Raw genomic sequence first — 60,490 nt, 5'->3', positions numbered from 1 at the left:
GGATGTCAAAGGCTGCATTTGAGTCATTTTGGCCTTCACGTGTTTGAGTATAATAACTGTTTATTAAAGTCACATCATTTTTTAAATCAGTTTTATCATTTACCATAATTACAGAGTCAGGTAGTTTAGACAGGCCAGGGATATGTTTTGATTGATCAGAGGTAAAAGCACAGCTGTCTGCAGAACTGGAATACCAGTATATGTCCTCATATCAAGTCAGCTCATACTGTGATGAATTAGCACACAGTAAGAACTATATAATATCTACCGTACACTGAAAGTTGAAAAGATTGGTAGATTTAACCTTTTACTTATAGAAAATTACAAAACTAATAATGATGCATTGTGCCTTGACTTGACATATGATGTGATAGGTATACTATACTCTATAAAGTTTGTAAAAGAAAATAGCTAGAACTTGTTCCAAATGAAATAATCTGCATATACCCTCCAGATCTTTAGTAGGGAACAGTTTAAGCAAACACTTCTGTTCTTTTTAAATTGAACAAAAGTGCATTAAGACCCCAAAACTCCACCACTACAGGCAGCTAAACAATCCTCTGCTTTAAAGCCGCTGTTGACAAGGCCAAGTAAAAGTAGAAGTAAAATGAAAGGATGTCTCCATTAATTATGCTATTGCATTGTTAATCCAGAACTGTATGTATCAAACACTAACTAAACACACTGTTTTGTGTATCTCCACATGGTGAATGAGGAGAAACACACCTGGGTGTCAGAGGCAAAATGTGTAATACACGTTCCTTTGTGGATTACTCATCAAATATAAATGTGTGATCCTGCAGCAGAACATACAGCGTAATGTATGAAGTCATATTACATATAAAATAAATAGCTAAATGTTTCCTGAAGAATTTTGCCCCCTTTTTTAGTTCAGTCTCATGACTTCATTGATTCAAAATTCAACCCAGTTCACTTTGTGATAAACTTTACAAAAAGTAACTTTTATAACCTTTAGATGTTGAAACAAGAGGCACTTCAACTGCCTAATATCTTACTTATATTAATCCCAATGACATTTACTGTACATGTACTAGTGCTGTCAATTGATTAAAAAATGTAATCAAGTTAATCAGTCATGGGCTGTGATTAATCACGATTAATTGCAAATTTAAAATACGAGGATTTGCTTGTAAATGTGCAGTGTTAAAGTGCTATCACTGATTCTTAGATATTATTTCTACAGAATGCTGAATCTCGTCAATCTAGCGTTGCTAAACCAGATGTAAACCAGCCTTATTTTTATTTAGTTTGTCTTGGTGTGGAGCAATGGCAGAAACATCACATATTAAAGGATCAGTTCTCCAGCTTGTAGCTTTAGGAATCGAGTATGAAACTTGTTTTCTTTTAATAAAATATCAAAAAAGCATCCCGACATTAATTTGAAATGGTATTTTTAAAGCATATTACCACCCTGTCACACATTTAGACGTAATGTAGGTTTAAGAGGCTCAGTTTAATACATTTATTTATATGTAAATTGTTGCAGCAAAGCACCTAAAACAATCTTATATCATTTACCTTTAGAGGTAAGTAAAGTTTCTCTTGTATGCACAAAAAGTGCCTCCACGTTGATGTGTAAAAAGGTGAAAAAAAGACACTTAAGATATCATGGCATTTACAAACTTTGGCAAGCGCTTCTTTATTTACATCCAGACTGTCTCGCAATGTCACAGCTTTTTTTCCCTTTTTTTTCTCTTTCTTTTTTTTTAGTTAAATGTAATCACCAAACAAGTTTGCTCTTTACAGATATACAGTGTTGTGTATACTAGTATCTCCCTGTTGGTGACGCTCGGACAACAGTGTAAACAGAGAGAAAGAGCAGTACCCACTCTTCACAAACACATGCAGGGAGTGGGACAAACATGTCAACAGTATGTCAGGGTTTAGTAACAGGAGACACAGTAGTCGTGTTAACATTTTCATATATTCTGACACTGTGGTGCTCAAAGCTGAGGTTACCCAGGAGTTGCAGCTTCTAGTTTCCTCCACAAGAGGGTGCAAGTGAATAAGTGACTGTATGACAACAATGTGAATGCCCTGGCCATACAAAGACAAATCATTCCGGGTCAGACACAGGACTAAAATACTACCAATGACTACCGTTTCTCCTCTAATGAGTGCAGTTAATATAACTTAGTCCTAGCAACAAAAACACAAATTAGAAAAATCACACCTACAGTTAGTTGCTGGTAGGGCATATCATTTTTGGCAAAAAGGTTTCCAGAAGGCATTTCAACAAAAGTCTTTTGCTCGTCACACAGACTGCTATGCCAGCTTTTTATATTTACACATACTATCTTAACAGATGGAGTATTAATGTCCATGGAGCATGCATAGGTCATCGTGAAAGCATCCAATCTCTTTTTGTGTATGCTGGGCTAATGAAGAGGGTCTCACCCATGATGAGAAGAGAGTCCCGACAAAAGAATGACAGCACAGTTCAAAGAAACCCAGAAAAGGTTCGAGCTCAGACTGCCGTGAGAGGAAAAAAAAATCTTCCATCTGACATTACAACATATACATACAAGTCAAGTGTCATTAAAAAAAGTGTAAAAGGAGATCTGTACAGATTATATCATGTGTTACAGCTACTGAGATTGAAAGCGAGGGAGGTCTTTCTCTGTTGCAGCTTCTAGCTCCCACGATAGTTACGGGATAGACCTAAAATAAATCACCCCAACCCAAGATAGTACACAGAGGAACACTAACATTCCTGCCCTACTAATTCAAAACTCATGGAGCTCCCATAATGCACCATGTTACACAGCCCCCCTCCCCAAATCCCCCCGAAACAAACACAAATAGTCTGTCGTATACTGTACAGTTGGCCCTCTTAAGGGAAAACATATTCACATAAAAAGTTTTTTCTTCTTCATGTAACATAAAAATTATAGAAATGGACAAACTCCTTCTCCAGACCTGGGCTTAAGTGTTCATTACAATAACTTCTTTTTTTCATTTTAGAGTTTGTTTACAACTACCTGAGGCCTAATTGGCTACAAAAGGCAAATATTTGAGAGTAAATCCTCTCTGTCAAACTACCCAGATTGTTCAGATTCTTTTATGAACACCGTACAAGGAGACGTTTAGCAATTTCTGTTAAACCCAGGTGAAGATTTTTGCCCACTTCTATTTCAGTGATCATGTTTCTCATCTTCTTGTTGCAACCTTTGGTAACACCTTCAGGACATTAACTGGCAAAATACTACACAAGGAAGAGGCATTGAGCGACTTCTGACAAAACAGATCAAGTCCCAACATGTATAGGCATATTTGTCATTTTGCTGATTAAGTAAAGAAAAAGGTACAATTTTGTTGATCAAATGTTGTTTCTCCTTCATTAAAACACTATTTGTGCTGTGATAATACTTTTAACTTAACGTTAACTTACCTAATACTGTTGTTGGAATTACTGCAAAAATAAAACAGTTTACTGGCGAACATGATTAAAATGAGCAACATGGCAGTCTGAAAATGAGACACATTGGAGGTTTTCCAATTGACTCACTCAAACCTGACAATGAATGAAATCCACACCTCAGGTTTATAGATAGAATTGATTCCCTGCAACCCAATGCGTCACACTGTAATCTCGACTTTGCTGGTGTAGTTAATCAAAAACACTCTCCTAATGAGAACAAACAAAAGCACACACACAGTCACACTTACAATCAAACAATAAAGCCATTTCAGAAAGAGTTGGAAAACATAAAATATGAAGACTCATCCGGAGCGCTGTGAGGATTGACTGTGACGACGAGTTACATCCTGTACCTTTCTGTCGGACACAGCAGCAAACGCTTTTCTCGAGAATCTAAAAAAACGCAGCGGTGCGTGAGCTGCCGCTTTAGAGTTTGTGATGTGTTTGCAAAAGCAGAGAGTAGTGACAAAGAGGAGGTTTGTTTTTTTATTTTTTTAGATTTTGTTTTGTGAGTCTGAGGATGATTGTGGCTGAGGGTGCAGCTGAACACATGCTGTTAATGAAGATGTCCTCACAGTCCTGCACAAAACGGAACAAATATGCAGTGGAGGCATATCTGCATCGAGATCTGGGCTTCCATACGCTGCTGTCATGAGAAAACCTCCTCCTCTAATTTCCCTTTGATTTCAAAACTTTGGAAAAACTTCTGAATTTGTATTTTCTTTTATCACTAAGACAAAAGTATTTTTTTTTTTTTTTAGTAACTGACATTTTTAGAGGTATTAGGTTTCACCAGACTACAGCGAAGGCCTTACACACATCCAAACACACGCAGCTCTGAAATCAGATGCAGAGATTCAGGAGGGCCTTGGTGGTTTAGGTGTTGCGGACAGCTAAGGCCTGTTCCAGCTCCTGTCTCCTCTGCTGGATCTGTTGAGGAAAGAAGAGAAGAAGAAATATGTCATGTAAGCTGTAGAGGCATGTAGAGGCAGAGATAAGAAGTTGTTGTGAAGTGAGTGTAAAAGATAATTCCTCACCTTGCAGTAGAAATAGCGGCTGACCGCCTCCTGGGACCAAGGCTCGTGGTAAAACGCTGCCCTCCTCTCCTCTTCAGGGTTCCCCACCACGTCTGTCATTAACTACAGCCAATGAGAAGGACATCATTAATGATAGGACTTATTAATAACCAGCGTTAATATTATATGTGACAATAAGTATTCAGATCTTTTACTTAAGTAAACGCAGCATACCACAGGGGAAAATTACTCCACTACAAGTAAAAGTCTTTCAAAATCTAATTTAAACATACAATATGTAGTTTTCTGCCGCTGTTAGGGGTCTCTCCCATGGATGTATTAAGGTCTCTCCATCAAATAAATAACGAAAGACAAACTTTTTGATGACGTCGTGAAGTAGCTTGGGATCATGGGAGTTGTTTTTATTGCCAACCACAATTACTGTTAAAAATGTAGACGTGACTCAGGCAGAAACAATGTTCACAGAGTTACAGACAAGCTAATGTATTACAGTTCTGTTCATGCTACGCTAAGTAACGTTATTCATGTTATGTCATACTAATCAAACAGAAGCAGTGTTTCCTACATAATTAGTTAGCTAAGATTCTGTATACATGTGCTGGTAGCTAACTGGTTAGTGAGCAAGCTAGAGTTAGCCAGCTAGCTGTTATTACACTTCATGGAGCTGGCGTTGGCTGCTTTGTAACGTTAGCTTGTAAAGTAATTTGCAAACGGCAAGCTAACGTTAGCCAATTTACTAGCTAGATCAGCCCTGGGAGGAAGTAGTTGACGGTATCCACTAAAGACAGTATTTTGCTACATTGGCTAGCAATCCGTCCACGTTAGCAAGCAAGCCGAAAGCTAGAGTAAACTAGCTAGATTGGTTAAAGGTTATGATTGACGCCATTGACAGGCGACCAAATGTCCTTACATAACATTTTATTTCTACAAGTTTGAACATTGTGGGAAACATTTGGGATAATGTAAGTACACAACTCAACAAAACATAGTCGTTTTTAGACATTTTAATGCGGAAATGCTTCATATAAGAGATTTAAGTAGAAGCACGTAGAAGTAAAAGGCGGCAGAATGGTTTGTCAGTGGGAATTTATCTTATTATGTAAGCATTACTGTGTGAGCAGCATTTTATGTTGTAGGTGGTGAAAATGTAGATAATTCTAACTATTTTTGGGTAGTTAAATCTACAATTAATTAACAATTAATCCATAATGCATAATCTTTCACAAACTGAAAACATATTTTGTATACGAAACCATGATATTCAAAGTGACTAATAACTACAGCTGTCAGACCCTTTGCATTTTATAATCTACCCCAATATCTTGAACATATGTCCAAATAAAGGCAGCGAGTTGTTTCAATGGAACTTTAAGTTACGAAAGGAGCGACATAAATATCGAACCTTAAGGTCTCGGCTCTGGGATTTAAGCCAGTCCTGGATGTAGCCCTTGGGATCTCTGGAGAAACTGAGCATGAAGTCCCTCTGGATCTTCAGCTGGTTGATGGACTCGATGGTCTCATGGATCTGAAAGAGGAGCAGTTACATACTATAGTTCAAGAACTAAAACAACTACAGCTGAATAATCTATGTATCCTGATAAAAATATCCAAATACGACAAAATCTAGTAAAAATGATTATGTATCAGGTCTTAGAACTACAATTTTCACAAATAGGAAATACAGAGTTCCTCCTGAAAATTTTGGGGTTCATACTGAAAATGTTGGGTTCATACAGATGTAAACATCAGAAAAACAACAGATGAAAAGGTGAGTAAACTGCTGAACGTAGAGTCTCCAAACCTGCCCACAATATCGACTGCACTTCAATACAGGCAGTTCTGCAATATGGCAATATTCTCAAAAGTATAGGTGAATGAGGAAAATAATTTGTTACATAGAAAGAGGTACATCTCTGCCATCATGCTAATGCTCATGTATGTATTTTGTATCTTCTTCCTTCCTGCTCACACACACACAGCAAAAAAAACGCCAGTTTTAAAAGTTAAAATGTGTCTGTTAAACATAAATCTTGGTCAAACGTTTAAAATAGAAGGGTGTGAAATCCATTACAAGCGAACTACTTCAATAAAACAAAAGCTCCTGTAAAATTGGTTGTTCCCAAAAGGCAGTTTAGAGAGATTTACAGCATCGAAGGTAAATCAATCCAGAGTATGTATTCTGAGATGCTGGTGATCTCACCTTGTTGTCGAGTGAGGCGATCTCCTGCTGGTTGGCGGTGGAGAGGAGGAAGCTGCTCATCTGACCCTTCAGGGGGTCTTCCACCTCCACGTCAATGTCGTAGCAGGCCGTCTTCTTCTGGTCGTTGGGATCCACGCTGACAGAAAGCAAACGTTAATTTATGCAGAAGAAAATCATTACAGAACCTAGAGAGAGCGAGACCTTTCAACAAATTCTTAAAAGCAAGTCATGGTGCCTGCAATATTACTGAATCCATCTTCCCTAATTAGAAGGGTCTTTTCTTTTTTCCTTTTCTTTTGTAAAGTGAATAACACAACTCAGTAATAGTACATCTTTGTTTACAAACCTACAAACAACATGAATTCGGGTTTTGACTATACAGTCAGCTACCACATATTGTTTATGATGTATAATGGCCACCAGTTGTGGTTTATTCATGTTATTACTTTAAATTTAAAATGATTCTATTTTTATGTTTAGTAATAAAGTTAATTGAAAATACAAGAAAAACAATACACCAAAACTACTCTGAAAAAGCTTGAAGAGACATTTGAACACTGAGAAAAACAAAAAGCTATTTTAATATAATATATTTTTAAAATGTCACTTTTTTCAGGGAGAAAAACAACATCATAGCACAAATACCAAAGGAGCAAGACAACTTTGGGTTCAGTAAAAGGGAAAAACATACATGTACAAAACATACACTCAAAACGTTAAACATACTTCTTCATACTTGTGTCTTGGGCAGGGGAATCTCGAAAAAAAGAGATTTTTGATCTCAGTGAGGCTTTTCATCGTTTATTAACATTTATATATACAGTACAACAGGAATCTACCTGATGACGTGGTTGATGACGATGGGGTCGGGGGGTAAAAGGAGGTTGGTGAGGCGCTGAGGGATCTCAGAGAACTTCAGTCGAGGGCAGTCAAAGATCTGTGGAGGAGCGTGAAAATATCTGTGTTCATACACATAGGTGTGTAATGATAACTGTAGCTAGGTTAATTGATTTTGCTAAAAAAAAATGTATAAAGTGGAGTTTGTATTATGTATAATTTCGAAATTACAGAAGTCAGTATTGCAAGATAGATATATTTCATGTTACTCATGTTGTTCCAGTAATATCATATTTTCAGCAACACTGATATTAATATTTATGCAACCACCGTGTGACTTATAGCACAGAGAGTCCCATACCTGTTGGAAATACTTGTCACAGTTGATGTACTCCTTGTCATGGGAGTCCTGCAGCTTGTTGGTCTTGACGTATTGCCAGAGGGCCTGGATGATGCAGGAGCGAGCCTGAGTGTGAATGCCAAGCAGGCGAGCCAGGCGAGGGTCCAGCTTAAACTGGGGAGGCTGCGGAGACGATATAATCGCATTACAACACTTCTATACAACCGCCCACCTCGGAGCCTTTACATCATCACACCAGACAACCTTATCATATTTGGAGACGGACGTCAGGTTGGAAATGGAGTCTTTAATGCACTCTGTAATGTTTCTGTAGACTGGTGGTTATCAGCGATGTGAGGCCTGCATGTTGTCACGACAACAGCTGGTTTCAATGGCATGGATTAGTCACAGAGTTGTGAGAGTGTGTGGCGCCCTCACCTGGTAGTCCAGCATCAGCAGCAGAGTGCAGCGCACGCTCACGTCCCCCGGCCTTTTCACCTGGAAGCCGTCCGTCTCCTGAGTGGTGGGCGTGCGGTGCCACTGAAAGAGCAAGGCACCACGCTTTGACTACACACCCCAAACTGAGGTGGTTTATTCACACTGAATTTCTTTTGATTCACATATTATTTTTTTCGGCTTGTTTCACACTTTATTAAAGGTACTCTAAGCGATGTCACGCGTTTTTTAGGCTACAACATTTTTTTGTCACGTACAGCAAACATCTCCTCGCTATCCGCGAGCTGCCGGTCCCCTGAACACACTGTAAAAAAACGCGGTCTCCGTAGACAGCATAGGGTCCACACACGCCAACAAAAACAAAGTAGTCCAACCTGGACCATGCAAACATACACAAACCGTGTTCCAGTGTTCAGCCAATAACGGACAAGAAGGATTGGGGGGGGGGGTTAGAGCGCTGAAGCACAGAAGGGAGAGAACGGGATGAGGAGGCGGGAGTCTTCGTTTTGTTTGAAAATACTTTGAACGTCAACAAGAAGTAACGTCACCCAACATTGCTTGGAGCACCTTTAATCAGAATTGCTGATTAATTCCTGCTTTAAAGGCCCTGAAAACTTTTTTCTCCTTAATCAGCTTCCTATTAAACCACTTAAACATCTATTTACCAACAAACTATAAATGATAAATTTACAGTTTAAAATACACAATGTGCTTTAACATGTACATATCATCCATTATTGGCAAATATAAATTCTGCACGCTGTATAAACTGTATATAGACATGTATACAGCCATACACTGTACATGACTTTTTTTTTGAACAAACAATATTTATTCCTTTCATTTGTTTCCATCTTTAACAGGTTTCAATTCTAATTTGTTCAATACTTTGCTTTTTGATCACAATCCTGCAAAACTAATTACATTTCCTCTGCTGTACTTGTGTGTAGTGCTAATTAGCAAATGCTAGCATACTAGCACACTAAACATGAGATGGTGAACATGGTAAACAAAACTGCCCATGCTGATGTTAGCCTTATTGAGTGTTACAGTTTTACATAACAGCTAATTTGACTTTAACTTTGATTGTTTAATATTGAATGTTATAGAAAAAATACTTAAGATTTTAAACCAAGTTTTCGGGTGTTTAAAGGGAGCTGCAGACTGTTTGAAGCAGGAGATTTGGCACAATTAACAAATGTACAACAAAGTCAATTGAGTGCACCTATATCTAGCAGCCTTGCTCTTGTTCTAGAGCACATAGTCTGTGGTTTGGTGGTTTTCCATTTCTGAACAATGTGCTAAGAAACCAAGATAGCAAAAGGTTAACCATGTGGCTGTGCAGCTGAATGTTCAATCACACTTAGGATCACGCTGACAGCGCAGACTTGAAGTGAAATAACAAAATAAAAAAATAAATAAAAAACTATTTTCATAAGATTCTGCGTTTTAGTCTTTGTTTTTACATATATCAGAACCTCGTCTGTATCGAACTTCAGATGAAATGCTTTTTACATTTTATCTTAATGGCTAAGAAACAAAAGAAAGCACTTTAAGCGCCATCTTCAGTACAGTGGATTGTAGTACCTTGGCATGCAATACAGAGGAATGGTTTCCTCCAACCAATGGCTGAATTAGAACAGATTAAGTTCTGATTGTACCTCAAGGTACAGACAAAATTCTTTTGATGGAAAATCATTCAAAGCCATGCACCTGAGAGCCTTGCCAAAATATCCTCTTAAAAGGAGAAACCTTGAGAAGTCATAAATTTCACTTTGGAACTTCTGAAGTGTTTTTTTGAAGTCAATACATTTTGTGAAGATACAAAGTAAAGGGCAGCTAATGGTTGTTTTTAATATTTGATTTCTCCGCTCTCATATCTGCATGTTTAAACAACCTTGCAATGTTGTCTGTTGTAAAAAAAACAACAAATTATTAAAAAGAGAGAGAGGGCATGTTTGTTTCCTGCCTGTTTCTTTGTATTTATCTAATGGGGTGTAAAAACAAAAAAGGACCAGGTTCGTTGAGGTGATTGCAGCTCTAGACATAATCAGACATTACAAACTAACTATTTTCAGTGAACGTCTCACCTCTGCATTATAAAGAGGCTTTCACTGACTCTGACTGCATTCACTGATTTGAGCCGCATACAAAAAGTGCCAAACAAGCTGTCTGGATTTGAATGTCAAAGACATAAAACTAACTAAGCCACAGTGAAAAAAACACAAATATTTTTTTGGGGAGCTACACGATAACGAGCTTCATATTTAACATATAGATATTCGGGAGTGGTATCGATCTTCTGCTTATTTCTCGGCAATAAAAAGAATAAGCGTATTAGTAAGTAGTAGTATGTTTTTAGAGTCACTTTTGAAGACTGAGTAGACATATTTTCTTGGCATCATCACGACAAACACTAAAAAGTCTGCAGTCGTTTTGTAACAGCGGGTAAAAGGTCGATCAGATAGCGTCTAAAAAGAGCCTCTGGTTGTCGTTGTTTGAACTGACCTCAACCAGGTGGTTGTCAGGACCGTAGAGGTCTTTGTCCAGCTCAATCACCAGGCTCTTGAAAAACGAAGAAAACTTCTTCTTCTGTTTCCCCGGCTGTGAAACGGACAGGGAGAGGTGGTCAATTAATGTCTAAAAACAGACACACAGAAGCAAAAAGAAAACATTCGTCGGCGTGTCTCTGCTTATAGCAACGCCACTCATCATAACCCCACAAGAGGCCGAGTGAGACCAGAAGGAGAGTGAGACACTAGATATTCTCAGGGTCCACTTCCTCCCAGCTCAACCAGAAATATTTGTGGTTAGTGAAACCTAAATGCTTCCGACCGCTGTGAGATGACAGCCTTGCCCCGGACTGCTAAGAACATCAGAGCTTTTTGAAGGGGAGCTTATGGTCCAAGACAAATGTAAGATCATTCTGCTTTTCAAGCTGCATCTACAGCCTCTCTAATGACAACATCTGTCATTCATTTTATATTCTGAGCCAGCCAATACTTTTCTGTCCTAAATTGTTTGAGCACATCATTAGTGATGAGAGTGACTGCTGACCAAAAACGACCCAGAATGGCACACTTTCAAACTAAATGATTATAATATCTCTCTTATTTATATATATTTGATGACATAATACTACACCCTGCAGCAAATCAGTTTTCACAGAAATCATTATTATTATTTTTTTTAAGTTATTTCACTTTTAAATTGGCTATGTATTAAATAGCATAGGTATAAAAACTTGCACTGTATATTTTAGATGAACAAAACTTACGTCGTCCAGCAACTTCCCCTCTACTCGGAGTTCCCACGATGCAATGCTGCCATCTGAGTCATCAGCGTCGGGTCTGGCAGGGTTAAACGTGTTCGATATGTAAAGCCTCAGTTTACGCTTCTGCTGCTGACACAAGGGCACATAAAAACACCACAAATTAAACGGACATTTCACAAAAACTTAACTGTAAATGCCAAGCTGCAGGTGCCCCATCGGAACTGATGAGCTCAATGTAACGGCAGATTAAAATAGTGCTTTAATATAACAACAGTCAAGGCATCAAATGAGGCTTCAGTCTTACAAAAAAGGTTCATTAGTTGTTAACAATTTTAAGATCTTTCAGTGCATGTTGAGGTGTAAAAATGACACCTTGAGGACAGCTCACTGGCTCCTGATTTTTTTTCCTTACCTTCATTGGTCTCTTCAGTGCCTCCTGGATGTCCACACGTTTGCGCATGATGGTCTGGTCCAGTTTGCGCTCAAATGCCAGCAGATCCATGTAGGCCTGAGACTCGGGGACCAGCTCACGGATCTGCTCAGAGGGAAGAAGATCTGACGTTAAAAACTTTACATCACGCACACAAGATTAAGAAGTCAGATTTTAGCCACATAACATTTAGTTTTGCTTCAAGGAATAATATTGAATATCAGGAAAGTAAGAATTCTTATTTGGGTTTTTGTCGAGTTAGATGAGAAGATACAGTACATATAAAGCTGCTGGCAGCAGCCGGTTAGCTTAGCTTAGCATAAAGAGTGTAAACTAACTAACTAACCCTAAAGGTAAAGCTAAAGGTACCAGCACCTCTAAAGCTCACTTATTAACATGATATATTTTGTTTTTTAATCGGTACAAAAACTAAAATGTTAAAATGACACATTCTAGTTTTGGGGGTCTGGAGTTTGTTACCTTTGGACAGTGCCAGGCAAGCTGTTTCCCTAAGTTTCCAGTGTTTATGTTTAGCTAAGCCGCTAGCTGTAGCTCCATATTGAACAAACAGATATGAGAATGAGAACAGATATGAATCTTCTCATCTAACTCTGCAAGAAATTCAAATAGGCAAATTTCACAAAATGTCAAACTATTCCTTTAATTTCTCTGTTACAAACAGTTATTTTCATCATTGAGACTGAGTTAAATAACCCAAGACTCTAGTATTTCTACAGCTGCACCTTTGCATCAAATAGAAATTGTATTGATGGCTTGTGAATCATTCTATACACATTTCCCCAAAAAGTCAGCCAAACATAATTGCTCATTTATTTTTAGAAGGTTTGGGATCTCCACTATAATTTCAAATAAAGTTGGGAGGGTTTTAACAAAGTTTGGCTGCTCCTGACTGAGCCACCGCCAGGTTAGTGGGGTTCATACAGTAGGTCAGGCACCCTGGTGGACTAGGGGTCTAAGGTCCTGACCATGAGCTCTAATGCCCCCGATTCGACTCCAGCCAGGGACTAATGTTGTATGATGCTCCCCCCTCTCTCTCCCCCGATCTCTCCAGGATCCGCGACATTTAATGTCCAAAAATACTGACGTACACCTGTGACACAAAACAAGTTTGAGGAGACTAAGGACTTAAAACCTTGTCATCCCATAAAAACGTCATCAGATAACTGTACAATATTTGCTCTATATGAGACTCCAAAACTGCTGCCCAGCCCACCATTAATACGGCGGACCACACCATCCTGGGGACATTGGGGAATAAAAATGAGATGCAGAGTGTGCAGCCAACCAGCCAGGACTCAGACATTACCATACCGATGAAAGTCCTCGGAGCATCAAGGGCTGCTGCTTACTTACCAAACTGTACACACACACACACACACACACACACACACACACACACACACACACACACACACACACACACACACACACACACACACACACACACACACACACACACACACACACACACACACACCTACAGTTCGCTCCTTCTCCTCCCTTCCTCCTCTTCTTCCCTCTTTCATGTTTCTTTCTAAATGGCTGCCTTTATTGTTCCCTCTCATTCCTTCTCTATCTCCATCTCAAAGCCTTTCACCGGGCCGAGGTGCCGAGCAGACAGAGTGTGGCAGACATTCCCTGTCCGTGACTCATTGTTGTGGAGTGGTGCCCCAGCCAAGCCTACTGCTATCTCTGTCTGGGTTATGTTAGGGGATAAGACCTGAGCCAAGACGCTCACAGTCTCCAGACCTCCATAGTTTCAGTGTGAAAGTGTTCTGTATGCTGGTCAGGATGTGGTGAGGGCCAAAAACTACGGGATGAAAATCTCAACCTCAGTCGGCACAGACTCACCTGTGGCAACATGGTGGTTCTCTTTCGGTTCTACTTGCGGTTGAGTCTCCGCCATATCCCGCTAACTACTCCAATTTAAATCAATACGCCACTATCCAAATAACAGAATGAAACCCTAAACAAAATGGCCTAAAATCTCCTGATCGCCCCCTCATCCTCTCTCTCGTCATTTGGAAATAACACATAATCATCTGGCCCTCTGCGCATTCCAAGAACCCCTGACATCAAAAACCGACCAGGATTTTTCTGTGTTGCACTCAAAAGATAATTACACACACATATACACACACAAAAAAACACAGCAACAAAGGTAAAAAATATGCAGCCTCACCCTTTGCGGAAGAATCTTGTCTGCCATTTTCCTTCTCTTAGCACTAGAGAGAGGGAGAGAAAGAGGGAAAAGAGAGCATGTTACTATGGTGACTGATAGCGTAGCACCCAGGCCATCTGCTAAAATGCTGGGCCATATCCAGCACCCCAGCATCCCAGCTGTTTGTGTGTCTCTGTGTGTGTGTGTGTGTGTGTGTGTGTGTGTATATGGTAATGTGTTTGTGTGTGGTATCTGAAATGCAACGGTCCACCTGCTGAATGAGAGCCTCTAACAGCCAAAAAAGTCACACACACACACACACACACACACACACACACACACACACACACACACACACACACACACACACACACACACACACACACGGGGGTTAGGAATGATTTTCACAGAGGGGAATGTATGTGTGTGTTCTCACATAGAATAACATCAGTCTAACGACACCATGTTTTTTATACTTACCAGGGAGGGACTAAGAACTATAAGAATGTGCCAAGTTGGTGCCTTTGTCAGAACTCTTACTCGATGACACTGATTACAAAAACAACACTACAGCTTCCTTCTATATTAAACATGTCCTTATAATATTTAATCTGTGGACACCTGTGATATATTAATTCATGCAAGTGTTCTGTTGTTGTTGCCTGCAGAAGGAGGTCAGAATGATTTATTTTAGGATGATTTAATAACATTTTTCTCATCAAAAATAAAGGACCTTGCAATGTGAGGTGTTACGTCGAAAGGTGTAAAGAAGAAAAAACAATTTGTGTCTTATTTCAAAGATTTCAGATTCTTCACCATAGTTCTGTTTTAGGATATTATCTCTTAAATTGAGCTGAACTAAAAGACAATCTACTATCAAACACCTCCATTGTGAATCTGTCAAGGTTCACCGCTTTTATCAAGTCTTTTTGCTGAGATTGTTAGATGAAAAGATTGATACAACTCTCATATCTGTCCGCTAAATATAAGGCAACAGCCAGGGGTGGTTAGCTTAGCTTAGCAGAAAGAATGAAAACGGGAAAACAGCTAGCCTGGCTATGTCAAAAAGCAACAAAATCCACCTGCAAGCAGCGCTACACTCACCAATTAACACATCTCCATTGTTTAGACTGTACAAAAACTAAGTGTAAAAATGACACATAGCTCTGTGAAAACACAACTTATAATTTTTACACTTAATTTTTTGCACAGATTTAACAAACAAGATGTAACATGTAAATTAGTGAGCTTCAGAGTTGCTGGTAGGTGGATCTTGTTACCTTCAAACAGAGCCAGGCTGTTTCCCCCTGTTCCCAGTCTTTGTGCTAAGCTAAGCTAACTGCCTGGTAGCTTCATATTTAGTATTGCGCTAATGATCTCCTCATTTGTCTCTCTGCAACAAGTGAATATGCACATTCCCAAAATATCAAACGATTCCTTCCAAGGGTAGATGGACTTTCGTAGTGGGCTTATTTCTATGCTAGTTCAAAATCTTTTGCTTACCTGAAATTTTCTTTAGATTACATATTTTTTCTTTTTTGTAGAAGGGGATTTTTTTTTTTTTTGCAGTGTAGACACATTTCCTATCACAGAGCACTGAAACGGTCTGTGAAGCAGAATGTTCCATCAACATGCCAAATACTGAAACAAGCCTGCTGCAAGGACAATTGAAAGATCTGGGAGTGCATTGCAAAGGAAAACACAAACCTGCATCACAACAATCCGCCATTTGAAACTGTTCTTAAAAAGGGGTTTGAGATTGGATTCTAGTTTAAGTTTCTGTTCGGGCTGAAACAAACTGTTTCCATCATGCCATGCTCCAGTCTAAAGCATGCACCATTACATTTTAGGGGGTCAACTTCTAAGCCTGAACGTATGGTTGGCCAAAACAACTCATTCAGGGAGTGCTGGGCTCGGGTGAAATGCTAAATAGGCCAGAGTCATCAAACGTAAGACATGCAGCAGAATAAACTCCTACTTTGATCCGAGCGTGGGATCTGATTGGGGCTCTCTCATGTCCATCTGCCTCGCCGGCATCTCATTGGCTCCGGGGAATCCAACTGGCTTCCTAAGAATTGGTGAGGATTCGAAGGTTGTCCGATTAGAGTTGTGGCGAGACACACACTCAAGTACGATGTCAGAGGGGGAACACCTGGTGGTTCTGGCTGTTTGTATGTCTGGATGTGTGTTAAGTTCAAGGGTCTGTTAGTAGGTGCAAACTCTAAAAGTCAGACAAGGGCAGGCACTGGAATGGGCGTGTAACTGTGTCCATGCACGCACAATGTGCAGCAGAGGAGGAGCAGGGAGGCATCCTGCTCATCTGAGGGACACGCTCATTCAACAAAGTTTCTCTGTGAACCAAAACAATCATGCTTCACACACACAGACAGACAATACACCGACAACAGACACACTGGGAACTTGTGTATCACAGGAGAAGGAGCAAACAGGCAGTGTGCGAGTTCAGCTCTATCGCTCGGTTCTGAATTGCAAATATGGATGCTGCATTGATGAAGTAATGTGCGGATGAAGACAACATGCATTCTACTGACACCTTTTTGCATTTCCACTGTCACCACCTTAAAACAGCTGGCCTAGGACCAAGAAACCTGTTTCATTATCGCATAAAGCTAGCAATGCTCCTAAGCAACCCTGGGTGTCCTATAACAAGCATCAACAGCAGCAAGGAACATTTTTAGGTTACTTCAAGGACAAAAACCAAAACATAAAAAAACAAGGTTCAGAGGTTCATATAAAAAATCAGGACTTTATAAATAATACAGTAATACTTCATTGGAACTACAAGCTCAAATAAAAATAAAAAATAAATCCCGAACTGTGCACCAAACTATGGGAGGAGATGGTGAAGCTGGGTTCGCAAGAACAAAGGAGCAGATCCTTCAAGAGTAACTTAACACCAGCTAAAAATCACTCCAGTTGTTACATTGTTCTTGTGAGTCAGTGCACCTTGACAACACTGTTGGATATGGTTACACACTTTGTCACAAATCTGAAACTTTCATCCAGAGGAGGTAACTGAAACAACGGTCTTCATCTTGGTGTTACGTTACTCTTTAAGAAATAGAACCTTTTAGGGTGCTTGGATGGCTCAGTTGGTAGAGCGGGCACCCATATGTAGAGGGTTACTCCTCGACGCAGCAGGCCCAGGGTTCGACTCTGACCTGTGGCCCTTTGCTGCATGTCATTCCCCCCTCTCCCCTTTCATATCTTCAGCTGTCCTGTTGAATAAATGCCGAAAAAATAATCTTAAAAGAAATAGAACCTTTTAGGGGGAAAGAAATTGAACTGAACTGGTGCTAAAACACGTAATCTAAAAAAAGGTGTGGTAACTCAGATCGGTAGCTGTCATTCGACTCTTAAAAATGTGAAACCGCAGAACAGTTTTGTGGAATTTACCCTCAGCCTTTGTGATACAATGGCCCACCGTGATAAAACACAAGAACTACAATAATTAGTAACCACTTGGCATTAAAGACAAGCAAAAATGTTGTTTGTATAAAAATGTGACTTTTCTAAATGTGAAAAGATTTCTTTCCACATGGCATCAACTTTGCAAATGAGTTATGTTAATATTTTAATATGCATCTGAAATGTTATGCCCAGGATGATGCTGCATTATTTCTGACAGATTTTTCTCACCTTTAAGAAAACATTTTAAAGCACACACACAAGACGAAACCTCACAGATGACTATGCTATTAATTAGCCTCTACATGAAATCTACATTTTTACCTCATTGTGTGTTTTGTGCGATACAAAAGTTTTCCAACCCTGTCTCCTAGAAATGTAATCTATATACTATGAATTTGCTGTTTTCTTTTAACATAATAAGAAAAGCTTGTTAATTTATGTATTATCCAAGTCACGTAACCGGACTGGTGTCAGAGTCCTTTGCCCACCATCTGCCTATGAGACATAAGGTGCATCCTAGAGCACAAAAAGTGTCCCTATTTGGGAAAACAAATTAGTAGTATACAAACGTAATTCCTAGGACACAAGGTTGAGTATTCATAGCACTTTATGCAAAGCAAACTGGAATTAAATCCTATTTTTAGCAGCAGCTTTGCGTAGGACAGTGTTTGTTCCGCAGAGCGAGTGTCGCTGGGACCATAAGGTCTCAATGACACTGCAAACACAGGTGGGCCGCCCTCAGCTGGCAGCCGCGTGGGGTCTGAGCTGGATGGAGTAGAGCTGGAGCATCAACTTGTTTGCCAGAGGACACACACTCTCTCGCAACAGAGAGCGAGAGAGAGAGAGGAGAGAGAGAGAGAGAGAGAGAGACAGACACCTGGACAAGTCACCCTGGACCATCGATCAGACCCTCCGCAGCCAGCCAGGCTGCTCTGGGGGTTGAGGCCCCGATGCAGGACAAGCCTGTTCGACAAGCCTGCTTAATTGTAAGCGGATCAATCGTGCTGCAGATACTGAGAGAATGAAACCGAGAGGGACAGAGGTCCACTGAGTGAGCATATTGATCTCCTTTCTAATGACCAAACCTGCCACACACTTGTCTCCTAACAGACATCCATCCACTGTGTGTGTGTGTGTGTGTGTGTGTGTGTGTGTGTGCATGCCTGGGATACTGATGTTCAGATCCTTTGTCAAGTAGCAGACAATAGATAGTACTAATAGAAGTACTAGAGCCTGGACGCCTGCAGACAACAGCATGGACATCACAAAGATAAGACCACTGGGCAAACGAGACAACAAAAACCCATGAAGAGCGAACAGAGGGGAAACATTCAGTCACAGCAGCAGTTGGGATGGTGAGAAGTGGATGCACAGAGCAGTGAGGATTGCTAAGGATGCAACAATAACAAAAAGGAGCAGTGGGAGAGATTCAAAACACACATTGAAATAAAAGCTGTACAGAGACACACAAAGGTCAAGGTTTCACTTCTCATAAAAATGTTTTTTATTTTATTTTTTAATCAGATTCCATGAGATCACAGTGTGGAAATGGTTTGGTACAGGTATGACCACTGTGGCTGTCTTGTACTGTAGGGCTGTAACTTATTATAATTGTTATATAATCTTTTTTCTTATTATTCCATGATCGTATAATAAATTTGTTCTGTGCGTTCAGTCTAGAAAATATTTCGCCTTTCTCTTGTTATGTTGTTGTTGTTGTTGTGGCACTAGGGATAACAATGTCTGCCACTTGCTCCACCACTTTATACACACCACTGTGTATGAAGACCAGATATTTTTTCAGCACACACACAGAACGGACAGCTGGCGGACAGTCAGGAGATATTCGCTGAATTTGACAAAAAAGTGTACTGGATTCGAATCTCAGACTCCACCTTTACTGTAACATAATCTATATGTGACATAACATTGTTAGAAATGTTAACCATACTGGCGCCTGGTTAGCTCACCTGGTAGAGCGGGGGCCCATATATGGAGGTTTACTCCTTGACGCAGCGGCCGTGGTTTCGAATCTGGCCTGCGGCCCTTTGCTGCATGTCATTCCCCTTCTCTCTCCCCTTTCAAGTCTAAGATGTCCTACACAAATAAAGGCCTAAAATGTCCCAAAAAATAATCTTAAAACAAATGTTACCTATGACAGCTATGTTTCTGGACCATTAAATATATTCCTTATCTAATACCTACTAACAGGAATATACATTAGTTGGTTTTTTTTCAAACCCTTTTTATAATTTAACAAATGATTTGTGTTTAATGTTGTCTTAACACAAGCAGCTGAATGACATCAAGTCTAAAATGAGGAAAATTATGAGTTTAATCTGGAATTGTGTGATCAGAATATAAGAATCTGTTAAAGAATTTCATACCAGCTTTTGGTATGTAGTACAGTTGGTGCTAAAAGATATTGTGGTCCGATGCCCAGGTCTTACTTCATTGCCTGCACATGAATCATGACCATTTCCATGTTTGGTTTTGAAGATTTATATCAGACTAGTTCAAAGTGAAACCATGGCCTGTTTATGATCTCAATCATTCCACACAAAATCAGACAAATAAGGATTTCTATATGCAAGCCGTGCAGTGATTAGGTAGGAGTTGAAGGTTGACTAGTTCTCAGACTCACTTTCTGGCCCGGCTCTGGACGGCTTGCTGCTGCTGCTGTTGCTGCTGCTGCTGCTGGACCTGCTGGGAGGGTGCAGGCCTCTTACGACTGGGCTCCATCACCGGGGAGGGCAGGCCGGGCCGCACCGCCGGGCTCCCTCCGTACGGTGGGCCGGGGGGGCCCATGGGAGCTCCCTGGTGGGGCATCCTCGCTCCAGACGGCATGCCAGGACGCTTGGGAAGAGAAAACAGGAGAAAAGACGGGTCAAATACATGTAGAAAAGATTCTTCACTGTGTTTTTCTGATTAATTATAATCACAAATTAGTGCTTCTAAAAATATAACAAAGGAAACATTAGATCAATTGCAACTTTTATGCATTTCCTTCTGATGGATTCAAGGTGGACTAAGAAGGTTTTTGTAAACACACTCATCCTATCTGACAAAGTCGAGCTGCAACAAAGACAGCTCCTCATCCAGACCTCACACATTTCTAGTATTTAAAATCAAATTCTGGTGTCTGCTCTGGTTCTATTGAAACTCCTATCGAGTCACCTATCTTTTGTAACATTTGGTAACATTTCAGTAATCAGATAACAGTTAAGTTGGTAAACATTAAGCAATTGTGTGACGTCAAATTACACGATTTCGGTTTTGAATTGTAACCATCTGGGGCTGTAAACATGAACGGAATTGTGTAGTAAAACGTTAAAGGACGTGCAATCTAATATGGGATTTGTTTGTGTTAGACGGTCGACATTAGACACCAACATGAAATATGGAGCACGTACAAGCAAGTTTTGAGCCCTAAAAGTATCGAAGAAATCCTCCTGCCAGTGGTGTGTGAGATACATTCATTTTGAAACATTTGGAAAACTGATGCTATTCTGTCTTTTTAACACTGGGTTTCCAGAAAATGTCAGAAACAAGAACTGCACTGAGCAGTTCAATAAGCAGCATTGTTTTGTTTCCATCTTATTTTTGGTTCTGTTGTCTGCTTTAAACAAAAAAAAAATATTGACGGCTGAAAAATAGAGAAAAATCTTCATTTAGTCTTTCTCACACACACACACACACACACACACACACACACACACACACACACACACACACACACACACACACACACACACACACACACACACACACACACACACACCTAAACAATGCCAACAGTGTCTGGGCCCACAGTCTCACACTCCCGTCTTGACGCCCGGGAACAACTGGGGAACTCTCACCTGTGCTTGTCACTCCCATAGCAACAGCTGCCTCCCGCCTCAGTTTATTGTCTGAAAACCAAATTATGGTTTGTGTGATAGAAAAAAATCCTTTGACTCCTCTGAACGACAGCACAGACCTCCTACTATGTGTGAAGAACTGTATGTCTTCTAATATAATACCATTTTATGACTTTAAATGCATCAGAGGCGGAAGGAATACATTTTCCAAGTTCTAATCCTTCTGAAATACATCACATTACTGAAGCTAAAGACTCTCTTTACTATGACTTTGCTGTAATTCCTTTCAAATTTCAGGTTATCCTACGGCTGGCCAATATGGCCATAAAATCGAGATTATTTTTTAAAAGCTTAGTGGACAATTTATGATTTGAATAGATTTAGTTTTCTCTGCAAAACTCAAAACTCAAATATGATTGAAACATCAGATTCATTTATGGGTTTATGTGCAAGAGAGTTGAGCGAGCATAATAAAATACCTGCATAGTTTACAAGGCTGTCGTAATGTAAACACAGAAAATACCGGTTATCTCATACAGCTAAACACCATCAGATAACTAAGCAGAACACGGACATTACATTTAATATTCAGTTTAATTACAGATACAGCAGAAAAGTCTGTCATGACTCAAGACAGCTAAAGTAGCCAGCCACGTGACTTTTCTGACTGAAAAAAAAAGTTTTTGTGCACCTTGTAATAACATTTTACACCTTATCCAAAACCAAAAAGGTAAATTAATCAAATTAATTTGTTATATTGCCCAGCTCTAGTTGATGTTATGTCTAAATGCTGTATGTTTTTACATAATTTTGCATTTAATCAAATGCTAAATTGGGGAACCCAGGGGTAAGAGGGAGGGTGAGGGGTCCGATAAGGGCCCCATGGCTTACTTTTGCTCCGGGGCCGCCTAACAGGTTGATCCGACCCTGAGTGTTGTACGGTATGATTTATAACAATGCGTCATAGTCCTTAAGATCATCGCAGGGTTTGTATATAAAGTCTTTATCCAAAAAAAGTAGCTATAACTTCTAGATAAATGTAGTAAAGTATTTATTATAAAGTATGGAAGAGTAAAGTCGCATAACGTGGAGGAAATTGAATACAAGTACATCAAAACTGTGCATAAATACAGAGCTTGAGTGAAGGTCCTCCACCAGTCAAATGCATTATGACCAAAAATTGATCCAATAATATGACAATCATTGGCGGTTTCTCAGTTAATATCAAACTATAAATATTCTACAAAGGAAGACAACTTGTCAAATTGGACATTTTTTAAACCATGAAAGATGCTCAGTCTATTCTTCTTCTTCTTCTACCATTCTATTATTCAAAAAAACATCTAAACCTCGTTGTTTAGCAGAGATGTGACTTAACAGACCCGAATGTTTAACCATCAAATGTCCTCTTTCAAATCGGCAAAGAAACTGCCTGCTACATTTTGTAACAGAATGAATAAATGTTGGAGAGAGAGAGAGAGAGAGAGAGAGGACAGCTGAAGGATACAAATCAGGAGTTTTATAAGCTCACGTTTTTCCAACATTCCATACCGTTTGTCATCTCTACATGTGGATTAGGTACAAACACATTTCAGATTTGATCTTTAGACTGTCCACAAACACGTGAAAAAACAAACAAAGAAGAAGGTAATAAACAGCAGGGAGGGCACAAAAAGAAAACTAGATATCAAACTGGGTTCAAATGTCAATGCATGTATTCACAGGGCGATTTAATAACTCATAACAGCATACGAGAGGCTAAGACTGGCGTACTATGTGCCCTTTGAAATGGTGACCAAGCAGAGATCCTGTGATAAGAAGCTCAAGCAGGCGTCGCTGTCACTCTGGCTGGGAGTTTATTCGGCGGGGGGGGGGGGGGAATATTGGGGGTCAAAGCAACTGAGAAGGATCTCCGAACGGGAGAGGATAAGACAACATATGGTCGGGGCCTCCCGCTTGAATCTTGTCACCTCGTGGAGCTTCAACAGACCCCCTTCTTTTTCTATCTCCTTCCTACCTAAGCTGGACAATAACACCCAAACAGACCAGACTCTCAGCAGCCAGACGTTCTCTTACAAGCGTCTGCGTGGAGAATTTGAGCCATTCAGATAACAGAAAACCATAGCTGGATAATGTGTAGGATGAGTTTCCCCTAACTCCACACACACAATGAGTGGTAATTTATAATGTGACCTGCTGAACTGACTCCAACACTGTGCCCGGAGCTCAGCCAGCCAGAAATCGAATCTGCCATGTGGTTGGATATCTGAGAAGTGTGTTGGCATCTCTGGAGGGATTTGAAGTTGCTAAACTTAACCCACACTGTACTAAACATACGAGTCTGTGGGTTGTAACGTGGATGGTCCCTTTTAAAGGCTTTGATTGGAATCAAATCTTTAAAAAAAAATAAAATAAAAATGACGCTCCTTGAATGTGACCTGACTCATATGTTTAGGGCTCAAACTTGAGATAATTTTAATTATCTGTTTATTGTCAATTAAGTGTCCGAAAACAATGAAAAATGCTTATTTTATCAGATATTGAGTTTACTATCATGGGAGAATTTATTTTATTGTGTTATACTACATATGTTGTTTTAGATGCAACTCATATACAGTAAATATTTCATTAAAGATAAGATTATAGACGGTTCTCATCGTAATTGACAGTTTTGTTAAAATATTTCTTTCAGATTCATTCATATCCTTCCTTATATATGTATGGACATAATATTGTATAAAAATGCGAGGGCTGGGCAACAATTCAATTATATCAGTGTCAATTGACTTTCAGTGGAATCGTGATGATTTGAACCTTGAGATTTTTAGATATCCCTCTCTGCAGTATCTGCACAGTAATACAATATAGCTAAATGGATTCTCATTTGTGTTGCTCACAACATTTAAAAATATTCAACGGTGACCTTTCTTTCCAAAAACAGTGTCCCTGTTAGTCAGGATCCACAGAACAAATTCGGGACTGTTTTTATAGCGACTATTTCTTTGGTAGAAAGCATTCAATGATCATGGCAAGGTCTTTTGGTTAACCAGAGTAACTGGGACATTGTGTTTAAAGAAGACAAGCTGTTGCATCTTTTTAAATTTCAGTTTTCAATGCTGTGAGCAGGAGATTTATTTTCCGTCTTTTTTGTATCAGGGGTGGAGGCAAAAAAAAACTCAGATATCTCAAAATCTGGGCAAATAAAACCAAAACTATCTGCATGGATGGATTCCACTTTTCTGTCATTTGGGTGAACCAACCCTTTAAGCATAGTAATCCAAAATGATTGATCCAGTAGAATGTTATGTTCAAAGGTCTCACACAAACACACATGTAGACGTTACGGATGACAACGCTACAGTGGGGTATTATGTTTTTGACTTATCGGGGGTTTCCCACGCAGAACGCTGGAAGGCCTTTTTCATCACCGCGACCCTCACACACACACACACACACACAAGCCAGAGAAGTAACACAGCAGGGGGGAGGTGAGGCAGATAATGACAGAGAAAGAGGAAGAGACCTCAGCCAGGCCTTCAGCCCACCCATCAGTCCTAGAACCAGACCTCGGCCAAACACTCTCCCCCACAACACACACACACACGGCTGCTGGGAGGCAGGAACACTACGACCTTCGGTAACCACAACAATGTGTGCATGCATTAATATATATATTCTTATGCGTGTGTTGATGCATTTGCACACGTATGTTTCTGTGTGCGTGAAACCTTTGCCTAACGAAGGGGGGAAAGGAAACGTCATCCCTCACCACAAGCTAACAAAATCGCCGAATCCTCATCCATATCCCATAGTCTAAATATTTCTCCATTCTGCAGTATACACAACGAGGAACCTGCCACAACTATTATCACAAGACTTTTCCATCTTAAAAATGTAGGGGGGGAGAAAGAGAGGGGAGAGGCAGATCATGAGAGAAAAATAAGCAGAGGGAAATATTTGGCTTGGAGCAGCCAGAACCTCATCAAGGTTAATTGGTCTGTTGAGAGGACACACTCATCTGGCTCATCAATCACCTGGTCCATTGTTTCCTAAAGTCTGTCTCATGCGCGGAGGGGCTTCAGCTCCAAAGCCCCTGTAATGACCGCTCCTGTCAAAAGACACAATACCTCATCTTGTTTCAGTGTATAAATCTACCTGGCGTCAGTACGGCCAACATCAGCACTGATTAAAATGGCGAAAATCAGACCTTAGTTGAGATAGTTCAGTGATTTTTAGACATAAAAGGATTTGACAAAGTCTTTGTGACCTTCTTGATGTACTTGAGGATTAGGAAGTGATGCCAAGTTTGAGGATCTGTGCAAAGGTGAAATTCAGTTCAGTGGAAAGTTAAAAACCACATCCAGAATGAGACACTTATGATGTAGGAGTTAGGTCATGAATCAGTTATTTGTTAAGGTATATAAAGTGTCAGAAAAATAGTGAAAAAATCCCATCACAATTGCCTAAAATCCAAATTGCTTGTTTTATTCAATTAACCGAAACCATCTAAAATATTCACCTTCGTAGACAATCAGCATATATTAACATTTGAGAAAGCCACAACCGATGAAATTGCAGATTAATGTGACGATAAACAATCAGCCAACCTCTGCTCAAAGTATTTTTTTTTTTAGCTCTAAAAACTTTCCAACATGGGAGGGAGTCACGATCGATAAATCATTTTCTGGGGGAAAAAATGGTTTAATAAAAGGTTAAACATGCTCTGTTTCCACTTTTTTTCCAGTTTGAGGATTTGCTGTTTTTTTATTTTTCATATATCAAAGAAAATTTAACAACATTGGGCTTTAGACTTTTGGTTGTACAAAACAAAGTTGGAAAGTTGTAATGGATATTGTTTCACAGTTTTTGGCACTGCACTGAGTAAATGGAAAAAAATAAATAATTGGCAGATTAATCGATTGAACTCAGAAAAAACACAGAAAACATTAAACCTGTGGCGACGGATCACATCGTATTAAGGGGGAAAAGATAGGGACTCACTGCCATAAAGCACCAGTTCATTAACACACTTGAGTCAATGTCAAAGCCACAACTGCTAAAACTTTCAGGTGACGAGGACTTTTACATCATCCTCAAACCTCTCATTCATTCAGCTCATCGCCAAAACAAACTACTACTGTCCTCCATGTTGTTATTAATGTAAAGTATGCTAATAGTTGCCTAACCTCTAACCATGAGGACCACTTGACTTGACATTTCATGCTAGATTCACATGAATGGACCGATTGTTCTGCATGATTTCCAGGATTGGTTGTCTACGCTACTACGTCCGTTTGTCTCGTGACCTTACAGGTTCAAATCCTTCCACCAACTAACAACACGCTGCCTGGAAGGCTGCTCTGACTGTGTTGTCATTCCTCCCCCCTCTGTCTGTGACTCTCAGGGAAGCAGTGTGCTCCTCTGTTAGCCAAATGGGGAGCTGGCTGCTTCCTGCTGCTGCTTAGCTTCTATTCCTACAATTATCCATTTGTGTGTGTGTGTGTGTGTGTGTGTGTTTGAAATCCACTGCTCCCCATCCTTCTCCTGCCTGCTCAGCTCCATCCATCCATTCTGCTCCACTTCTTCTTCTTCTCTCCAGCCATCTCCTAACAGGCTGGGATCCACAGGGGCTGGAAATAACCTTCACATGGCCAGCTTTACCCAGCTATCTCTCACATACAGACCGCTGCTGCTGCTGCTGCGCCGACTCATGCACACACACAGACGCGCACACACACACAGATGCACACACACACACTGATGCATGCCAGCTCCCTTCACAGGACTGACGGACAGCGCCACTCACCACTCCATGGACCAGGAACTCAAACAGTTTGCTCTTGGTGGCTTTCCTGGCTCCCCCCGCCGTCTCCTCCGTAGCCATTTGCTCAGTCCCTTCCGTTCACCCTGCTATGTCTTCCCTCTCCTTCTTTTGTCTTTCCCTCTCCCTTCACCCAGCCTCCTGTTCCCCTCCCCTGCTCCACTTTCCTTCTCTTTGTGCTCTCCTTTACAGCACTGCCTGTCCCTGACTCTCCTTCTCTCTCCCTCTCTCCCTCTCTCTCTCTCTTCCCTCCCTCTGACTCTATTTTGAATGTGCAGCAGCGCTGCCGAGTCTCTCAATGTGTCTAGCTCACTTTTTAGTTGGGCTGCCTTTCAGGAGCCCGGCACGTCGCTTGGAGGTGGAGGGGGGAGGCTGTGCGGGGCTCTGGCAGGGGGGTTCCAGCCAGCCCACCCTGCCGCTCCCCCGCACAGCTGTTGCATTCCATTGGTAGATAAGGGCACGCGGTGCTGCGAGGCTGCCGTTTGGTCTAAACGGGGGCTGGGGAGGTTAGAATCAGTTTCTCTGCTGCAGCTTCCCCCCTGGTGACCAACCCAGAGGCCACGGTCAGCACACACAGACCTCTGAGTGCTGGGCTCATTCTCAAAAAAGGACATTGGGCTCTTAAAGGGGCCACACTGCATATCATTAACACATGTGTACACACATAAACTGCCATGTATGATGGAGTCATGACGTGGTGGTGATGATGATGACGAGGAGGGTGATGCAGTTTTTTCAACTGAAAGGAAAACGGGGAAAAAGGGAAATTAGTCTTTGAACGCAAAGCTTTTCTCACAATGTACTCGAAAGCCACTTCACAAAAGCAGAAGGCAAAGTCAAGAGCACCTTCACTTCCTGTGTTTCTGTGCTGGCCTTTGTCAGAGTGCATTCATAGGTTAGGAGTATTTCCTCCACTCACCTCATTAGCTTTTACCTTTCACCCACTAGTTGGCCCAGAGGCTACATAGGCTGTGACTACAGTGTAATGGCAAACAAACAGGCCAGTCTGCACAGCAAGGTGACTGTGTCACTTGACACGTGTAATAAGGCTCTGTTGGGATTTCTTGCAGGCTGCTTTTTTAAAGATTTCTTCTCAAATTGCAGAAAACTGAAAGAGGTGGAAAAAAAAGAAGAAAAAACAAACCAGCCTTCAACGGACAGAAGGATGTGAAGTGAGGAATAAATGACTTATTGAGGCAGAGCAGTACACACACTGACTCACACACTGGATTTTTAGGTTGTACAGTATGTCTCCAATACACAGAAGCCCGAGCTTCGCTCGTCGCCACACAGGTCATTACTATGACTAAAAACCTCGCCACGTTGAAGATTATGACTCTTTCATGTCTCCTTCTGCTCCAGCCCCTTTTTCTTTCTCTTCCTCCCTTCTTCCAGCCATCAGATCGGGGGGAATGAAATATTCATGAGGTTATTTGAATGACAAAGGAGGTGAAGTGGGGCAGATTCAAAGGGGGCCTGGCTTGTGACACATGACGGAAAATTGTCCCTGTTATTGTTTCCTCTTCCTCTGTTTTGCCTGTGTGAAAATGGCAGAAAGGTGTAGAACCAGGTATCAAAGTAGGAAGGAAATGAGCCTCAAGAGTTGATGGAAAGCTTTGACACAAAAGCTGTCCTTCAATTATTACCATATTGCGATAAGCTTGTTCCTTAAAACTGGCACGAGGGATATATGTTAGGAAACGGGATGTTCTCAAGTTCTGATCAGCACTGAGAGGAAAACTCTGCAGTCATTGAGTGGACAGCTGGTAAGTGGTTCTGTGACCTCTAGGACAGAGGACCCAAGCCGTTTTTATGCATGCATATTATCCATTACACGTGACGTCAAGACGCCATTACTGACAGAAAAGTGAGTTGATCATCTAACGGAGAAGCAGGAAGAGAAGCAAGATCGAAATGTATGTCCTTTAAACTTCCTTCACACCCCTGATTATTGGTATGGAGTCATTGATAGGCAAAATATGGCCCTCCCATGTGTTGATGACACAGTTGTGGCATTAGTTTGCTTGTTGGTGACACCTGGTGTTGAGACGAGTGCAGTGCTGCTGTTATCAATCCAGTCTGTAAGGCTTTGAAGAACACAAGGAACGCAAACCTCCTCTGCAAAATTTCTCTTTGCGGCCTCAATGCATCTGGGTCCTCCCTTTAGTCAAATACTGCGAAAATATAATCATCCACATTAACGCTATGCATTAGATTAACCTTGTGTTACATAACATATGACACAGGCTTTAAATATATATGAATCACACAGACACAAAAGGGTTTTGTCTCAATTTCCTGCAAGGTCAAAAGCTCAACCCGTCGAGCGTATCCATGCAGATTTTGAGAATGTGCCAATCTCCCGTTTCTCCAGCAACGGCACGTGGGTTTAACGATAACAAAGAGATACAGCAGCTTGGGCGATGCAAAAGGCAGCCTTAAGCGCAGGAGTACCCCCTGCCGGAGCCCCACCACCTCCCTCACCAAAGCCAGTCAGTCTCACCAAATGGTAATGTCCCAGTGTTTAGCAGACAGGGGGGTAGAGGGGGGCTAGCAGGGGGGTAAGGGAGCAGCCGTTGTATTATTAATGACCAACAGAGGGAGCACACAACCAGGCAGGGAGGTGCTGACTGTTTGAATGGAAGGAGAGATCCATGTTCAGGGCCTGGTTGCAACAAATAGAAGAACATGAGGTATCATAAAGCATGAAAGCCTAAAAACATTGCAGGGACCAAACTCTAATCATGGCTCAACTAATTTCATTTTCTGGAAACATTTTATTATGGGTTTTTATATTTTCCCCTTCCTTATTTGGACACAAGAGGGAGACAAATAGTCATGCCTCAAATGCAAACTGTCTAGCTGGTTTTCTAACTGACTTCATCATCATTTACAGTGTATAGCAGTGGATCCCAACCAAGGACCCTCCAGTGTGAAATCCTGGATACTTTCACTTCTTCAAGCTTTATACAGCCTTTAAAATGACACAATCTGTGAAGTAGGGCTTACAACTAACAGCTATTTCCATCATTGGATACATTCTTATTAATCGTTTGGTCTATAAAATCTCAGAAAATAGTGATAAATGCCTTTCACAGTACTCCAGAAAACCAGGGTCTTAAGCTGACTTGTTTTGTCCAACCAACAGTCCAAAGCCTAACCTCAAATATAATCAGTTTACAGTGATATCAAACAGAAGAAAAGCAGAACATACTTACAAATGATATACTGAAACTAAGCAATGGTTTGGGTCCGGGTTAAACAACCGACCCCACAACTGTCATCAGATTTCGATTCAAATGTTTCTGAACTCTGATTGGTGCACAAAAGTACGTGACATCACCTTTTTCCAACCTGGCCCCACCTACTTTAAACCAGTGAGAAAAGCGAGGACAAAACCAGAAATCTCTCATGTGAAATAACCAAAACTGTTGAAACAGGGTAAGGGTCTTTAAGGGGTCTTAAGCCAAAAACTGCTAGTGTTTAGAATCACAGTTCCATGAAAACGTGCTGCATTCAATCAAAGTTCCCAAAGTGGTTAAAATATCAATAGACAATTACCTGTTAATCAATCAAGTGGCATCACTGCAGTCTGAGTTTTCTTCCATCTTTTCTTAAATTAGATACAATGTAGGCATGGGCCGGTATGAGATTCTGACAGTATGATAACCTTCAGCAAAAATATCACGGTTTCACGGTGTTGCAATTACAGCTTTAAAATAAAAAATTTTTTTAAATGTCTGGGTAAAGAAAAAAACTTTTTTTCCACTGAACACAATGTATTTTAGTTTTAAACACACTGCACAGTGGCAGAGAGAGGGATTACTTAACATGCACCCTCTGTCCTCAGCTCATACCTTGACACCGGTAATCGGCCCATGCCTAATACAATGAAGTTCATTATGAAGGTAAATGTATTTGATTCCTTTGCTCTTTTGAGCCGAAGATGATGTGTAACAAAATAGGCTGAGCCGAAAGCAAGAAAGGAAGGAAGGAAGAAAAATCCATACATTGATGGTTTTAGCCTGTTTTTCTGCAATGGTTTCACAATAACCCCGGAGAGGAAGGGTAAAGAGAAAGAGAGAGTATACAATGAATAAAAATGCTATACTTGCTGATGTATAACGCACAGTTACCAGTGGCAACGTTTACATTCCAGAAACCACGAATCTGCCCTCGTCAACATTATTGTCACAGACAGATGGGGTGCACTAGGGGGAATATGGACTGTACCGAGGGCATGGAGTAAAGTCTGATTCCCTCCCACTGCTGGGCCCCTCTCTTTTTCTCTTTCTTCAGTTTAAGAGCTGCACACAAAACCCAGCTCAAGCTGCTTAAAGGCCAGAGCTCTCAGAAAGCTACTCAATGGCCATCAGCCGCCATCAAAGGGACTGTTCAATTGCACACAGACCTGCACCTTCACTGAGGGGGATTAAGGAGAGGAGAAGTACATTTCAGGGCCGATTTTGTGCAGCTAGGCATGTGTGATGAAGAGCAACCTACAGAGAAAGAGAAGTATCCCATGGTTGCTGAAAATAAGGGCATCTGCTGATATATTGTGATCAAAGTGAATTGGTACAATAAACCGCGAGGAAATAGGCAAATGATTTAGCAAAAAGGCGGCAGTGCTATGTTAAGAACCTAACCTAAGAAGCTGCAGATACGGAGTTTAAGGTCGACCTTGGATTTCAGGGCTTGATTGGGACAAAGCATCTTTATCCAGACAGCATTTATGGTTCAGCTCCTCGGCTGCTCCCGAAAACAAGGAGGCATTGTGGGAGCAGATGGAAAGACGGAGCAACAGCAATGAGCCCAGTTTTCCCGTAAGCAACGAGCAACACACCGGAACAAGGCCTGAAGCTTTACCTGCTTGGGGGCATTTCCTGTTTGCTGTAGCCATGACAACGGCATAATCTGCCTTGCGTCCAAAGCTAACAGCCAATCGGATGGGAGCGACGCCAACTGCAGTGGCTTAAAAACTGGAGCAGCAGCTGGTGAACTGAGCAAGGAACTATTCCAGAGCTGAAATGTTAAAACTAAAAAGAAACCCTAGTTTTTAAAACAGAAAAGCACTTCAGCTCGCCGTGTTAGTCAGCGTTGAGGTCTCCGGGGTAAACTTTGACACAAATATACAGTGAATAACAGTCACTTTCCATAAACAAACCCAAACCAACTACCATAAAATTCCACCGGACGAAAAATAAAACTGGCAGATTAAATCCACCACTAGGAACTCCCTCTCCCCTCTTTCCTACTCGGCATCCAAGCTCAGCATTAGCCCTGATCTTTCAGCACCACTCTGCCCGTGCAGGATGGGAGAGAGAGACGACAGAACGAGGGCAGGATTGGTATGTGCAGGGCTGCATCGAGACCACTCACAATCCAAGAGATGAAAATCAGACCAGGAGGAAGCCTGAAAAATCCACTGCTACATTGTGTGCACATGCGACCGTCCAAGGAATGAATAAAATTTTATGTTAAAGAGTAGATCCACCTCAGGATCATAAGACACCATCCAAGTAGCAATTAGAGATATTCATCTACAAGTACACACAGTGTATTAGCCCTAGTTTGTGTAAAAACATGGCTATTACCTCACAAATTGGTGCTAATGCAGTAAATACATAGTGTGCTGTGTGTTCACATGCACCTAAACCATACATATATACTTGATTTTATGTCTAAAATGATGATTTAAGGGCTATACTGAAAGGGGAGACTACATTATTTATTTGCAATGTAATGCAATGCTGCACAGTAAATAAAGATGACAAGATGAAACCCAGGTAAGGATAACAATGAATTCAAGCTTTGCAAACAAAAGCCAAAATGTCAATGCAAAACATTATTTTCAGCCCTTTCAGAACAAAATCATAACCACTTCATCAGTTCTCATGAACAACGTCACACATATGTTTTGGTATAAAGGACAATATAACCCCCCCACACACACACATGAACCATGACAAAACAAGAACAAAGTGGCAGTACCAAACATAGATTTTTTTCGGCACCTATAGCACATTGCGCATCACCACAAGCCTGTAAACATAGATGAATAAAGAAAAATAAAGTACATACTGGCCATTTAAGTAAAGTAGGCTACCAAAAATAGTGACATATAACACATTGAACTAAATATGGCCCTGATACAGGCTCTATCTGAACTCCTTGAACATGTCTTTACGTCATTAAAACATGTTAATGTCAATGCCAAATGCTTTCAATAAATTAATTGAAGGAGAAATTTTTTTTTATCGTGAACAGGGGTGAATCGAGATTGTGATTTTATAAGGATTTATCGTGCAGGCCTACCTGATGGTCAGATAAAACAAGCAATTGAAGACAAGGAATGAGGTCTTGACCTAAATTGAGCTTGATTTTTTTTGGGTGGATTTATTGAGAAAATAATCATCTTAATTAATCGGATTAACTGATAGAGAATAATTGTTGGTTGCAGCCCTAAAACTAATGATACAGACATTCATTGAGGCCTGATTCAGATTACAAAAGAAAAAAAAAACTTTCATGAATCTCTTTGAAATGATTTTGTTGTTGCAGCTTGTTTTGAAATTATAAATTAGTAAAAGCTTTCGCAGCTGAAAGGGAAGGTACATTTATTAAGATGTGACATCAGCATGCACACATAATACAACACTGCTGCATGTGTATTGGGTTATATTGAAGCTCTCCAACAGAGAATGGTGCAGTATTGAGCATTAACATCTAAATGGGTCAACCAGCAGCTCGGTGAACTGCAGCACCATTAGGACCCAGACAGTTTGTATCTCATTGGACTGCTAACTGTACATTATGAATGGGAGTAATATGCAACACAAAGAAAACCCACAGATAGTGCTTTAGGTGAGAACAGTGATATTAAAAAAACGGCGTTATAATCGTTTGGTTGGCAGGGACGGCGCCATGTTAATTAGGTTACAAAGCACTCGATTTAAAACCATAAAAATCTCTCTGTGGAAATGACACAGTGGAGGTTCAGAGGGCTGTGTGAAAGTGGTCTTTATAGGTTGGAAACTGTACAAAATTCATCTTCTGTATTGTGGTTGTAAGTGTTCTGTATGTCTGTGTAAAATATGCCAGAGCTGCACCTCTATATACAGCACAATTTGCCATATTGCTATACTGCAGTATTCTCGATATTGTAATAGTAAAAAATCATATTAAACATTCATTATATTTAGCAAGGCTGTAACTAATTCATATTTTTATTACTGATAAATAATGCAGATTATTTTCTCGATTATTATATATTAGTGAAAAACGGCCATCACAATTTACCAGAGCTAAAGAATATGTCTTAAGATTGCTTGTTTTGACCAACACTGTCTGAAGCTGAAAGATATGTAATTTCATATTACATAAGATGAAGAAAAAGCAGCATATCATCACAGTTCAGAAGCTGGAACGAACTATTGTTTTGGCATTATTGCTTGCTTGTTACTCAAATATCAAAATTATATGCTGATTAATTTACTGGCGATCAACTATTTGCTAATCGTTTCAGCTCTAATATTTTGTAAAATAAATAGTTTCCTGTAGGCTCATTTGTTCCCGGGTAACAAACAGCCATTGAGCCAGCACATTCCTCACCAGCCAAAAAAAAAAGGAAGTGCTCCATTGTCCATTTATCCCTGCAAATAACACAAAACACAAAGCCGGGGGAGCATTTAATTGGGTGACCTGCTATTTAGGAAACAAAGCCAAATGCTTATGGCTTCCAGTCTGTTTAATAATCAATCTCACTGCTGGTGCAGAAACAGTGTTAAAAAAAAGTTTGACAAACTTGAGAAACTCTGAAAAAACATTGATTGACCTTGATGAGTCACCCAAACTAAATTTCAAACATGACTGAACAGACTGGGGTGTATATATGTGTGTGTGTGTGTGTGTGTGTGTGTGTGAGAGTGAGGGGAGGGGAAGTCCTGTGCAGCTTTCCTTAAAAAGCCAGGTCAAGCATTTAGCAGACTGTAAAAGGAGCTGATCCTCTGATCCTCTATCAGACCTTAGGAGCTGTGACGGCACCTTGCATACTAATGTGGCTGTTCTCCTTTTCTTTGTACGAAAGGGAATATCTGTGCCAGCAGCTGGGCCAGGGAAGACTGCGCTCTTAAATTTTGCCATTTTAATCCTAGTTTTTGTGCCTGTATTGCTGACAAGGATCAACCACTTCTACGGCAAACACTAAGTTGAAAACGCATCTTGGTATTCATGCCACAATTTAAAATAAATCACAAAACAAGCGCAGAGCAGCTCAAACGCTTCATATACAAGCTATAATTTAAACTGAACAGAAAGAACAAGCAAAAGGAGGTAGGACATTTCTGTAGCTTTGCATGGGAATTTTATGTATATCCTATCTGGAAAAAGTCTTTGCATACAGGGAGTTTTGATGGACTACATTTATGGAAAACCAACACAAAGGCAGGGATTTATTTGAAATAAGAATGGTTATATATTCTAATTCAATATTTTATGTTTGCTAATTGCACCCAAATGGCTGGGTCTGTTTCTGTTTTTGTTTCATATAGAGCATCAATCTGAAGTGCATGTGATGGTGCTCTTTGCAATCAGCAAGCAGCTGAGTCACCAAGTCCTCCCTAACTCAACAGTTCTGTACATGAAGCCAGAGCAGGAGAGAGGGAGAGAGGGAGAAAGGGAGAGAGAGAGAGAGAGAGAGAGAGAGAGAGAGAGAGAGGGGCTGAAATTTGAGAAAGCCTTTCAATGTCCAATGAATTCTGTGACTATGCATTTACAGAACATTATACGAGTATGAATACCTCTTCAAGTTTTCAGCATCCTTAAGCTCCTCAAAGCTTTTAGTTTTACAGACTCTGAAAAGTACAACATTTTGCTTATCAGCTAAATGTTGTACTTTTCCTAATGTAATACAGTAAAAAGTTAGAAGATTGATCTCAATCTACTGTCTGTACAGTAAATATAAAGCTACAGCCAAGAGCCGGTTAGATTATCTTAGCATAAAGAGTGAAAACAAGGGGAAAACAGCTCTGTCCAAGGTAACCCAATCCACCTACCAGCACAAATTAAATGATTAATAACATGTTATATAATATATATAAATATTAGATTTTTATGCATGGCATAAACTAAATATAAAAAAACACTTATTGGTTATATGTGGGGTTATAGGCCGGACTGTTTCTTGGTCACTGCACCAAGCCAAGTCTTTATGTTAAGCTAAGATGAATGGCTGCTAGCTGTAGCTTCATAGTTAGTGTACAGACAGAGTGGTATCATGGCTGGCTTTTTTTTACTGTTAATAGACAGTCTTACTGCCTGTATAGAAAGACCATTGACATCAATTATGTAAGAAATGCTTTGACATTTTGGGAAATACCCTTTTTTGTATCTTTCTTGGCGAGAGTTAGATGAGAAGATTGATATAACTTTCAACTCTGTATGCTACATATGAAGCTACAGCTAGCAGCTGGTTAGCTTATTTTAAAGACAAGAAGCAGGTGGAAACAGCTAGCCTGGCCGGGCGCATTGACTAAGAAATAATCCAGCACACAGGCCTGACTTTATTCTCCTGACTTTATGCTAAACTAGGCTAACTGGCTGTAGCTTAATATTTAATGTAGACATGATCGAGTGGTATCCATCTTCTCTTCTAACTCTGCAAAAATGTCCCAAAATGTCGACATATTCCTTTATACCAGTTGTGTGGCTTCTCTATGAGGACTTTAAAGCTCTATCAGTCAAAAGCAGATTTAGTTCTAACAGAAGTGAATATATTGCAGGCTGCAGCTGCAGTATAGAAGCTAAATTTTCCTTTGGATCAGCAAAAGTAGATTCCCCAAATTCCTCTCCTGCTGCTCTGTGCACCCACAGCCTGCCTGCAGATTAACACAGTGAAACTAAAAACTTTTCCTGCGAGATCCTAAACACACACAGACTTGTGGGGGCAGTGGCACTAACATGAATCACCATTATATCATTGTGTGAGCCTTGAATCAAAGAAGGGGGAGGGAAGAGGGAAGGAAAACGGCGAATGAATTAAAAGCATGCGTAAAGAGGCGAGAGGATGCTCCTCACTCTTGCTTCACCGTACATCTCCTCTATTACTCCTCAAGTGTCTGTTTCCCACACCAGACAAGGTTAACAAGCCGCGCTGGTGTCTGCGTCGGTTGGAAAACGGGGAGGGGTGGGAGGTGGAGGTGGAGGGGTGAGGTGCTGCAACTATACAGTGTGCTGTGTGATGATGCAGACATGCTACTGTAACCTACAGTCCCCTTAAATATTCCCAACCACATCCCACTCCCTGCTCAATATTTTCTAATAGATTGTACACCATGCAGCTGTACACCGGAATAAGCCTAAATACACCATAAGGTGGAAAATAATTCTGTTTTATTTTGGGGATGCACAATAAATTACAGCTAGACGAGGGGAAAAACTCCGGTGCACACAAAATCCGGCTTGCAACGCGCCTACAGGATAAAGAAAATATAAAAAAGAATAGTTTCAATGGTGGCTGCGGATACTGAGCAGCGCAGCGAGGCAAAGTGATGTGGAATAAAACAAATGATAGCATGAGCATCCATACCTTTCTCTCCATCACTATGAGCTTTTTTAGGCTCCTCAACAACAGGAACTGTAGGATGTGTTTCTGTGGAGGTGTCCGGTCCGACGCGGAGCTTCCCGTCACTCCTCAACTTCCTCACGGCTTAAAGACAGCAGCGTCTCCCTATCACTTCCCCATTACCGGACAGCTAGGCGACTTATTAGCAGTGGCCTGTGGGACGCCGAGCCGGGGATGGAGCCAGAGCCAGGATTGGTGAAGCCTTGTTCGGAAGGGAGCAGGAGCGCAGGCGCGGTCTCTGCCGGAGAGTCGATATAATGAAAAATTACCAGTGGCAGGGAGTGTCATCAAATTATCCTCAGGAGCGGTTTTTTTGGGGGGTATACTGTTCAATATAAGCTTTAACAAAAGAAGTGTGAAAATATGACTACAGGTTATTATTACATGTGCACTGGGAGAACAAATACTGACATGTATTATTGGATGTTAGGCCTTAATGATATTTATACAAAGTAAAACCTGTTTACTACGGCAACAGAGGAGCAGCACAACCAAATCCCTTACCAAAATAACTAGCACCCTTTATATTGAGTTTTTAAATTGTAACTGTAGACCCTTTAATTAATAATTTACTGATGCTTTATAGATCAGTTATAAGCCTTTAAAAAGGACAAACTGTGGTTGCCAGATTGTAAGAAAAATCCCATTCTATTAACAAATTACATTTTTACCAGTATTATTTGGTGTCCAGCTAGCGTTAATATTTAAGCAGTTTATATCTGTATTGTTCTGCAAATGTAAGTACATTGAGAGATGCTAAGGACTGGTGTCAAATTCCTTATCAAATTTGAAAGGATAAACAACCTGAAACAACAAAGGATTTTTCACAACCTGGCAAACCAAATTCTGTTCATATGAATGGGTTAGAACTGATCCATTATATGAATATGAAATTGGGGATTTTAGAAAATGTTGGACTGCTGCAGAAATATACTGATACCATTAGAAAATTAAAACACACATACATACATATATATATACATATATATATATATATATATATATATATATATATATACACACACACACACACACACACACACACACACACATATATATTGTATTAAGCATGGATAAGTTATCAACACTGAAAAAATATTTTAAAAAAACTGTTTGGTTTAGGCCATACCACATGAGGGTTTTTAAGAAATTTAAAGGTATAATTTTCATATTTAAAATGTACTGAACATGTAATGAACATCCAGTTCATTTGCCCAATGTTCTTCCATAAAAACTGCACAATAAAAAAAACAAAGGAACGAACAGGCTCTACTGGTTGCCTTTATATTGAGTCTCCTGAAATTAGCAAAAAACAGTGAGGAAGGCAGAGCTCAAAATGTCTGTGTGTGACGAATGCACACTAGTCTATATCCATGATGTTTCACTTCCGGGATTGCTCTCCTACCTGGAAATTCCGCCGGATGTCACGCTTTTTGGATACCCAGTTACCTTCCGCTTTCTTTGTGTTGTAATTTTAAACTCTGTGGATTTCTGAGGACTATGGTTAACTGCTCCTCAGATCTCTGCAGGGTAAATCCAGACAGCTAGCTAGACTATCTGCCCAATCTGAGTTTTCTGTTGCAAGACTAAAACAATCTTTGGAACGTTCCACCAAAACAAGTTCCTTTCCGTGGCTATTTTTGCAGTGGCACCGTGGCGCCGTTTATATACTGTCTATGCTTGGCGCTTAGCACCGCCAAAGACGATTGTGATTTAAAGAAATGCCAATAAGCCAGAGCACATTTTTCTCCCATCCCGGATTGCTGTGTGGACTAGCCAGACCCTCCTCCGTGGCGATGTGGAGGAAGGTCTGGCAATGCGAGACTAGTGCCCGACCGTCCTCGGGTCGTTCACGTCAGCATATTTGTGATTCAAATCTGAGTCGGAAGAAGAGTTTTCAGAAAGTGCAGCCCAACATCTGGGTCATAGCTGTGTATTGAACAAAGCTTTCTTTCCGCAATACAGCCCACTCCTACCCACCCACAAACTCAATCAGCAGAGGTTTACTACTGAAACATTGGCTCAACACCGGCAGAGAGAAGAAAAGATATCCCATGGCTGAAAATGTTTTCTGGCATACTTTCTGAGAATCTTGAGCTCAATCTGAAGTAGCATCTACTGCTGAGATATATAAAATATTTTTATGAGGAATGATTGAATATTGAAGCTGATGCATAAGATTTTTATCAACAGTTGTCCTTGAAATAAGACAGAATTCCCTTTTTATTAAGTTGGGTTCAACAAGGGACCGGTTGCATACAAAGGAAGCAAAGAAAACACTCAGGAGCTTTTCAAAATGATCAGTGCTCAGAGCTCAATCAACTTTAATAACTAAACTCAAGGAGAACACTTGACTCGGCACTCATTCAATTCCTCCTCCTAGATATAACAAGTGTGGTGTCCCAAACACAATTTTATTGGATTATGAAGCCGCAGAAATTCTTACTGATCTTTGATGAACACAAATTAAATAATGTTATTTAGACTTTTTGGCAGATGTAGACTGATGTTTACGAGTAGATCCTGAGGTTTCCACTTTTTGTTTTGTTGTGGCCTCATTTTAGTCCTGGACATCAAAATAATCTATCACAGGCTCTTCTTTAACCATCTTCGACCAGGTGCCTCCGCTCACGGCCCTGGCAGGAGAATCAAGAGGAAAATGAGTCGTTAGCTGGAAAACTGAAAACTAACAAGAACCAACAGCAACATATGATAAAAAAGGACACTTCTGTGACATTTGGCATGTTGTGGGAATCCTGTTTGTGACTCTAGTTACAGAACAGTCTCTTTTAACCACAGAAGAAGACTTACTTGCTGCTGTGCTGTTTGATATGAGCGATGGGAGGAGGGGCCCTCACAGCCGTCTCCCTCTCGATCAGTGCGGTCAGGGTTGAGTTTGGACAGGCGGACTTTCCCCTGAGAAAATGATCAAAATACACAAATTCTTCAAATCCACAACCAACACTTTTATTTGAAACGAAGATATCCAGGCTGCATGTGTGTTACCGTTTGAATAAAGTCTTACTTTTGGGCTGTGATGACCACGTTGCGTTTGGGCTCGCTGTCGTAGCTCACGCTCTCCACGGTATAGACCTCGGCCAGCTCGTGGATGATCTTCCGGTGTTCTCTGTTCATGGGTGGAAAACAATGGCTCCTCTTTGGCTGTTTTCCCTGCAAACATCAGTAATGCTTGTGCATTAGGGATTTATACAGGAAAGCATTTCAAAGCCTCACTGATCTACTCTCCTGTTGCCCTTCGGTGACATTTCCATGTTGGGTGGCGAGTGGCGTTGGCGTTTCTAGCACTCAACTACATTTAAAATCTAAAACTGGGAGGTCAGAACCACTGGATGCAACACAAATCTCGTCGTGAAATGATAGGAAAATCTGATTTCATTATTTTCAGGCTCTCCTAAAAATTGTTGTTCTTTTCTTGTGAAATACAGGTTCATTTTACCATTCCAACCTCTAAAAAAAGGTCTGGGCTACTTTTGATGAGAGGCCCCTTAGTTCCAGTTAAGGGAAATGGTGGAGTGACAGCATGCAGGGATACTTTTGTGGCAACAGTTTGGGGAATACCCTTTCCTGTTTCTAAAGGACAATACCACTTTGCAAAAAGCCAGGTCCATAAAGAAATAGTTTTCTCAGTCTGGTGTGGAAGAATGTGACTGGCCTGCACAGAGCTCTGACTACAACTCCATCCAACACCTTTGGGACGAACTGGAACGCTGAATATCATTTAGGACTTATTGCACAACATCAGTGTCCAACCTATCTAATGCTCTTGTGCCTGAATGGTAACAAATCCCTGCAGCCAGTTTCCAAAATCTGAAACCAAAAGCCTTCCCAGAGGAGAAGTGGAGGGTGGTATGTCAGCATATTATTTCCTATGGTTTTGACATGAGATGTTCAACAATCACATTTGGGTGTAATGTTTGGATGTCCACGTACTTTTGGGCATGTGGTGTATGTTTTCTGTGGTGTGTCTGACCTGTTTATTTATTTTTTAATAGTAGTGTACTACACATGGAGAGGTTGGGAAACCAACAACTGCCATCTGGCATATGTGCTACAAGCTAATTTGAAAGTATGGAAGGAAAATGTTGATAGATAATAAAATGTAATAACCTCACTGAGTCACTTTTGTGAAAGCAGAAGCCTACACAAGAAGGCCAAGGGCAAATAATGAAGTCAGTAAAGGAGGCACGGTATGCAGCAACTTTAAGGCGTGAGAAAATATGATAAAACCTTTCATAAGCAGACTGAGGCAGAAAAGCTTTGCAACCATGATTCATTGTTCCAAAAAAATAAATACATTTTTACATTTGGCCAAAACAACAGTGACCTTGACAGCCTCACTCCTGCTAGCATGAATGCATCCAACAAAGCTAAAAAAAGAATATGGAGAATATTTTTCTAACTGCCCCATGAGGTACCTACTAATTAAGTCTGGCTTAGAAACTAAAGAGGCTTCGCCGTCCTGCCTTAAATCTACAAGCAACCACAGCTGGTTCGGTCTTGCAATTGACCAAGCTCAAAAAACAGCTGAATATACAACAACTGGGCCAGAAAATAATATAATTTTTTTTATATTATAATAGCGTATAAAATAAATAATAGAATAATAATTAAAAAGGATGCAAGTTGTGGGTTTGGACAGCTAAAAATTGGTAGTCTAATCAGTTGGGCGTAGCTTTTTTCCTAAACTGACTAGTTCTAAGCAGCCCATGCAAGTCACAGGGCAAAAAGTAAATACTACTTGGTGATACAGAGGAACATTTTGATCGGTGTTGTGCTTTACTTAACGGTGCACCAGATGTTCCAACTCTGCCTTACAGTGTTGTATGTGAACTGACAGCCTGGGACATGAAATTACTTTCCTTGGGGACAATAAAGTACAATTTGCCTTGATTCAAATGCAAAATCAGTAAGATGCTTTAGTATTGAAATGTTCAGGACAGAAGTTTGGGTTAATCAGCATGCAACTTTATTACATTTTATCAGTTTGTCCTCAGTTATTGCTGCCCAAGAGCAGTGGGATCTTAACACAGCCACCAGAGGGAGCACAAGAGACCACCCCCAAACAAACAGTCATTACCATTCTGGCACAGGGGATTCCTGACATCATCTTACCTTATTAGCAAGCTCAACAAGATTCTTGATCTCCTCTTCTACCTCTGTGACAAATTTCAGGTCTTTTCTAAAAGAGAGGAGGAACAGAACATCTGTATTGTTTGGCCGTGGGAACCAACAGCACAGGCAAGATTAACCAACTAATGCAATTTATAAATCGTCAGTAATAATAATAATAATAAAAAATAATGCTAATGTGGTAAAACAGACAGACCTGGCATCCTCTTTGAGGCTGTCGCTGTATACAGAAGTACAGCGGGCGTTGAAGGGGTCAGAAGATGAATCTATCTGCAGCGCCTCAGCCAAACGCCTGTTTCTCTCCAAAGTAGCACACTCTTGATCACATTCAATCCTGAGAAAACAAAACGTGATTATTTAAACATGCAGGCAGATTTGACATCAAATCTTTTAAGTTGGACGCCGATTCTCTGCTCGTTTGTTACAACTTTCTGTACTAAAATGATTCTTATGAAACGGATAGTTCTGAGTGGCCGCTGTAGCTGCTGTAATCCATTAAATGCATTACATTTGATTGATTTATTTAAATATTAATGCACAAACAAAAAGTAATCACTCATAGTGAACAGGAAATCCATTTCTATGCAGAAGCACATTTAAATAATGTTTCATATTGATTTAAAAAAAAAACTGCCCCGTGCCACGCCTTGCAACCGTACTAAAATCCCTGCAGAGAATGGCCTTTCAGGTCCATCTCCTCAGCCATTTTGTGTGCGTCACTTTCAGCAAACACTTTACATCAATAGCTTTGGCCGCAGCTCTTAATCATTGATTTCCTTCATTACTCTACCTGGTCTGTTTCAGCTCCTTCTTAGTGAGGAACGGGCCAATGTCCATGGAGTCACCGAGCTGCATGTCAGACAGTTTACTGGCCATGGCGATGGCTGCATACCTGCAGTACAGAGGATTTAGGGACATTTCAACCACTTCATATTACAAATTCAAACAGCTGAATACAGAAAGCGTTTAACTGACCTCTGATATGAAGAGGCTGCCTCTGTGCAGGCCACCATTTCCTTTCTTCGACCACAATCACACTGTAGAGCGACCTGTAAAAAAATGAAGAATCAGACTCCATTACTAGCGTTATACATATGAGGGAATAGACTTCAGTCTGGTGCAAAAGGTTGTTGTAAGGAGACAAATAGGTTGCTTTCTTGAAAGTTGGATGCTGCTCATGTGAAGAATTCCTACAGCTGTGAAAGGTCTCATTGTTTGTTGAGCTTTGGAATTTGGAGGACTGCCACTGAAATGTTATTTCATCCAAGTTAACTATATATGACAGTTACACACTATAACAGCAGATTCAATCAACTCCTGCTGGTCCACGTGTAGCTAAAAGGAACAAAAATAATACAAAGCTTGACTTTTGAACATAACAGAGAGATTAGAGATTAGACACATTCATACAACTGAAGGTATGGACTAAAAATCATTTTTCATCAGGGGAATAAGGTTATTAAATTGAGGGGAAACTTTTGATGGTGGGAAAATATGCCTAAACTGCCCATGAATCCGAGCCTTGATGTAACAACAACCATCTGCACAAACTTTGTAAGCTATATTTCAGCTACTGGAAGTCCAGCTGCTCTCTGTGTGTTGTACCTTGGCAGTGCAGGTGGTGCGTGGGCAGCTGCTGCCTTTATGACAGGGAGCGGAGCACGGATGGCCACAGTCTGGACGAGGCAGCGCGCAGGGCTGCTGGCAGCTGCCTCCTGTCAAACACTCGCCCCGGTGGCAGATCCGTCTGCAGCGGTGCATTTCACAGGGCAGCGGCTTATTACACGTCAGGCCACATGAAATGTCTTGCAGATGACACGGGATGTTGCTGCGTTGCTGTGGGCCAAAAAGTGTCACTTTAATCACAGGAGTTTAAAAAAAAAAATACGGAAGAAAACGAGTTACGCAAATTGTCAGCTCAGGGGATGTTACCTCGTGCTTTCCCATGCACCATTTCTTAGTGAGGTATGTGCAAGGTGGACACTTCTCTTCACTGTGGCAGTTGTGGAACACTAAATGAGAGATACATGTTAAGATTCTCACTTACAGTTTATAACTGCAGTGTGAACGTTTGCTATTTTATCTCACCTGGGTGGTCACACTCGTGTCTTCTCGTACACATGTTTTTGCACTCTGGTGGCTTTGTGCCACAGGGGATGGGCGGGTACAAGACCGTGAGCCCGCAGTGACACGCCAGCTCATCAAAACCTACACACGGAAGGAATCATGGGATACCACATAGGATATGAGCTGTGTGGCAACATCATGGCCAGACGTAATACCACAAAAAAGGACAAAAAATGTCACAAAGAGGATATAAAAACCTCAAATTATTATTATTATTTTTTTTTTTTTTTAAATGGCAGAATAACTATGTGGTACTTCTGAGACTTGGCTTATAAAAATACAGTGCTGTGGGATCACTAAAAACGCCTGCAGGACTCACTGGACTGCCAGCAGGGCTCACAGTTTCCACGGTGACAAGGCTCCTGGCAGCGGTGGAGGCCACAGTTGAGCTTGTAGCCGCAGATCAGGTGGCACTTGTGCTCCACATTCTGGACGGACAGACAGAAACCAGTGACACCACCTCCTATCGCTTAGCGCTGTCCCAATAACCAAACTTGAATTGCTATTTTGATTGATTGTAAGACCTTAAATTCAATATATAACAGCTGTCAACACTTTGATCAGATGTGTGCTGCAAGCTGTAATGAATTTGTGCGTCTCCTCCAGATGTGAATCTAGCCTCTTTGTGTCTAGGTTGCATTAAAACTCCCATAAACGTGACGATTGTAGGTACTCTGTTTAAGCTTACAGATTGCTAAATGGCATTCAACCTTACATCACTGTACAGTTTTATTCAAGCACTTTACTTATACACATTTGTCAGGTTAACTTGGCTACAGTGCTTATGGTGGAATAAAAGCCACATGTTCAGTAGTCTAAAACCTTTTTATATTATTAAACAGAGTATCAAAAGTCAACAATTACGCCACCAGCATCGTCTCAGCTCTTTTGCCACTTTTAACATCAATTTGTTTAATTCTATCTGTAGTTTGGACAGTATAAACTACACAAAATTGACAAAGAGTCACTGAATACTCACCACACAACACAGCTCGCCGCACTTGTGTCGGCCACAGGAGCGCTTCTTGTTGCAGCGCTTCTCACAAGTGAAGACAAGCTCTTCTGAAATAGAAATAGTCAGTAGTGAAATACCAGACAGTGTAAGTAGGTGGTGATCTCACATTTGTTTAATTTCATCTGAATTTGTTTAAATCTCACCTTCTTTTTGGATCGTTGCACATGGCACCTCCTGAAAAACACAGATTTGGAACTCTTTGATATCATAACTAAAAGCACAACTAATGACAGTGGAACCAATGCGGAAGATAAACGTTCTGCCTACCTTGGTCTTGGAGCCACATCTGCATCGGATAGTCGAACTCAGGGAGCAGGGCCCGCAGCTGTCCTCGTGGCACAACTTCTTACACAGATGGATGGTGTCTGAAATAACACACTGTCTTTGAGTCCTGACAAACCGTTAGAACAATGCATGCAAACGCAACATAACGCACAGCATGTCCAAACACCCAAACTAAAAACACTGTCCCTAAGGATTGAAAAGAGCCTGACGGAAAATGGTGGAGGAAAAATAAAAAACGTCAGAATATGCAAGCAAATATAAAAACCTAAGGCTTAACAAGGTCTTTAGATGCGGACCGATAAAGTCCGACATCATGACGTTTGATGGCTTCTCTTTTCTTTTTACATTTAAAAAAAACTGTATTTCAGTAAGCAAAACTGAAAAGATTAAATCCATCGCACTCATTCAAAATCATTTCATTAACATGTCATTTTATTAAAGAGATGGTCTTAAATAGAATAAACTTGCTGGACCCAAATACTCAAAATACCTAAATATTGCTACTAGACATTTTCCACATTTAAGAGCTTTCAGACCGGTCAGGTTTTCATATCCTGTACCTGGTTAGTTTCATATCTTGTCCAAGCATAGCTTCACTTCCCACCCTTAACCAGTTACACTATGTTATGAGAAATGGTTAATAATCTAGCGGGAGAGTGTGCACAAACCTGTACTTTATCCTAGTTAAGACACTTACCGCTGGAGCCACAAGCCAGGGGTTGGTTGCATGTCTTTCCACAGGAGGGGATGGCATCAGAGCAGCTTCGTCGCTCAGAGTAGCCCAGTTCCAGGAGTTTGGTCAGTGGTGTCTGACTGCAGGGACACGTTTTCACCAAGCTCGGGGAGCGTGGGCATGGCTGGCACGGGCCGCGGTGGCACTCCTGCTGGCACCGGTGAGCTTCGCAGTTTAGCATCCTGAATGAAGGAAAGTAAGCGTCAGGTCAGTGGTGAGAACTGTCTAACTGAAACAGAAGCTTTATTATTAACAGACGATGGACATCATTAATGCCACAAGGTCAGACTTACTTCCCACATAATTTTTGACAGGAGAAATGTCCTGAGCCATCAAATCCTTCTTTATCTGTGCCACACAGGACTTTACGAGTGGTAACGTCACAGTAGCATACTAAAGAAAATGAAAACAGAAGAAAATTATAATGAGTTGCTTAAAAGACCAGGTTGCCAAGTTTTAAAAGAAAATTGGATATTTGTATCTGTCCGAACATTGTATGGAGCTGGCAAAGAGAGACTTACCCTGCTGAACTTGCAGCTGGCAGGGTTGACATGCCCCACTGTGGCACACCTGGGTGCAGGTGTGTTTAGCACAGTTGAGTAAGGCACCACACACCTTGTCACACTGGAGCACTGTACCCTGGCCACAGCGCATTGGTTGACTGAAAAGATATAGTTCTATCAATATTATGGTGCCAAAATCTCCGATAAATGAAGCAACCTCTTCTGGTAATATAAACACACAATGTCCAAAGATACACACAATGTCCAAAGATACATACAAAAGATACACAGAGAGATGCAAACATGATTGAAATGTAGAGTACCTGGTCTTCCCGCAGATACAGGATTTTGTTATAAAGGCAGGACATTGTGGACAAGGTCCAGGGTGACATAAGCTGAACGGAGACAGAAAAAAGGATTGATGACATTTAAATACACAGTTATATTAAAATAATCATGTGCAATTGTTAAACAATACATGCAAAATCCATATTACATTATAATTATCACAGGTGTTTTAATTTAAAATTGTATTGTGTGGTTTTTGCTGCATACTTTTTTTGAATTATTTAATTTAATTCTTGCTGTATGTACTGTCCCCCACAGTGTTGAATCCAGGCCAACACGTTGTTTCCATGAAAATACCCCAAGATTACAAAAGAAAGACACCATCAAAATACAGTCTTCCTGTGATTTTCAAGGCTCACATGTTACAGGGGTGGTTGCAGTCCGCTCCGCTCCTTTTCTTCCCACACATGTCACCACAGCTGTGGGGAATCTCACTGCGCTGCCACTCGGGGTTTGTCACTTTACCTGTCAGTCAAATATGGAACAAAAAGAGATGATGACCTCGGTGACAGACTTGATGGGTTATAGGCATTTTAAAATGGGGAAGAAAAGAGCGTTACCAGGCCAAATTATACATTACCCACCTCAACTAATAGATTACGGTTTATAATATAGATTTAATTGCACAAATGAAACGGTCACTCACCACAGAAGCAGGTGTAGGATATCGGCTGTTTCAGTGTAACATTTTGGCAGGCCGGACAGCGCCAACCTTCAGCTGATTCTGAAAAACAGCTTTGTTTTAGTATAAATCATTCTTTTCTTCTTTTTTTTTTAAATAAGCTTTCAGAGAAACAGAAGGGAGAACAGCAGATATTCCCACTGGCCCCAAAGTGCAATGCAACACAATACACTGTTGATGCAGCAGGAACTTCAAAGCCTGAGAGCTTTTTTTGTTTTTTGTTATTGGGGCCACAGCGATTAGGTATTGTCCATCTACACAACGGTATTATGCATTACAGTGGATTATGCTGAGGGCCTGTTGTTTTGTAACCCCACAGAGATAACTATACTCAGCGGACTGTGAATTTGTACCGTCAGCCTGAGAGGCCGGGGATCGAGCCCACTTCTTGATGCAGTTCAGGTGGAAGACGTGGAAGCAGCTCAGGCAGCTCCACACCGGGGCCATGCACCGGATGACATCACAGCAAACCATGCACTCATACTTCTCCTCAGACAGCTGCTCAATCAGACACCCTGTGGAGGGGAGAGATCAGAGGGTCAGGAGACAAGAGCGATTCAGACAATTAACTTCTTTAACCTAAAGAACCCTTGGGCAGCGCCATCTAGGCCTGCACGATAAATCGTTATAAAATCGCGATCTCGATTCACCCGTTCATGATTTCATTTTTAAATGACTTTGATTTCTCCTTCAATTAATTTATTGAAAGCATTTGGCATTGACATTAACATGTTTTAATGACGTAAAGACATGTTCAAGGAGTTCAGATAGAGCCTGTATCAGGGCCATATTTAGTTCAATGTGTTATATGTCACTATTTTTGGTAGCCTGCTGTACTTAAATGGCCAGTGTGTACTTTATTTTCTTTATTAATTGAAGCCTCTATGTTTACAGGCTTGTGGTGATATGCAATGTGCTATAGGTGCCAAAAAAAAAATCTATGTTTGGTACTGCAACTTACACTTCGTGAGAAAAAAAATCGTGGCAGAGAATCGTGATATCAATTCTAAGCTAAAAAAATCGTGATTCATATTTTTCCCTGAATCGTGCAGGCCTAGCGCCATCCGAGAATACTGATGTGCTGAGGAGTCCTGTTCAAACCCACAGAATTATATCAAAATATATTATGCTAAATTACAAGGTGTTGAGTATAGAATGATGCACAAGACATCTAAAATGTGTATTGGTGAAACTACATGTTTCACTCATTGAATGGCTAGAATAAGCACAAACAGAATATACTATATTGTCAACCAGAGAAACTTTAAATATAAAAATTAAGGGCAATAACACGAAGCGGTTAAATGGCACTACCTCTTTAGTTTCTATATAAGAGTTTACAGGAAGTTGCAGTCTCACCGGTCTGCGTCTCTTTGCTCTCTGGCATCTTGTCCCAGTTCCTCTGGCCTGGCCTGTGGTTTTGCTGATGTGTTCTTCTCCCCCCTCTGGCCTGAAGGGGTGCGTGTCGTCCTGAGCCTTGTCCAGCTTTACTTTCCTGAGATGATCTGCCACGCCCAGAGTCATCTTGGACACCGGCCCACCTTTCTGAGCCCGTTTCCTCTTCAGATGACGGTTTGGGCGGTTTGATTGGGCCTTGCCGTCGCTTTGCTTCAGTGGGTTTCCGCTGATGATCATCATGCTGAGAGTCTGGACCTGTCTTGCTCCTCTGACTTCTTTCCCTGATGTCTGAAGGAGGGATTTCTCCTTTGGTGTCATTTGACCTCTGACCTTCTACTACAGTGTTGTTCTCCTTTAAGCGAGTACCCCTTTCATTTCGTTGTCCTCTCCTCTGCTCCTGGCTAAACTTCCTGGGTTTTTTAACCCGGGCATCCGGGTCTTCATTGGATTGTTCAAAATTCTTACTTGCATCTTCTCTTCGCCAGCTGGGTCTATCAGGTCCATCATACATGGGATGTGCCCCAGAGTGAAACCCCCCAACACCCCTGTTGTTACCACTATACAGACCAATGTCGCCTCCAGGTCGTTGCCAACTGGAGCTCCCAAAATTTCCATTTACACTTCTATTCCCTTCTCTCCTTCCTCTACCTCTGCCTGTGCCTCGCCTTCTGGCTCCATCCTCTCCTTGGTAGAAAGGATGCTGATGCAATGCATCATTTGAATTATCATGGCTAAATTGGGATTTAAAGCCCTGATGAAAGTGTCCATATTGTTGAGAAGGATCATAGCTATTCAGGTTTCTGTCATTGTTGTATCTGGGCCGGCCTCTTCCGGATTTGTGATGCTGATAGGGTCTTTGATGGGACGCCTCATCTGGATTGAAGTCGGGTGGGTCTGCAAATATAAAAAGAGACAGTCTTAAAAGTTGTTGTTTTGTCACTTCCCCTTCATCTGTGTTTTGGAGAGACCTGGAGAAATGGGTTTATAGCGAGACTGGACACTCCTGCTGAATTGTACCCCTAAAGACAATTAATACCTAAGTCAAATCGTAGGCATGGGTTGGGATAGAGTTGGTAACCATGTGGGTTATTTCAAAGGGGCTAGTCTTCTTTGAAGTTGGATTGGAGTTTCATTGACGATGATGATTTTCAATGATTTGTTTCATTTGGAATTTCATTTGATGGATGGTTCATTCAATTGGAATGATAACGATATATGATATGGTCATTCGTCATTCCATTCGATTCGATGAAGACTCATGCCCATGATATCTTACATGATGAACATTAACAATGTTGGATATATTCTTCAATATTCAGCAAATTGGCAAAACTTGGTGTTATCGTGTTTGGACATTTAACGGTTGGCATTTGAGGGCCCTCAAATGAACAGTTTGAACTGCATGCATTTGCTTCCTGAGTTTGAAACAGTGGGATGACATGCGATGATGGGAGACAGCGGCGCTGCGTGATTGTTCAGGCTGGACGGTACAGAAGAGGCGGCAACGACACCATCCGGAACAACCGGCGCACATCGGCAGCGGCTGGTATGGTATGGCAGAATCAAAACTGGACAGATAGGTGTTTATAAATAAAAGAAATGATTTAGAAGTCGGCTTTGTTGTGTGGCACTCTCATTGCAGGCATTGATAAAGACAATTAAACAACTGAATGAAAATTGACAACCAGCAAAAGAAGTGGGCAAGATGAAATTGTGAACATTATGTTCAAATCCTTGAAGCCAAACGAATAAAATGACACCGGGAATTGAAATTGTGCTGCAATTAAATGAATGAAATCATATCGAAGTTTCAATGGTTGACTTCCATCATTTTGATTCTCATCGATAAATTGGATTTATGGGTTTGGACATGAAGAACGGATATTATTACGCAATTGACCCATTCAAGACATGAAACGACGAGAATGACGATGTTGAAATGATTGAATGGGTTAGTACGAATGAAGTTTTCAATTAGAATGTAAAATGATGATTATTAAAATTAGAACATCATCGAAATGCATATTATTTAAAATTGGATGTTAAAATTGGTAGGAATGTTTGGGTGCTGACTGGAATGAATAACTAAACAACTCTAGAGTTGGAAAGTAACGATCATTTGATTCATATGATTCGACTGCATTATGGACCTACGATGAACGGAACCACTGCAGTGCGTTCTGGAATCTACTTATACACAGAAGCTCCCTCAACCCAAATCAACCAAACGATATATACATCAATGAATTGGGAAGATATTAATCAAGATTATACATAAATGAATTACAAAATACCAGGAAAAATGGATCGATTTGTTTCTAATAAAAGTAAAATTCTATCGTGACAAGGGATTCAATACTTTATTACAAATGAAACTTGACAATACATCATGATGGCAACGACATGATACCGAAATGGAATGGTGCGAAATTCTTCAATGGGCTCCCTTCCGTATGTTGGTAGCTACATTAATTTACAGCACCATGTATCAACAGAACTGGCCACCATGCAAAAGTACAGTACGCCGCGGCTTCCGGCAAAGCGGTACTCATTTGGTCGGTAATCAGACCTTGTTTTAGGGGTTATGGACCATCGGTTTTGGCAGCATATTTAGCCGCGTGCAGTCAAACATAAACGAGTAGCGACGAAGGTGGCAGCTGTTTAAAGTAAGGCTATATGGCAGCCCTCGTTACTTGGGTTGTTTGTCCTGTATTTCAATTGGTTGATTTACTATGGCGGCGAAAGACATTTGAAATCATCATTGCTTTTGACCGAATAGCTACAATTGCTTGAAGATGACGCAGCATGTTTAGGATTTAACGAAAGATTACTGCGAACTTTATTTGAAGGCTGATGGAAATGCATACGGCTACGCCGGTTTGTAACTCACCGGAAGCAAACAAGGCGGTAGGAGAGTGACGTGAATAAGCGGCGTTTGGCGTTAAAATATATTGCATTTAAAGAAGAGGACCGAAAGCCACCGCACGGAAGTTTGGGCGACACTCCGGCGGATATGATGATTTCGGCAGAACGTTTGGTGAAACATTTTGACGACAAACGGATTTAATGAATTTAATCTAATAGAGCACGTAGGGCGTATGTTGCTGGAACATACGTTGAGCGCGGTACGGCGCTGTTTATAGTAAATGCTTTGAATATACGAAAGGCGCGGCTGGAACGTTTGGTGCCGAACACCACCATTTACTAGAACCGAGTAAGTCATTTGAGAAGTCACCGGAGAAGAGGACACGTCTTTATAGATTAGATAGTTTCACACAGTTTTGCGAGGAAAATCGGCTTTCCCCTTCCATCGGCTCGCTTTCGCACCAGACTCCCAGTGCTTTTTCTTTATTTTTACATCTTACATGGTTTTGACTTTCTGAGCATTCATCGCCAACCCTCCTGTGGGCATTTCCCCAGTTAAAGGATGCCGGATCAAATATCGGTGTCCGAGTTTCTCTCGGAGACAACCGAGGATTACAATTCCCCGACAACATCCAGCTTCACCACCCGACTGCAGAGCTGCAGGAACACAGTGAATGTGCTGGAGGAGGTAAGGCCACGATGTCAGCCTGCTTGCAAGATGGATGGATGGATGGATGGATGGGTGGATGGATGATTGAAGATGCCTAATAAACAACACAACCGCAGAGACTAGATTATAATATTGAAAATAAATCTTGAATGCTAATGCATCTGGTTTTATTGGTGGAATGCAGTTAATATACCACCAATGCTACATGCACTCAAACCTAAAGTCAACTTGTGATATTTGAGAGCATTTCAAATCCCTTTACAGACCCTATGCATTATTCTGTTGCACATTCGCCCACCAGGAAAGAAAATAATTGCACCTGTTGAGCAGTTGCGGTTGCTGTAAAAGTGCATTATATTTTAACGTTGCACATTTCTATCTAACTACCTGCTGTAAAAATGGACATTTCCCCCACACTCATAGGTGTGTGTAGGTGAACTCTCAGCTTGTGCGTTTGTGGATCTGCTGCTCTCTCTTGCCAGATATGTAGAGTAATAATAGAGGGGGTGGATGGCTTTGGTGGTGTAGGGAATAAGAGGATGTGCACTCAGGCCTGCAGCTCTCTGTGCTCACTATTACATAACTCACAGCTTCAGAGCATGCTGACAGGGTTGTGTGTGTGTGTGTGTGTGTGTGTGTGTGTGTGTGTGACAGACGGAGAGAAAAACCTTCTCTAGTCACTGGAAATCAAATCTGGATTAAACTGTTTCAGGATTATAGAGATTCCCCACTCTCCTAAAGGTCAGATTGCATTAAAAAATTATAGATTTTATTCTTGAAAGTGACACATTGTGCAGAAACACACCCCAAATTCACACTCTATGGTGCTGTGTCACCTTGATCATGTAGGGGGGAGTGTAATCAGGCCAGGCAGGTGGGTTGCTATGTGTATATGTGTCTGTTTCCCACCTCCCCACCCCCACCACTACCCCTCCATTAGCATCCTTCCTATGATTAAATGGAGCATCAAACCAGGGAAGTGCACACCTTCACTGCCAAAACGTGACCTCATTTCCCACTTTGGAACACATTTAGCTGCAGACATGAATGACTTCAGACTTGCCGTGTTTAGTGTAATCTGTCATGTAAAGCAGAAACATTGAAAGGACTAATTGGGGTTTATTTATGATTAAATATCTGTACACATCACATGTAAGCTTTACGATGAACAGGACAGTAACCAGATATGTTTGTTTAAAGGAAGAAAACACAGGCCTAGTCCTCTCTTCAACTTCCTGACAGCTACAGCAAGCAGTCTGTGCTATCCATCGCATCTCTCTTCAATCATTTACAAGCTTATGTTATCATGATAATAATAAAAAAAAGAAATCGACCAAAACAGAACCAGGTCCATGTTTATTCTCAACCCGGAGCACACTTTGTGTCTGCTGACTGTAACAAGGAAAAGGCTCGCATCATGAATCACCTCTCTGGCTCTGTGCCTCTGAACCCAGGGACTGCAGCAGCACAAACGAAAAACATCTGTTAGAAACTGGGCCGCCATGTGCGCTGGGCTTCAGTAGCCGCTCTGGAATTTTTGCAGAGATCACATGACAAGGAAGACCATTATACTGGTACCAAAGAGCCAGCAACATGCTCTTCAGTGTTTTAAACAAAGGAAAGATGCCCCTGAAACATTTGGGGCGAGGATAGTCAGCCCGTTAGGAAACTCAAACTGGGATACACCCATTAGACCGAGGCTGTGGCAAACACACAAGCAGCAGAAGAATATTGTTAGATTAGTGTCTGTTTAATAAAATTAGCTACCCTGTTTGATCCCTGCGTAGACATGTAAGGACTCACTTGCATCATAAACCCAGAACTGCTGCAGTGAAGTAAAACTGCCTTCGGCGTCTCTTTGCCTGAAGAGGAGTTTGTTTAAAATGTCCCAGGTTTCTGCAGAGCTCTGGGTTCCTGTCCTCAAACTGAAAGCATTCATTCTTTTTTTTTTCCTCCAAGTCATTTACTTGGTACATTGACAAAGTAAATTATGCAAAGGTATGGCTTGAATATTTAATGCTGTAACTTGAGGGGGGGTGAGTTGACCTGCGGTCATTCTCTGAGTCATCTGGAGGAGCAAAGAAAGAAAAGAAAAATATATGGTCGCAGCATCACATCGTCTGAATTCATCAATTATTGATCACTGCATAATGACACAAAAGTATTCACGAGTCGTCATCACTAGCATCCACCCTGTAACTTTTCTCTCCATGGGGGCGGCAGCAGAGCACACAAAGGTGTTTACTGTTTACACTTGGATCATTGCAGCAATATCGATAACAATGGAGCAGCGCAATGAAAATGGTCTTTAAAAATAAACCTTTCTGGCTCGCTGTCTTGGCTGTTTGAGGCACAGGAGATGGGGGGCATTGTGTTTGTGTGTGGGTGGCAAACAGGAAGCTGTGTTAGTATGTGGTGTGGGTTTTATTTTGGTGTCATCTTTGGTGCTAAGCAGTCATAGTTGTGGTGTTTTTCCCCACTGCATTTCCCAGAAAGCGGTGTTGGATTTTCCATTGGTAAGGTTGGAGAGACTGTAGTTGGTAATCATTTTTTTTTCCAACCAGATTCCAGAGATTATAGCTGCAACTAACAACAAGTATTTTCATTATTGATTGTTGTAAAAAATTGGATTTTAGACACTGTAACACAAAAGTATGAAGGTGTTTCTATCTGCCAGTGGTGGAGCATAAGGATGACACTGTTGGTCAGCTGGTTTGTCAAACAGCTTGAGCCAAAGCAATATATCTTAACAGCTACTAACCATATTGCCAAAGAATTTAGTTTGTTAATCCATGCTCCTATCTCTTTATTTCTCTTTCTAACCTAGTTGGCAGATTGTCATGAAATTTGCTAAGCACATTTTGGCTATCAAGAGGAAAACCCATTTTGGGTTTTAAGACCCTCTGACCGTATTGATTTGTGTATTGAACAATGGGCCACAAGCACTCGGGTTACTGGCAAACGGCTTGTGACAGTTAACCCCAAATTGTCACTGAATAACTTTCTGTAAACAATCGACAAATCATTTCTGCAGTAGAGATTGCTGATAATGGTAACTACTGCTTTTTTCTATTCATTCTATAAATACACAAATATGGACTACAATATGAATTACCTTCTATTAACTTACTATATAATACAGTATGTATTATACTGTTATTTTAAAGTAGATTTGCCATTGCCATTTTTCGCTGTTTGTGGAATTTTTGTGATCTTGTTTTTGAGGAGAATGTTCCTTCAGCTAATACAACTGCCTTAGCAACACATTAAATTAGAGCTGCAACGATTAGTCGTATAACTGATTAGTCAATAGAGGGAAAATGAATAGGCAACTATCTTGACAATCGATTAGTTATTTAAGCAAACCTATCAACAACAACATCTGGTTGCATATTCTTCAAAAATGTACTGCTGTTCTGTTTTATTTTTAATATAATAATATAAATGTAAACTAAATGTAAAACAAGACATTTAAAGGCACCCCTTGTACTCTTAGAGACTGTGATGGACATTTTTCAGCATTTTCTGACACTGATAGACTTAATGATGAATCAAGAAAATAATCAGCAGATTAATTTGGAAATAATAGTTATAATAGAAGCTCTATAATAAGTGTACCATGAAGTCTTTAAAAACACAAAATCATCTTGAGAGCTTTAATCTTATTTTCTTCTGTACAGACTCAAACAAAAGTGTGACTGTGACTATATCAGGGGCCGGCGATGTGCTATTGACATACAAAATATCAGCGCATCTCTGATTTGTTCCACAAACTGCAGCCTATAGCATGTAAAACTCATCTTTTCCTCCCAAAGACCAAATAAGAGCAAACACAATTAACTCAACTGACTATAAATACTGCTAAGCAGATTGCGTTTTTATGCAGCAGCAGAGAACAGCAAATCTGACATTTGCTTGTTTGAAAATGTCACAGATTATTACTCTGACTCTCCAGCTTTCTCTGATAGAAGTTAATATTAGCAGCCGGCACTTGTTATTCCCCCGTGGGGCATTTATTGTCCGCCTCTCTACCCCACAGATGGTACTTTGCGTCACTGGGTTTGCTTTCCTAAACCACACAGAGCCATAGCAGCGATACAAGGGAAACCCTCATTACATTGGCATTCCTTTGAGCATGGCTCTTGCACCACATCACATGAAAAATGTTGACTTTTCACAATCATTCTATTCACGCATGGCTGGGCTTGACCTAATAGGCAGAGGCCCTTTATATTTTTTACTTTTATATAACGGCCTTTTCAGTCACAGCAGCAGTATGATGATACTATCGTGTATTTGAAAAAAAAGCTGAATTAGGAGTTTTATTCCAAACCACTGCCTTTGTATGTATATTAGAGTGAAAGTCATTGCCTGAAGTCGTTGAAGAGTAATTCTAAGATTGCTAAATAATATCTAGTTATTAACATGTCCCACAACTGTTGCCAGTAAAGGACATTCCTACCATTCTTTTAAAAGCTTAAAAGTTTATTTATGTCAATTTATATGAGTTAGTGTCAGTCCAGCTTAATGTTGGATTTCTTATTTCAGAAGAATTTTGTCTTAAAGGTGCCCCGTGGAGATTGTGACCACTAGTGAAGCTGTAGAGCAAGATGGAACATACATGCAGAAATGCTTATGTGGCGCTAATGCACTGTTAAAGCTAGCAAAGCACCAAGACGACCTGAAGCTGATGTGAACAACCAGTTTTCACTTCAAGGCCATGAAAGAAAAAGTTGACTAGGGTGCTTTTGTAAAAAAAAAAAAAAAAAAAAACTGGTTCCAAAAAGCAGCCGAGAGGTCTTTTGTTGCTATAACAGCTACAGTGTCCTAGAGCACTATGTGGAGCGGTGCTAACGTTACATAAAACAAAGCGAGTTCCCCCAACAGTCATTCCCTGTATGGTGAGCACACGGTCATATAGAGCTGGGCAATATATCGATATTATATCGATATTGTGATATGAGACTACATATCGTTTTAGATTTTTGATATCGTAATATGGCATAAGTGTTGTCTTTTCCTGGTTTTAAAGGCTGCATTACAGTAAAGTGATGTCATTTTCTGAATTTACCAGACTGTTGTAACTGTAAATTATTTGCCTTTACCCTCTTAGTCATTATATCCACATTACTGATGATTATTTATCAAAAATCTCATTTATAAATATTTAGTGAAAGCACCAATAGTCAACACTACAATATCGTTGCGGTATCGACATTGAGGTATTTGGTCCAAAATATCGTGATATTTGATTTTCCATATTTGATCCATATTGCCCAGCCCTACAGTCATATCATATAACTCGCTGTGTTCCGACTATATATGTATGTATGTGTGTATATGTGTGTATATATGTGTATATATGTATATATATGTATATATGTATATATGTGTATATGTGTATATATGTATATATGTATATATATGTATATATGTATATATATGTATATGTATGTATATATGTATGTATATGTATATATATATGTATATATTGTGTATATGTATATATATATATACACACTATAAAACATATTACAGCCAGCACTATAAAGCAGATTGCGATATATATATATATATATATATATATATATATATATATATATATATATATACATACGACAGGCATGGCATCTCCGCCTGTCAAAAAAGCGCTTGACGTAAGGTGTTTTTTTTTTCAGAAAACCTTTTTCCAACTTTAAAAAGATGCTTTGAGCTGCAGAAAAAAGGTTGGTGGTGGCAGTTCAAAAGGCGCTCTGGACTTCTTTGAAAACACGGTTTACTCCATATAATGTAAAACAGACACTGGCAGCTTCAAAAAAAGACAACAAGTGTGAACGTAGCCTAAGGGGGCAGAAATCAGTATCATGTTCAGTTTTCTCTGCAGCTTGAATCTATACCTTCCGAGTTCCCTACAACAATTGGCCGAATCCTCACTACTTTCAGTCAGTCGCTCTTTCATTCACTCACTCAGGCAACGGAGACCGAGCACCAAGTTTGCAAATACACTGGCTGCAAATAAACTTCTGATTTTCTTTTCAGATTAGTCGAGTATCGTCTCGTCTATAAGATATCAGGATGGTGAAACGTGGCCATCACAGTGACCCCTGAACCCAAGGAGGTGATATCCTCCTCATCATGTGTCTAGTTTAGTCCAAAATGATCTGTTGACTGTCATAAAGCTAAGACAAAGAACGGCAGCAAATCTTCACATTTGAGAAGCTCCAACCTGAACATTTTTGGTGTATTTGCTTGAATAGCTGAATAGTTACCAATGATTATTTTGTCGATTGACTAATTGTCTAATCACTATTAGGCTATACTATAAGCATACGGTTTCTTTTTTATATAGCCCCGATAGATGACACTATGTCCAATATTCTCATAATTGACGTTATCAAACAGTGGAAGTAAGAGGATGTTGCTTACTGCCTAATTACGGATATATTATCTAAAATAAAGCCAGAAACAAGCCAGAAGTTATCAAAAAGACAGGAGAGAAAAAAAGCAGTGACCCAGAAGTGCGTAGGAAACACATTCAACATGTTTGTAAGGCCTTAAAGATACACACACTAAGTTTTGGTGACAAATGCTTGAAAGTAAACAACAAGACCATGTTTGTTTATTATAAAACATCCATAGAGTCCTTTTAAAGAAATCAACTGGGAGATTGTGTTTATGATTCACAAAAGCATGGTCGTTTCTTCTTGGGTTCCAAATGTTTATAAAAGTAACAGATGAACTATTTGTTAATTATTGTCTTAGCTTCAAGTTGTTTGTCTGT

The 60,490-nt window shown here is 40.5% G+C and overlaps 3 protein-coding genes across 10 annotated transcripts in view; 1 reads left to right on the top strand and 2 right to left on the bottom strand.

Annotated features, from left to right (window-relative positions):
• Positions 1-1,630: 1,630 nt before the first annotated feature.
• Positions 1,631-38,152, bottom strand: LOC120552347 (SWI/SNF-related matrix-associated actin-dependent regulator of chromatin subfamily D member 3). Of its 8 annotated transcripts, none has more exons than XM_039790326.1 (14): positions 37,897-38,152; positions 20,275-20,486; positions 16,177-16,266; positions 14,220-14,262; positions 11,999-12,121; positions 11,590-11,715; positions 10,821-10,916; positions 8,295-8,423; positions 7,878-8,039; positions 7,519-7,616; positions 6,680-6,815; positions 5,882-6,004; positions 4,480-4,581; positions 1,631-4,372 (listed from the first exon to the last, which is right to left on the bottom strand). In XM_039790326.1, the coding sequence occupies exons 1-14, from the start codon at positions 37,906-37,908 to the stop codon at positions 4,319-4,321; spliced, it is 1,506 nt and encodes a 501-aa protein (XP_039646260.1). In that variant the 5' UTR covers positions 37,909-38,152; the 3' UTR covers positions 1,631-4,318. The 8 variants fall into 8 exon arrangements, with proteins under 8 accessions (XP_039646260.1, XP_039646257.1, XP_039646256.1 ...); XM_039790323.1 differs by lacking the exon at positions 37,897-38,152 and adding an exon at positions 27,297-27,615 and having other exon boundaries at positions 11,590-11,712; XM_039790322.1 differs by lacking the exon at positions 37,897-38,152 and adding an exon at positions 27,297-27,611.
• Positions 38,153-40,739: 2,587 nt separating this feature from the next.
• Positions 40,740-50,823, bottom strand: nfx1 (nuclear transcription factor, X-box binding 1). The gene is made up of 21 exons (XM_039789577.1): positions 50,136-50,823; positions 49,130-49,291; positions 48,741-48,818; positions 48,454-48,559; positions 48,070-48,141; positions 47,765-47,904; positions 47,537-47,636; positions 47,208-47,425; positions 46,493-46,590; positions 46,369-46,399; positions 46,190-46,272; positions 45,530-45,638; positions 45,172-45,291; positions 45,016-45,095; positions 44,689-44,919; positions 44,059-44,132; positions 43,874-43,975; positions 43,280-43,417; positions 43,066-43,132; positions 40,958-41,103; positions 40,740-40,848 (listed from the first exon to the last, which is right to left on the bottom strand). The coding sequence occupies exons 1-21, from the start codon at positions 50,683-50,685 to the stop codon at positions 40,740-40,742; spliced, it is 2,814 nt and encodes a 937-aa protein (XP_039645511.1). The 5' UTR covers positions 50,686-50,823.
• A 2,564-nt stretch (positions 50,824-53,387) lies between these two features.
• The window catches only part of asap1b (ArfGAP with SH3 domain, ankyrin repeat and PH domain 1b), a 66,919-nt gene continuing 59,816 nt past the window's right edge, over positions 53,388-60,490 (top strand). Inside the window, exon 1 of the mRNA XM_039789579.1 lies at positions 53,388-53,727. Coding sequence (XP_039645513.1) covers positions 53,602-53,727 — 126 coding nt within the window. The 5' untranslated portion in view covers positions 53,388-53,601. The remainder of the gene's footprint in view (positions 53,728-60,490) is intronic.

Source organism: Perca fluviatilis, chromosome 22 (genome assembly GCF_010015445.1).
Source record: "Perca fluviatilis chromosome 22, GENO_Pfluv_1.0, whole genome shotgun sequence".
Taxonomy (NCBI): domain Eukaryota; kingdom Metazoa; phylum Chordata; class Actinopteri; order Perciformes; family Percidae; genus Perca; species Perca fluviatilis.
Note: the sequence above shows the minus strand (reverse complement) of the source record. Positions and strands in the feature narration are given on the sequence as shown.

Bases quoted from the DNA above. Each gene is read 5' to 3' on its own strand.
- LOC120552347 (XM_039790322.1), bottom strand. From the start codon at position 27,374: ATGGCTACGGAGGAGACGGCGGGGGGAGCCAGGAAAGCCACCAAGAGC. The intron at 8,040-8,294 runs GTGAGGGCGCCA...TCGTCTCCGCAG, and splicing joins TGCTGATGCTGGACTACCAG to CCTCCCCAGTTTAAGCTGGA. The intron at 6,816-7,518 runs GTAGATTCCTGT...GCTTTCTGTCAG, and splicing joins GTCATCAACCACGTCATCAG to CGTGGATCCCAACGACCAGA.
- nfx1 (XM_039789577.1), bottom strand. From the start codon at position 50,685: ATGTATGATGGACCTGATAGACCCAGCTGGCGAAGAGAAGATGCAAGT. The intron at 46,591-47,207 runs GTAAGTGTCTTA...GTGTTATTTCAG, and splicing joins CCTGGCTTGTGGCTCCAGCG to ACACCATCCATCTGTGTAAG. The intron at 43,976-44,058 runs GTCAGTTAAACG...TCTGTACTGCAG, and splicing joins GCAGCCTCTTCATATCAGAG to GTATGCAGCCATCGCCATGG.